Source organism: Phragmites australis, chromosome 13 (assembly GCF_958298935.1).
Source record: "Phragmites australis chromosome 13, lpPhrAust1.1, whole genome shotgun sequence".
NCBI lineage: Eukaryota > Viridiplantae > Streptophyta > Magnoliopsida > Poales > Poaceae > Phragmites > Phragmites australis.
Window position 1 is genome coordinate 26720415 of NC_084933.1, and position 69605 is coordinate 26790019.

A 69605-nucleotide genomic window follows, 5' to 3' on the forward strand; every position below is an offset into this window, starting at 1 on the left:
CATCGACAAGCACATCCATGAACACAATGCAAGAACAACGATTTCATTCATGTTTCATATTATCGATAAGCACATCCATGAACACGGCGCAAGCACACATATCAGAACTAGATAAACTCAAACGTAGATACAAGACTACTAAAGCACTAAGATTTGTCCACTTCAACTACATCACAGGTCCATCACAGCTACTACATATGAATGACGCTAAGAAATTTCTAAAATCGAAAATCATTATGCAACGAAGACAATCAAGAAACATTGCAAGGAGACACCATTGCGTCACCACTTCACTCCAAGGCATCGACGATGCGGCCGACGAGCGTGTCTAGGAGCCGTCGCTGCGTGTCAAGGTGTTGGAGCGCCATCTCCATCTGCATCCTCTGCGTCTCCCTCGCAGCCTCCATCCTCCTCTCTAACGCCGGGTAGCCAGAGGACACCCCTATAGACGCACCTGAAGCCTCTCTCACCGACCACGAGCAACGGGCTAAAGTTACGTATGGCGCCGCGGAGCTCTCGGAGCCCGAACTCACGTAGGCCGCGCCCGCTAGCCCCCCTCTCATCGAACAACTCCGGGATGTTGCGCATGGACGAGGCTGAGCCCAAACCCAAGGAGCCGCTCATGGCTGGCCTCGCGCTCGAGGCTTCAGAGGAGCTCGTAGCGTTGGCCGACGACATGCTCGAGGCAGCGCCAGCTGCCACTGATACATTTGAGCGCGCATTAGTGGAGATGGTAGAGAGATCCAGATTGAGAGACTTGAGTGTAGAGAGACGAGTGGATGAGGAAGGAGGTGGAGCATATAAGAGACTTGAGTGTAGAGAGAAAATATTAGTCAGACGTACGTGAGTCAAAACCTAGTTGAAACAAAATTTGGGTCTGTTCCTATCATCACTGCCGGCTCGAGTTATAAACCGGCAATGATAATATCATTGCTGTGTTTAATATGAGCCAGCAGTAATGACCCTTATCACTGCCGGTTCATAAGCTACGATGGCTAATTTTTTTCACACGACTCATGAACCGGTAGTGATGTGCCGGTATATAAGACCAGTTTTTGTAGTAGTTATTCATTGTTTAAAGGGAAAATTACAAAACCCAATTGCAAGATAGGGAGTTTTCATTTACCTACTCACAAGAACTTTTAGTTAAGTCGTATACCTGTAAATTTGAAGTATTTTTAGATACCCCATTGGATCCATATGTCGCTTTGATTGTCACACATGTGCATCACATGGCCATGGAGCGTGTTGTGTGGCCTTCGCCAACTTGTCCAGCCTGATGAGTGTGCGGCTTGGCTCCTCTCCACAGCTCTCCACAAATCGACTCACTTGCATCTTGCTTTGCGCTAGAGGTTTCAGAGCAATGCAAATACCATTACAAAATTATTAGGAAAATTCACATTTCAAGGGAGCCGAGCCGTGGAGAGTTGTGAAGAGGAGCCAAGCCACACAAAATACATAAAGATAGACAAATATGGTCTATTGGTCTTTTAAGTTCAACTTCACCAAGATAACAATGCATCAACTTAAAGTCTCACAAACAAAATAGATAGCTAGCACTAAGTAATTAATTAAGTATCTAAGTTACAATCCATATCACACAAATATCAAACATTTGATTCACCACCTCCTAATTCATGGGATGAGCTCCCTAATGACTCCATCTCAGTATCTTCATATCCATCCTCGTAAAAGCAAATTGGCTTTTTTGACGGCTAGAGTTTTAGACTGGTTAGCTACACTTTATCTTTGTATATGTGGGCATTAGGTTGGGCTCTATTGGGCCAGAATAGTCAAAAGCGTCTTGGCGCCAAGACGATATATTGCTATAATCGGCGATAAATCGGCAAAAGCGTGAATTACAATATTCTTATATTCATTTGACGCTATAACATCATATCACTGTTATTTGCAAGCTTGAATGACATACATCTTACAACAACCATCCACTTTACATACCAGACGTTCAAAGAGCGATAGTTCTGGAGTCCACCAGAGCCACTATTAGAGATGGCAATTAGGTGTGGTAAGTATGGGTAGTGCTCTTTTATACTCATACCATCCAATTTTTAGCTCACTCATGGGTATACCTACGGACGTCCGTGGGCGAAGAGCAGGGAACAAACCCGTCGCATATGGATATACCTATTTACCAGTCGGTGAGGAGAGGGTGGCGAGGCTCGGTCAATGTATAGGGAGAGATGGGGGAGGTGAGAGGGTCCTCACTGACGATAGATGATGAGCTAGGAGGGTAATGGCGATGATTGGAGGTGAAGACAACAGTGATGGCTCGGTCTTCACGCGGGTGGCGTGCTTCGACGGTGGGGAGACGATGACGATCACTGGATGACCTTTGGGCGATGGCGGTGAAGCTCCTGGTGATAGCATTCGGCTCTAGAGGCGACAGGAGGTGGCAAATCTAGCCATCGAAGTTTTGATGGCAGCGAGAAGGAATGGAAGGAGCAACATTGTCCACCACCACGACGACGAGGAGGAGGAAAGAGAGGGCCTGATGATAGTGGTGACGGCGGGACGGAGTCCAACGATGGTGGAGCGGGGCTAGGCGACGGCACGATGCTAGGATGTGGCGGCGCAATGCTAGGCTGGCGATGAGGTGGGGCTGGGTGGTGGCGAGGTGAGATTTGTGTTGTGAGCTGTGATTCGTGAGAAGGGGCTAAGGGGTGGCGACAGGTGGTTAGGTGTGGATTGTGGATGAGTGGATCTGAGTTCTGAGAAGAGGATTGAGGTTTGGAAGATTGGACCTACTTATCAGATAAAATATATAGGTAAACAGGTGTCAAGAGTATGTGTATGCCTTATCTATATCTATATTTGTATACTTGTTAGTTCGTATTTTTCGCCCATAAACATATTCGCAAGGTATAAAATTCGATACATATATAACGATATTAAAATATTTATTCACAGATAAACATTTAATCTAATTAAATTGCTATCTAGCTGCTCTAGTGGGCGGGGCCGCCGATTCCGAGTACCGCAGCTCCCAATCTCACCGACGATGGACCCCGCGTCGTCATGTGCCTGGTGACGAGGACTCGCGTGTAATCTCTGCATGGAATACAGTAATTTTTTTAATCTCCAACTCGTGTCCGATTTGGAGCCATCGGATCGACACGCCCAGACCTGGTCCACGGATAGAGTCGATCCACAAAACAATGGACGGTGGATCCTGCAGAGGCCCGCGATCCACCGGGTTCCACGGCTTGCATCGTCGGGATAAACGTTAGCTATAAGAAATTGGGCCACCCGGTCGGCTTTGGATTCTCCCTATCGTTTCTCTCGCCCAAAGCAGAAAGCTCCCCCTGTTCCCTAGTCTTCCCCAGCTTCGTCTCCGGTAAGAACTCCCAATCCCATCTTTAACTATGCTTTTGCACCGGATTATAGGTGAGTGTTTGGAGCTCCGGATATCATGTATCTCCGTGTGTTAATTGGTTTGTGCTCGTTGCTTGGTTAAGTTCATGGATCTACGGAATCATGGTTGAACCATACAGTTCTTACCGACCACGGCGAGAAGTTTTCAAGGATCCGTGCTCTTAAGAATTGGGCTGTTTAGACTGGAGCTCTGCAAATTGAAAGGCTATTTCCTTCGGTTTATTGCTTCAGTGTGCCAAGAGATTGGGTTGCCTGATTAGCAGCTTGTACTGTTGTTTAGCAAATACGAAAGACATGGCCTTAATTAAGGCTTAATCCGTCGCGTAGTTGTTAGTAATAAAATGGTCGTATTGCTTGAAATGCTTTGGAGTAATTGGGCGCGCTCACTGTAGTAGTGGGGCTACGAAACTGCATAATTGCATGAAGTACTACGGAGTTGGCCCTGTAAAATAAAGAAACAGGTAAATATTAGTACAACTAGTTCTTACCTACTAGTAGCTAGCATTTTTGACCGGCTAGGATGGAAATTGAAGTGTGAATGATCTTGCATATGATACGGAATTATATGCCCAAAATCAGATTTTGTAGTCAAGTCCATGCATCTAGATTGAGCAGAGGTGCACTTGTCGATGCAAATTGTAATTCAGCTAACCTTTTCCGCGAGGAGTAATTTAAGTTACTAGCCAGGAGGCAAGATGATAATTTGATCATTGATAGTCAATAATTTGATCTGTGATAGTCCTTTTGTTCTCCACTTCCACAATGGTAGTATGGAACTGTAGTTGAATTACAGTACTTCTTTCTACATGAATGGTAACATGGAACTTTGCTTTCTACTTTACGTACGATAGGTGTACACCATTGTTCTGTTCAACATATAAAACCTAGCTATTGCGGCAGAAAAACTGAAAGCATCTGCCGTGTACCTGTCCAACTGCTTAATTTAGCTGACTCTTGATTTCTAACTGCTACCCATGTGGACAGCAGATCCACTTGCTATTTCCTTTCTATTCAAAGTCTTCAGAGCTGCTGTATTGCACGATAACGACTGTCTCTCAAGTCTCACCTAGCTTCCTCTTTGGAATTGAATTGCAGCACTTGGTTGATGGCCTCACCTGCGGCATCACCGGAGGAGTTCACCCAGCTGGAAGCCGCACGCCAGTCTCTCATCGCGATCTCCCAGTCGGTCCCGGAGATCGGGGCGCCTCACGTCGCCATCAGGTCGCCGAACGGCGGCATGGAGAACGGGCACGACGACGGGGCAGAGGAGAGGTACAGGGCGAAGCTCATCTCGATCTCCAACCAGTCGCCTGGTGCCCGGCCAACACCGTGCCCGGCCAAGAACGGCGCCGCTTAATAACCGTGTAACGTTGCTTGCTCCTGCGACGCTTGTTTATATGTGTACCAGTGCGTGTTGCTAATCTAGTGGCCAGGACCTGTCGTCTGAATAATTGGCTGGAGCCCGCCAAATAGAATACTTGTATGCAGATGTGAAGTCGCCACTTGGCTTGAACTCTTATAATGTGGAAAAGAAATGTAATGGACTTGACTTTCGCAAATGCAACCACTGTTGACCGGTGCAGGATCACCATACTTCCCGTTATTTTCGATTCTGGAGTGGTCAGCTATGACGCGCGGATACTTAGGAATGCTCACGTATCAGACCGATACTTCTCCGACATTTGTTGGACACCGATACTCCTGATATTTGTCAAAACCTCTCCAATTCTTTTCAGACACATTCAGACCCTAACATCTTGTCATGCTAAAAAAAATTCCACTCTCTACATATAAAACCCCCTCTCCCCACCGCCCTCCATCATTACACTTAGAAAATAGAGGAATAGCGCCTCCTTGCTAGCCCTATCTGGCATTGCCCTACACCGTCACCGTTAGCCATAGTCGTTACCCTGCAATCTCCTGTTTGTCTCAATCCCTTTCCTTTTATATCAATGATCGACTAATCAGGTAGTCCTATAATCTTTTGCTTTTACGTATCCACATATCAGTGTTTTCGCAAAAATAACGTATCTATACCGGGGTAACGTAGGTGGTCGGTTACTGTGACAGACGTAGGAATTTAGAATTGGGTGTACGGAGCGGCCGGAAAATTATTCCATAAAAATAAGGCCCGTAAAAGCAAAAGCTAAACCACCCATAGTTTCATACAAAAGTTAAATTCTCTAAATTTAAATATAAATCATTTATCAAACTATTAGCCAATTACACCAGCTATTAATCAATTGCATCAAACTTGAACCGACAATTGCTACTGAGTAGAGAGTAATCACGTACCAACTATTAAGTAATGCTACTGAGATTTTGAACGACGACAGGAAGACATGGCCACATGCCGCTGCTCAGTCCGCCATGAACACGAAGCAGGAGCCGACAGAGAGGGAATCAAGTCACGGAAATTGTTGTTCGCTTCGCTCGGGCTTGGAGCGCTAAAGGCCGACGTGCCATGGGCTCCCGGCGTCCGTCCGTCACGCGCGAACTTGGGCCAACGAGGGGAGCAGCCGAACAGGCCGGCCCAACAAGTGAGGGGTGGGGAGGACAGGCCTGGTTGGGACGGAATATGTGGGCTACCTCGTAACTTTGGGCTCAAATACATCTAATCAGGCCCAATTATAAGCCTATTATACATGCTAACTGCGATTTTTTCGAGAGAAAAATTGGATGTTATGTACACCCCGGCCTACGCTAGGTCCGTCCTTGGTCGGTTATTGCTCTTTTACGCCACTGCTGATGCTTTAGCTTAGGTTGTTTCTTAGATATTAAATAACCATACCATATTTTTTATAATGTAAAAAAAAATGAAAGAAGACAGAATAAACTAGTGTCTTTAGTAAATATGGATTGTGATACATCAACTAGGCACAATATCCAATATAAGAAACTCGTAAAAAGCATTGTGATGCTCAATGTCCATGTTCACTTGTTGCATGAAGCAAGCAAATAAATATGGAGGAATTGAAAACTTGACGTGGGCACATATTTTAACACGTGGAAGAAACTTTGTATTGGAGATATAAAGGGCGATGCAAATTTTTTGACGCTGCTTTGGGCGATTAATTTTGCAGTCGCTCACTGTCCGAGAGATTTTTAAAAATCGCCCAGCTGTTGGCGACTAGAGGCTAGTTCTATAATTTTTTGAAACGACCGCCTAATTCTGCAAATTAAAAAAAGAAAAATATAGAAAAAATCACTAATGCACGAACATTTAACAACTGCCGGAAGGGGAAAATGGGTGCCGCTTGATCCCTTGGGCCGGGCTTTCATATTTTATCCCCTGGGCACGCACTTTCCAGTCTGGGCCCTAAACAATCGCGCGAATTGGAGGAGATGGCGGCGGCGGCGGCGGGAGAAGTTTCCGGCGAGTCGTCGGGGACGAAGACGAAGCGGCTTAAGGTCGCCGTCATCCACCCCGACCTTGGAATCGGTACGCCCTCTCTATCTCCCAGTTGGTCACGCTGATCCGTGGTTGCGCCAACTCCATGTCCAATTTGGCTGGGATCTCGCGTAGTTAGAGTTGTCTAGATTTCAGAATCTTGAGTGCGGAGGAGAGCGAGGAGAAGGGGCGATGGCGTGCGCGCGGAGGAGAGGGAACGGTGGTGGGCGGAGAACGTTTGGGGCAGATGAGGGAGCGGCGCCGTCCGTCTCGAGGATGAAGAAGGGGTGCGGCAGGGAGACGAGCGGCAGTGGCCTGCGGGTGGGAGACGAGCAGCGCCGTGGGGCTCTGGTTAGATGCAGAAAATGATTAAAAAAAAAGGAAATAGGTGGCAATTCCTGAAGGGAAATTTGATTATATGTTCCAAAGTTAATTAACCTTTGATAATATGCCTAAATTTAATTATATGTTCCACATGGACTAATTTGTAACAAAGTTTAGCCTTCAACTCTCGTACCCAATATGAAATTTTGTTACAAACTAGTCCCTGTGAGATATATGATCAAAGGATGATCAACTTTAGACATATTATTAAATGTTGATTAACTTTGGGACATATAATCAATTTTCCTATTCCTGAAAACTAATCTTTAGGGTGTCATGTCCTCAAATCTCCCATTTAACTTCCTGGATCGACATATATTTGCCAGTGTAAGGCTACAAGAGGACTCTAAGAGCCCAACTCATTGATATAGCGCGTTCTCAAATTTTTTTTGGAGAACTGGGCGTTCTCAATTTTGTGCAAGATTTAACATAGGCTTAGTTCACTTGGAGTCTGGGTACTGAGGGAGGATTGGATCTTGTTCCTTGTGTATTTGATACGCTTCTGGTGAAACAACCATGCCTTATAATTAGTTATTTTGACGTGCGGCTGCATTACGCTTGTTATAGGCAGCAGCAGATGAAATTTATAGAACATTTTTTTCAAAAACTTTTTGCAGCAACAGCTGCAGTATGAAACAAAGTATAACCACACATGCAGCATAGAAGATTCCGGTTACTCAACTGAATTGGATATTTGGTGTAGGTGGTGCTGAGAGATTGATCGTTGATGCGGCTTGTCAGCTTGCTGTCCATGGACATGATGTCCATGTTTTCACATCACATCATGATAAAAACCGCTGCTTTGAGGAGACTGTTTCCGGTAATGCTCTGAACTTTACCTACGTGTTTTCTTCTGATACCTTAGTACTATAATTTTAATTTACAGTTACATTATCTTTTCTTTGTTGCTCTTATATTTTATGCTTTGTGAATATCTTGATCCGCATTCTGGGGTACAAATCCGAAGTCATTGCCGTGTTAACTCAGTTCCTTCAAAATTCCTGGCAAATAATTTTCTTTGACATCCTACTTGTACATCACTGAATTATGTGTGTGGCAAAATGGTGCTTATGTGAATTCAATCTTTACATAACTTCTATCTGATTGTTTTCCAGGTCCATTTTCAGTTACTGTATATGGAGATTTCCTACCTCGTCATGTGTTCAACCGCTTTCATGCTGTTTGCGCTTATCTTCGCTGCATTTTTGTTGCACTCTGTGTGCTTCTTTGGTGGCCCTCCTTTGACATCATATTGGTAGACCAAGTTTCTGTTGTGATTCCACTACTCAAGCTAAAGCCATCATCCAAGGTATCAATCTCTTGTTTTAAGTGTTTTGTGCTCTCTAATTGCTTCTAATTGTTTGTTGCATCTCCAGATAATATTTTATTGTCATTTCCCTGATCTGTTGCTTGCACAACATACTACCATGCTTCGGAGGTTTTACCGCAAGCCAATTGACATGATTGAGGAGGCCACTACTGGTATAGTGATTCTTCTGCGTCTAGAATTGTACCTGATATGTTTTTTCCCTTCCCTTTCTTTAACTATACGTCTTGACATCCAGCAGCATTCTAACTGTAATGGTTCTTCCTTCTATATATATATCAGGTGTGGCAGATTTGATTCTAGTCAACAGCAAGTTTACTGCAGCAACTTTTGGGAGGACCTTCTGTGGCTTACATGCTAGAGGAATCGAGCCTCGTGTTCTATATCCAGCTGTCTCTGTTGAGCAGTTTCATGAACCTCATGCTTACAAGTAACTTCATGCTTGTATATCTCTTTATAACTCACTTAGGTTTCACTTATCAATTTTAGCATACTATATTAGATTTTTTTTCACCTTTTTTTGTTGTGGTGTAGCTAAAATAGACTACCATCATTTTCAGGTTGAATTTCCTATCAATTAACCGGTTTGAGAGGAAAAAGAATCTTGATCTAGCCATTTCAGCATTTGCTTTGCTCCGTTCTGTTGCTTCTACACTACCTGGTAATGCTCTGCAGGAAGCAACTTTGACAGTGGCAGGTGATTTCTGTTTATGTATTCTTTTTCTTTTAGTTCAGGTTCAATGTGACTACATCTTGAGTTTAAAAATATCAAATTATTAACTATGCTGATTTCTTACGAGCTCATTCTTTAGGTGGCTATGATAAGCGTCTCAAGGAAAATGTTGAATACCTTGAAGAACTCAAAAGATTGGCAGTGGCTGAAGGGGTGTCTGGACAGGTCAAATTTATGACATCTTGCTCAACATCTGTGAGAAACGAGCTTCTCTCCAACTGCCTTTGTGTTTTATACACTCCAAAGGTAAATGTCTAGCTGTGCTAGGACTTGCATCAAACTAAGCATTTTACTTTAGCAAGCTTCTTGTGGATACTTATCCAGGACGAACATTTCGGCATTGTTCCTCTTGAAGCCATGGCGGCCCATAAGCCCGTAATTGCATGCAACAGTGGTGGCCCGGTGGAAACAGTTGTAAATGAAGTAACAGGGTTTCTGTGTGATCCATCACCCATTGAATTTTCAAAAGCCATGCTGAAACTTGTGGATGATCATGATCTTGCTGTCAGGATGGGTAAACAAGCACGAGACCATGTGGTGCAAAAATTCTCGACGAAGACATTTGGTGACCTCCTCAACAGCTATGTCCTTAATGTCTATCATCAGAGGATGGAGTGATATATACCGTCCGGGCAATGCCATATGGAAACAATTTGAACACCACGACATACTATTTTCGAATTTTTATGACGCTTCTGACTTTGATGTACACACATTACGGTAATGCCTTCACATTAAACCCCTTTGGCAAACTACAGTGACTTGGTGATCTGTTTATTGTATCTAACATATCAAAATTTGGCTAAGTTGAGGACAGAACTACTGGCCTCCGCATCACTTACCTCAGCCTCCCCTCTCCACAAAGCGCCTCAAAAGATCCGATCTTCAACCTCCGGTTGACAGGACTACTGGCAAAATGCCCACCTGGTAAGGCAAAGTCATAAACCCTACTGGCCGTTTAACTTTGGTAAAATTAGTGCTCTCCTCGCAGTCGGTCTACTTCCTCACGACTATTAGGGCCCCTAAAGGAACGCTAGAGGAAATTGATTTGGCTAGGCATCGATTTCTCTGGTTTGGTTGTCAGCAGCTCATCGGGGGTAGCTGCAAAGTCAACTGGGATCGAGTCTGTAGGCCAAAAAGCAAGGGAGGGCTAGACGTTCTACACCTACATGCTTTTGGTAGAGTGCTCTAGCAATGGTTGTGGCTTGAATGGAAATCTCTGCAAAAGCCGTGGGTTGGGTTCGAGATTTGCTGTGGGTTGGGTCCAAGATTCCTTGCAATAATTCTGATAGGCTTCTTTTTGCGGCGGCTACCGAGATATGATTGGGGATGGTAACTCCATCTCCTTTTGGCATTCTTCCTGGGTCGGCGGTTGCAGGCCTATCGACTTCGCCCCCTCATCTACTATGCGTGCATGGCAAAGTGACAGAACCTGCGTGAGGCCTTGGGAGATAATTCATGGCTCCATGACATTGACTTTCGTTAGATGGCATCCTACCAACACATTCACCAGGTTGTTCTATGCCAGGCTGCACAAAATGTGTCCTTACTCCCTCAGTCTCCCGATGACATCTTCTGGAAAATGGGTGCGCAACAGGTGTACTCCATGTCTTCGGCCTACAAGATGCAATTATGGGGATCCACAGACACCAACTTTGCCATCATCATCTAGCAGGTCTGGGTGTCACCCAAATGCAATTTTTTTTTGTGGCTGGCTAATCAAAACAGGCTATGGACCGCTGATCGGCTCTCTAAGAGGGGATGACCCTCTACCACCATCTGTGGGCTTTGCCTTCCTTGAGACTTGCCATCATCTCCTCACGGGCTGTAGATTCACCCAGCGCATGTGGGCCCAAATGGCGGTTTGGCTGGCTCAGCCAGGTATCGATCTGCCCAATTGGCCCCATACAGACTCGGTCCACGAGCGGTGGACGGCCATGGCTAACATCAACCACTCCCCACGCAAAAAAGTCAGACTGCTCATCATTTTAGTTTCCTGGGAGATTTAGAAGGAACGAAATCAACGTGTTTTTTTTACCATTGAGAGCAGGCCACAGCCCACCTCGTCCAGGTTATCAAGGACGAAGCCTCTCTTTGGGCTTTCGCGGGTGCGCGCCACCTAGGACGCCTAGTTACGCAAGAGTAGGCTTGGTGCTTCGAGCTTAGGATTTGTCGAGATCCCGACCCTTGGTATTTTTTCTTATTCTGGCCTCCCTTTTCAAAAACCTTGTTTGTTATTTGTCGGGCTTTCTTCTAATTAATACAACGGGTAGTTCTCCTGCCGGTCCAGTTCAATTTTTTTTGGCCAAGTTCATAATGTACTGCACCCCTGGAATGGAGCTGGAGCTTATAGTCTTATCCCCCCCGCCCCCCCAACGAAAGAGCAATTAGGTTGAAACAACAATGATTTGACTGGTCAAATATAAACTGTCGGGATCAACTCTCACCTGCTGTTTACAATATGCCAAGGACGATGTTTGAGAGGAATCATGTAGGTCTGAGTAGCTGTGCCAATTCATGGAACTCATTTGTTAATTTGGTGACTGTCATGAATCATCATATCCGAATTTGTTACTATATGTACTCACGCCTTTGGAAAATGTTGCCCACAAATATTCTGAGTTGGATGCAAAAACCAGCAATCCAATTCATGTCAAATGCTATGTGCCAAATCGAAGTAGGAACTCTGAATCCTTCTTAAAAAAAAAGGGATTGTTTGAGGTCTGAATGGGTATGTTGTCAATATCCATTGTCAATGTGGTTTTGTCAGCATTGGAATTGTTGATTCTGTTCAGAGGAAACTAAATTTAAGGTTTTAAACTGTTGGATGATTCAAAATCTCATTGAATATTATAACCGATAAGTCGGTGACGGTTGTGATTAGGATGCAATTTTTAGATCGCTTAGTCAATGGATTTAGTAGTCCAGTTCCTTGATAATCATTAGCCACACTGATTGCAACATTTGTTCAAAAGAAAATTGAGCCAGTTAGATCGACCAGGAAGCACCCGATGACCACTGTTCGTTTTGGTGTGATTGTGATTCCCTCCGATGGTTGAGGTAAGCACCCGATGACATCCTACTGCTTGCGGGATCGTCTGGCGAGTGTGGGAGGACCTGGTGGCAGCCCGATGAGGCAATCTGCGATGACGCTTTCGTTACCAACGCCAACAGATGAAGCACGGGAGTGGACTCCAGTCCGAACTCAGATGCACAGTTCTATGGCAATGGGACGTTCTGGCGGCGATTTCGGTGCTTATGGCGGCTCTGATCCCTTGGATGATCGATGGCGAGGGGGTTCCAAATTTTGGGTGCTGGCAAATGAAGATGCCTTGGATATGGAAAACGTAGTGGTGGTCACTCCAACAACTTCTGAGTTCTTGGAATCTGTTGTCCAGGCAGGTTTCTCGGTGGAAGAAGTTGTCCAAGCGGAGGCTCAGATCGTGGCAGAAGAGAAGGCTGAGGTATGTACATGTCCAGGGCATAGAAACTCTTTACCTCAGCGGATCATCGACGCTTTGGTGAAACATCGACAGGGTAAACCATGGTGAGGTCCTTTGCCAAAGCCTCGGATCTCACCTCCAAGGACAATTGGAGATATTTTGGTTAGGGGTGCCTATGCACTATCATCGAGATGGCTATCGGCGCCTCCGTCGCTTAAGTTGGACTGTCCAGCAATGATGGATTCGGGCCAATCTCGAGCGAAAATCATTCATGTGCTCTTGGGAATCCATCATCGAATGTGGCAGTGGTGAGTAGTTCATCGACAGAGCTGATCGGAGTAACACCTGAGCCTGAGAAGAAGATTCCTGAGTTTCTAATTTCAAAAGCTGCGGCTAAAGTGGATCTGGGTTCAATGTCACCACGCAAGTGGGTCGAGACATCTGTTATGGGCCATAGTCTAGAAAGGAGAGGGCTTGATGGGCACAAATCGCTACATCCAATCTTTATTCAAAAAAAAGCCAAAATACGGATGGTTCCATTCTCCAGCATGCTTGCCTACTTTATTTGCGCATTCCAGACAATCTCCAGAACTTCTACGAAACCCTACGCCACATTATTTGCCGTCGAGTCTTCCATGTCTAGCCAATTCTACATCGGCTGTCTATCTGCAACGCGGTTCCTACATCGAGGTGGTGAAGAGGGCCATGGATCGGGACGGCAGCTAGCCTGGTCGCGGTTCATGATGTCGAATTGCCTTGATTAATTCACTGATATGGCAATAAAATATGAGCTTATGTCCATTTCCTATAATGAAAGTTAAGCTGAGCATATGTTTGGTGTCGATGACGTGTTTATCTTAGTCTGAGCATATGTCCATGCATGCCAATGATATTGGTCTGTTAACCTGAGCATATGTCCATGACAATGCTCCGGCAAGTCATCGAATGGATCTTGTGTGTTGAGGGTTAGTCTCTGACAATGATTTCGGAGTATGCTGGATAACATGTGCGTGAATGATGTTTTAGGAATTGATGTGTGAGCGTACGATGGACTCAGGGACATAGAGAGTTATATAAGTTCAGGCCTCTCAGAGAATAATAGCGCTACGTCCTGTGTGTTGTGTTATGGAGGATCTCCATTGGTTACAGAGGTAGTTCTAGCCGACTGCCAGACTTGATCTGCAATCCTCTACAAATAGGGTCATCATCTCTTTATATAGTAGGGAGAAGGAGAACTTACATGTAGGTCCAAACAGAAGATCCTGCTTATCCTAATATCTAACACAAGCCATCATTACAGAGGATCAAACGTGTCCATTTGCTCGGAGGGCTTAGTATATCTCATCGCCGTGCACCGCTGTGCTAGTTTGCAAAGCCCCACTCCATAGCATTTAATGCTATTGGGTGGGGCAATGCCCCTTTGTGCCATCCCCGACCACTTGCTTGACAGCTTGCTGACAACGTCTCATCCATCGTGCGGCGCCACATCGACCTCCAAAGTTCTACGCTACGAGACGGGACAATGCCCCTCTATGCCATCCACGACTTCGCCCACTAGAGTTAGCGCCTGGGGAAGGAGAACACTTTGAGTGAATGTCAATAAATGCGATTGGACAGGTTGTGTTAGATCCGGCCTTGTGACTAGTGAGGCCGGTCACGGGTTTATACAATGACATAGGGAGACTGGTCGCGTACTGGTCGTGGGAACCATACCCTGGACGTGCGATTGACGAATTTTAGTAACTATACGTCTCTGACCGTTATATCCCTCGCGGGGTCTGTTTGCTATGGTACCCCTTTATTCAATACACCGATAATGCGTGACTACTATAAGCTGCAGATGAAGGTAGCCGCCTATCAGAAGCAACCGATAGATGAGCCTAAGGTAACAACTACCACTCAATAAGCTTGCTTAGCTAGGGTGATATCCAACTAGTCTTCCCCAAGTTCTAGCTAGCTAGCCGCGCTAATCTCGTGCATGCTTTTAATTGTTCTTCCACGTGATACACCATAATTGAGTCATTTGCACCTTGTTATTCGAATTCGTGATTTTGTCTAACTTTGACACTAACATTCATGTTGTTGCCTGCATATTTGACATACATCCTTAATATCTTCTCATATATTCCAAGAGATTTGAATTTTATTGAGAACACAAGCAATATTGGTTGGAAAGAGTAAGCATATTCTTTCTCTGTTTATTTGTGATTCTTAATTCTTAACCTGATTTTTGTTCTTTATTGTGATTCTTAGCCTCTCTAGTTGCATGTGCAGGTATCAAAGGGCAAGACCAATCAGTGTAGATCCAGCATTGCAAGTCCCAAATAAAACTGAGGTTGTAACAACAAGGAGAAAAGGAGTATACCATCAACTTTTAAAATATTTCTAGGTATTGCCTAATATCTGTACTGAATCTTCGATTGAATTTTACCAAGGATTAGGTGCTCTGTGATGGTTGCTTGTAATATTGTAGTGGTTCTGCTTTTGGGTAACTTGAGATATGCTCTGTGTATCTGCTATGTGAATTCTAAGGATTAGGTGCTCTGTGTATCTACTGTGACTGCTATTGAGAGAAGATGTTTATAAGTTCTGCTTTGTGTATCTGCTTTGTGATAGTTGCTTGTAATATTTGTATAGGTCACAAATTTTTTTGGTATTTTTTTTGTCTTAGTACAGACGGTTCTAAAATTAGAATCGTCTATACAAATAATTAGTACGGACAGATCTAGTTTTAGAATCATTTGTATAAATAATTTGTACAGATGGTTCAAAAAAACATACGTAAAAATCTTATTTGTACATACTCTTTTTCGATAGACGATTCGAAAAAGCGTCTTGTATGGGGTTTTTGAATCATCTGTACATATCATTCCTCTAGTAGTGTATGTCGCATTGAATCCATACCTTTTCTTATTTGTGGTGATTTTAATATTATTAGGCACCCCAACGAAAAGAGTAATGATAGATATGATGATCGATGGCCTCTTCTGTTCAAGGCAGTAATCAGTGATTTTGACTTAAGAGAGTTTGAGATATCAGGTCGAAAGTACACATGGGCAAGCTCTATGCCACTTCCTACATATGAGAAGTTGGATAAAATTCTGGTAAGTAATGAATGGGAGTTAAATTACCCAAAAGCAAAAGTGGAGGCCCTAATAAGAAACTTGAGATGGTTTCATAGCAGAAACTGCCATATGTTCAAATTTAAGCTTGGTTGGTTAACTTGAGATGGTTTTTTTAGTTAGTAGCGGATGAATGGAGGAAAGAATCTAAGGGTCATACTCCATTGCAAAAGTGGCGGAATAAGATACAAAGACTCCGTCAATTCTTGAGAGGATGGGCGAAGAACGTGAGTGGTGCCAATAAAAAAAAGAAACAACTCTTAGAAAGAGTAAGTGAGTTGGACAAAGAAGCAGAACATACATTACTTTAGCCACATGAGGTGGATTTAAAGCAATATTTGAAAGAAAAGTTGGTCTAGCTCTTAAGGGAAGAGGAAACAAGATGGTATCAAAGAGTAAAGACGACAGAGCTGTTACAAGTTGATTGCAATACGAAATACTTTCAACTGGTAGCCAATGGAAAATATAGGAAAACTTGTATATTTCAACTAGAACATGGGGACCAAATCATCAATGGTAAAGAACAACTAAAGTCATACATCACGTAATATTACCAAGGTCTATTTGGCCCTTCGGCTAATACGGAGTTTTCTATTATTGAAAGCCGTAGAGATGATACTCCTTAAGTCTCTAATGCTAAAAACGAGATGTTAACATCCATATTTACTGAAAAGGAGGTAAAAGAGGTATCTTCCAAATAAAACATAATAAACCGGGACCAGATGGATTACCAGCTGAGTTTTAATAGGTTTTTTAGGAGATCATAAAAGAGGACTTGATGTTACCTCTTTTTAGCTTTAACTTTGGGATAACACTGCTACCAAAGAAAGTTGATGTCATGCAAATACAACAATATAGACCTATATACCTTCTAAATGTAAGCTTTAAGATATTCACAAGAGTTGGCATTAATAGGTTATCAAGCGTTGCACAAAATATAATTAGGACATCACAAAGCACCTTTCTGCCAGGGAGAGACATTATGGAAGGAGTGGTGATTCTCCACAAAACTATACATGAAATGCATAGAAAAAAGTTGAATGGGGTAATCCTAAAACTTGATTTTGAGAAGGCTTATAATAAAGTCAAATAACCCTTCTTACAAGAAGCTTTAAGGATGAAAGGTTTTTCAACCCAATGGTACTCGTGGACACAACATTTTGTAAGCAAAGGGAGTGCAGGGGTTAAGGTTAATGATGAGATGGATCGCTATTTCTAGACTAGAAAAGGTTTAATACAAGGTGATCCTATGTCTCCAATTATGTTTAATTTAATGGTTGATATGCTTGCAATTTTCATATCAAGAGCAAAGGAAGATGGACAAATATGTAGAGTAGTCCCTCACTTGATTGAAAATGGTCTTTCAATTCTTCAATATGCGGATGACACAATCCTTTTCATGGATCATGATCTTGAACAAACAAGAAATATGAAGCTCTTGCTTTGTGCGTTTGAGCAATTATTAGGCTTGAAGATTAACTTCCATAAAAATAAATTATTCTGCTATGGAGAAGTTAAAGGCTATGATGATCGATATATACAAATTTTTGGATGTGAACCAGGGAATTACCCGTTTAGATATTTGGGTACTCCAATGCATCATAGATGCATAAATAATAAGGACTGGAAATTGATAGAAGATAGATTCGAGAAGAGACTGAGTAGTTGGAAAGGAAAATATTTATCTTATAAGGGGAGGCTAGTTCTTGTTAATTCAGTTTTGAGTAGTCTCGCCATGTTCACGATATCTTTCTTTGAGATACCGAGGGGTGTTCTTAAGAAGTTAGACTATTACCGGTTAGATTTTTCTGGCAAGGTGATGATCATAAGAAGAAATATAGGTGGGCAAAGTGAAGCATTCTATGTAAACTAAAGGATCAAGGTGGTTTGGGTATTCAAGATCTTGACATCCAAAACAAATGTCTATTAAACAAATGGCTATTTAAGTTTATTAACGAGAAATATTTGGGTCATAAAACTATTGCTCAAGTGGTTAAAAAACCAGGTGACTCATAGTTCTGGACATGAATAATGAATGTCAAGGAACTATTCCTAAACTTTGGGAATTTTCAAATAAGGAGTGGCACTCAAATTTGATTCCAAAAAGATTAATGGCTAGGAACAAACACTTTAAAAGAGCAATACCTAAATTTATACAACATTGTATATAGAAAGCAAGAGACTGTTTTGAAAGTTCTAAATTATGATCCACCAAATATATCTTTTCATATAACTTTGGTGGGAGATAAGCTTTAGACTTGGCATGATCTAGGAGCCAAGATTGGTGATGTTGATCTAACCGAGGATCCTATCTTGTTTAGATGGTCTTTACACCAAAATGGTTGATTTTGAGTACGATCAATGTATAGGGCAATGCTAGATAGCAACATAATGGACAACAATGGTTGCTTGTGAAAACTTAAGCTTCTATTAAAAATCAATATTTTCTTGTGGTATCTATACAAAGGAGTGATTTTAACTAAAGATAATTTAATAAAAATAAATTGGCATGAGAATGAAAAGTGCTATTTTTGTAGTTGCAATGAGACTATTCAACATCATTTTTTATTGTAATATTGCCAAGTTCATTTGGAGAATAGTTCAAGTTTCTTTTGGATTAGCTCCTGGTTCATTGTTAAATGGAATAAATTTGGCACTAAAGAAACAACTTTTGGTGGGAGCCGTAGCCATTTGTTAGACAATTTAGCTTAGCCGGAATGATATAGTTTTTGATAAGATCAGTATATTTACTCCTATGCAGTTTATCTACAAGACCACACATTGGACTTGTTTTTTGGCATTACTTCAAAAGAGGAAGGAGGATCAAGAGAATATGAGAGCAAGATGTAGTCAATTGGAGATCACAACAATAGATATTTTCACCAAGTTCGTGTGGAGTTTTAGCAATAGATTAAGTGTTTAAAATGAATATGTGCTATTTGTTAAATTTTCTAGCATCTTATGACGTTTACTGCATACTTTTTGGTTGCGTCGTTTGTAATAATGAATGGATAAATTCATTTTGTGATGAAAAGATTGAGACAATTTCATTTGTTTGATGAAATAAAACTCTTTTTATCTTAAAAAAAAGATCTACCAGGACGCGTTTGTTCGACGGAATGCCTAATTTTGTCAAACCATGTGCCTTAGCGAACGCTCAAAGTCGTTGAGCGACGTGTGGCGCGCCAGTGTGGCAAGTGGAATATATCAACTGCTAGTAATGAGTGTTTGCGAGAATTCGTAAACATAAAATTTGTGCAAGTTTTATGCTTCTTGTTTTAAAAATAGCACCTTGCATAATGGTGGTGCACTAATGGCAGCTCGAGACCAACCAATCTGGCTTGAGTTAGCAGACCTGAAACAACACAGGAAATCAACCAGGCTGATCCATGTTCTGCATATATTAAGCTTGATTTTGCTAGTTCTACCCATAAGAAAAATATTTGCTCGGCGAATTAAGACAAAGCAATGGTTGGCTGGCTAGCTAATCTACTTCTTTGAGCAAGAAAATGCACCCCCTGTGACGAAATGAATCTTGATGGCTCATGTACGAGCGAGTAAGCGTCTGTCATTGAGTGTTTTAGTTGAACTGTAGCTGTCTTATTCTGATGGGACTGTTTCCATTAGGTTCAAGAGTGCAAGCAGTTCATGACAAGGAAAGATGCCACAGTGATACCAGACTCTTACCTAAACCACGATAAACACAGGACAAATCATAATATTGACTTGTATTCTTGCATACATAATCTTCATCCCAGGAACAAGATGGATAAGCTTGATCACCATTGGTGACAACTAAAGCGTTTACCATTTAACAGTGGATTACATTAGGATTTTCTTTTTTTGAGAAAAGAAATGACATTAGTTACTTGCAAGGAGAGCATTTCGTTTAAATAAAAAGATGAGAATGCAGTTGGAATTTGGAATAGGAAAACGCAACCTGATCAGTCAAAGGAAACGCTCAACCGCCCACAGCTAAACCATTTATAAAAAAAAAAAAAACGAAGAAGAAACGTAGCCGGATTCAAGATCCACCGTCACCCTCGGCCAGCTCCTCTCGCAGCTCCATTTAACAACTCCAAGATGCATTTGACGTTTGAAGATCAAACCAAACCTTTCCTCTTCCTTCTGTTTCTGACAAGTCGCATTTGCATCACGCCGTATCCTCATATTTTTTTGGATTACAAGTTTACAATCAGAGCAATTGTGCAAAGTCAGAGGGTATGCCTGCAAATCCACTTTTGAATATACACCAAATCCACTTGCGAATATACACCTCACTCTGAACCGGGGCCCATCAAATTGCTTGTCTGCTCAAGTCGATGCCCATCAGATTGCTTGTTTGCTCAAGTCGACGCCCATCGAATTCATGTAATTCAAGTCCCGATCCCTTCGTCAAAACCCCTTTCTTTTTTCCATAGACATAAGAGACAAAGTCTTGAGTTGCAGATCGAGGCCAATCCATGTCGGCCCAGCGTTATTTTAGTTGCCAACCTTGCACTCAATTTGCAAGCATCTCTTACTTTTGTGGCCATCTGACTTTCTGACCAGAGCGTGTTGCGCTATTTACAGATGCATAAAAAATCAAAGAGCTGAGATACTAATACTGCAAGCTGTACTTTTCTACTTGTTCTTGTAGGGTCGTCTGGTAGACTTTTGATGTTACAAGTTATGTTCTTTAGTTTCATATATGAAAAGAAATTAGATGAAAATCTACATTCAAGAAAGAACATCGAGCTTTTATCTCACTAGGTATGTGGTCAGTTACTTCCTGCCGCAAAACTTTACTACAACTTTGAATGAGTTTGCAATATAACCATTGCATTTGCACATTGTTTATTGTATTGTTTATCCTAACCTCCGTCCTGAAAATTTCCTGGTCCAACAATAGTTTGGTTTCCACTTGCTCATTATCCCCTTTTGAATCTGAGTTCTTTGACGGGCTAGTATGACATATGCATTACACCTAGATGCAGATATAAAAACCCAAACCCCTGGGTCCTGATCCCGCGTCCCTCTCAGACTTGCTATATTGTTTTCTGTGCAACCTGAAGCCAAGAAACTTGATTGATTGATAGCCAGTTTGCAGCTGCTTGGATTTGCTACCGGTAGAGATCAATTCTAGGTGATGGCCATGGAGGAGCCTCCACAGCTGTTCCTGTGTCCCATCTCCATGGAGCTCATGGAGGACCCCGTCACGGTGTCCACTGGCGTCACGTACGACCGCCGCAGCATCGAGCGGTGGTTCTTCAGGTACGGCAAGACGACGTGCCCGGCCACCATGCAGCGGCTGACTTCCTTCGACCTCACGCCCAACCACACTCTCAAGCGCGTCATCTCCTCCTGGCTGAACTGCGCCTCGTCGTCGGCGTCGAGCACTCCGTCGTGTAACAAGCTAGAGCGGGAAAAGCTGCCGTCGGTGCTCGCCGGCATTGAGGACACGCCGTTCAAGGTGACCGCGCTCAAGAACCTCAAGTCCTGCATGGCGGGAGACGAGGCGGCGCAGGAGGACTTCGTCGCCGGCGGCGGCATTCAGGTGCTCGGCCGCGTCATGACGCAGGCGCTGGCCGAGAGCGGGGCCGGTGGGGACTTCTCGGCGTTCCGGACGTGCGAGGAGGCAGGCGCCGTGCTCGCCACGCTCCCGCTCTCCGACGACGCGTCTGTGGAGCTCCTGCTCAAGCCGGAGTGCATGGGGCCCGTGGTCGCGCTGGTGCAGCGCGGCAGCGCTGAGGCGAGGCTGCACGCGATGTTCATCCTCACCAAGATCTCCAGCGCCAGCGCCGATCATGACTGGACCGCCGGCGTCGACGTCGAATATTTGGTCAAGTCCCTCCTTGAGCTCCTGTCCGACGGAGCCCCCGCGAAGCTGAGTTCGCGCGCCCTCGACGTGCTCCTCGACGTCACGGCGCGCTCCCGCGGCGCGCGGCGCGCCAAGGCCGTGGAGCTGGGCGCGGTTTGCGTGCTCGTGGAGCTCCTCCCCGACGCCGATCGCCACGTCGCCGAGCGTGTGCTCCTCCTCCTAAAGTGCCTGTGCAAGTGCCCCGAGGGCCGGCTCGCCTTTGCTGACCACGGCCTGGCTGTATCCGCCGTGGCGCGGACGATGCTGCGCGTGTCGGGCCTCGCCACCAGACTGGCCGTCAGCGGGCTGTGTCTTGTGGCGTGCACTGTGGCCCCCGCGGAGAGGGTGCTGGACGACATGATGATGAGCGGCGGCGTGGCGAAGCTGCTTGCGCTGCTGCAGGTGGAGAGCTCGCCGTCGACCAAGGAGAAGGCGGCGAGGATGCTGAGGGTGCACGGCGCGTTCTGGAGGCAGTACCCGTGCTTCCCCACCGACCTCAGGGACTACCTGAAATTTCTCAATTGATCTTCCGAATCAAATATTCATCCTGCACTGCAAAAAGTGTAGAGATTCCGAATGCTTTGAACATTACTACATGCATTTTGTGTACAGTTTAAACACTAAATTGTTTGGGTTTTGATCCATCCATGATCTGTAGTTCTGGATACAGTTCAACATTTGTATGTATGACATTGACATCATTTCCTGAGGCTCAAAAGGAACTGGTGAGGGACGACAAGAGTCTATATTTGTAATTTTTTAAAACAAACGTATGTATTTACATTTTTTGATTTTTTTTAAAAAATAAAAAATAAAAAATCGCTCAAAATTTCTCTTTCCCTTTTAGAGGAACCATTCGCCAATTTATTGCTGGGTAGACGGCCCAGCTCAAAGCTTCAACAAAGGAGTAGAGGCGTACAGCGATCCATAGTGGGCAGAAACTGGACCCAGACAGATCCTTTCCAGGCCATAAATTGCTCACACTTTTCCAGGCCGGTCCATCCTATTCTGGCGTGTCGCGGGTAAGGCGAAAAAATCCCGTTTGGCGGGTACTCTCTTCCTTCCCGGGCACTTCGAATTCTGATTTTTCGAGAACCCAACTAGTGAAACGCGGAGATCTTCGTCACCAAGCCGCACCAACCCGACCAGCTCGCGCTCTCGTCTCCCTTACCGAATCCCGCCTCCGCTCCGCCATGGCCGACAACCCCGGCGAAGCTGCCGGCCAATGCAAGGTACGCTTCATGGGGCGTCCCTCTCCTCTGAATCTGATCCCCGACCCTTGCTTCATCGCCGTTCTGTCCAAGTACACTACTCGCCGTAGAAATCGTTCCTCCAGGCCGCTCGCTCACCCTCGTTTGCCGTTCTTGCAGGTGCACGGGTGCAGCTCGTACCCCCTGTCATTCCCTTCTCGTGCGTTCCCCTCCACGGCTCCACCCCTCGCGAATTTTTCCGTTTTCTTGATCCGTCAAGTTTGGATCTTGGGCATGTGCTGATGCTCTTTTTCGTTTTTTTCTCCCTTCTTCAGAGCCGCCGGACATCAATAACTGGTTTTCGAGCTACGAGTACGAGTCGCGGGGGGCTCCGGAGCTGGTTGCTGATGCTGCCGGCGAGGACGGCAGCGAGACCCAAGACCCACTCGAGGTAAAAAAATTTAATCAGATCCTAAATATGTTGATTTCTCAGAAAAAAAAAAGATAATTTTGTCACATGTTTTGCTACATATCTTTGTACCAATTGGATCACCTAACTATTTTGGGATCCACTGCCCTGTCCCCAGCATTCGTTATTAAAACATGTCCCTCGGGATGCTGGTGTTGCTTTGAGTGAGAATTGTTTGGGAGGCCAATCTGAGCCTGAACTTTTTGCCGGAAAATATTTGGTTCCGGTTGATGGTGGTGCGGTGAAGCCGGCCCCCAAAAGGAAGCAAATCCTGCGGGCGTTGTTCGGAGCGGGTTTTCTTGACAATGATCAGGAGGCTACTGAAACCGAAAGTCAGGTGGTGTTGCCTGTGCAAAGAAATGCACTAGAGCCTCTGTTGCATTGCAATGCGATGGGATTACCTGATGATAAACTAAGCCACGAAGGTGTAATCGAACACAGCAAGGTGCAGGTGGATTGCAATGGTATTAGTTCAGTTGACACTCAAGAAAGCACCCCGGCAGATCAGGAGGTTGGGTACAGTAAATTTCCAGTTGATTGTGATGGCACAAGTTTAGCTGATATCGGAAAACACTTCCCAGAAGATGGCAGTGACCGCATCAAACTGCCTGCTAATTTTGAAGGTACAAATCTAGTTGCCACTGAAAGAAGTTCCCAAGATGGTATCGACCACAACATACTTCCTGTTAGTCATAACAGTATCAGTTTAACTGACACTGAAGACAAGTCTCCAGCAGAAGAAACTGGCCGCTGCAAGCCTGCATTGAATGATAAAGATCCGGAAAAAAGAGTTGCATCCGATGGTTTTGTTGCCGTCAAGCGAAAGGACAAGCCAACGGAGGAATACAAGATAAACCAAATTCCTAAGCACCCAATGGGAAGGGAGAAGGGAATATTGCAAGAGAACTGTAGCATTGTGGAACAGAAGGTTTTAGTCCAAGGGCACACTAGAAGACCCTTGACAGATAGAACCAAAATTTCAGAAGTAGCAGCAGCTCCAGCGCCTGAGCTCTGCGGAAAATGGAAATGCCCTCGCAAAGGCAATCCCTATGTTGGTCCTCCACTGAAGCAGCTTCGGTTGGAACAATGGGTCCGCCGAGTAAATTGACACTTCAATATTGCTAGCTTGTTGAGAGTATGCATCATCAGGTTGAAGCCCAGAGTTGTTGCTTGGCAGCCAGGACCATGTAGAAGTGCATGTCACCCAATGGATCCTTTATACCTGTCGCTACCGCTATGTTTGTTTTCTTAGCTATCTTGTGCTACTCCATCTCGGGTTTTTCTTAGCACAATGCATCTTCAGGGGACTGAATTGAGACAAAGTTTACGACGGGTGTAAAATTATGTGAATGTTTTGATGCTTTGCGAATATTTCAGCTGCTGGGAAACTGCTGCTCCAAGCCTCCAACTCTAAGTAGTTGATCCATCAAACAGTCGCGTGTACCGATGAGTGAAACCGAACGTAGTGACGATGATTGGGTCTGTAAAAAGGGTAGTTTAGGCCCTTCAATTGGCCCCTTATCCAAATGTAAGATTGATCAGCCCAAAATTGAACGAGTCGTGTGCTGTGTATGTTATCAATGTTGTATGCATATCGGCTTAAAAGATTTCTAAACATTTATTTTGTTTCATGACTCAGATGTGGTACTTTGTTATGTTACTCAAAGATATCTTCTACACATTTATTTTTTCCTTTATGACTTAGATTTGGAAGATTCATGAAAATTAATTTATATTCAGACTCAGTATAAATAGGAGTATGTAGCGCAAGGATGGTATGCACAAGGATCAATATCCACCCTTTGCAACATAATAGAAACCAAATAGTTGGTCCTAGTAACATGATGGCTATAAAATTAATTCTTCAGCTTTTGGTCTTGGTTTTTGTTTTTAGCATGTTTACAACACATCGAGCTTTGGGTGAGGAAGATTGTTACCATGAGAAAGAATGGGCTACGCACAAATGCAGTATAACCATTGCAAAAAAAAAAACAACCCATATTACATTCCTCCAAAAAAACTCTTGTCGTATCGCTTGTAATGAATCTCTTATGGATTGTGTCTGTCGTAGCATGACTGCTGATGATGAGAAAACAATAAGCATGGTTAAGCCTATTTTTCTTTCAGGAGATTCAGCCAATCCGGTGACAGTGAGAACCAAATGCGGAAGTAAGTACCTTATACTATTTTTCTAAAATTGTGGTACTATTATGTCCTTATCAAGTAGGAAATGCAGAGACGGTTTTTTCACATCCTCACTCAAGTATTGTGGATAGAGTATGATATGAAGTTCGTTTTTCAGGTATGACTGTTACACCTAAACCAGACTTATTGCATTACTACCACATCACCGGCATATACATGAGAGTTCATGAAGGGAAGCGAACCAAGGAAGGAAATAACCATGAAAGAATAAATATGTGTGTAGCTGGCTTTTGCTTCTATATCATGTCTCTAGTCATGGAAAGTTATCCAGAATAACAAAAATGTCACAAAGTATTCACCCATGAATGCTCCGACGTCTCTCTACTAGCTCTGCGCATGGAGCGCTGCTCATGCCACACACATACTCGCCAGCTCGGGCACCGGCCACTGTGTTGCTCCATGGAGCCTACATGCCTGCGTCCTGCCTCTCGGTCCAGCTCCATTACGCCACCACCATACACTGCGACGAGGGTTGCTTGTGAGCCACCGCGTTTGCGCTACCAAACTAGCTTCCCGTACCAGTGGACTCGACAACTCAAACGAAAATATACGTACTCGCCACACACGAAGCCCAAGAATTAAGAATCACACCATCCAAATATCAAAACGCCCAAGAATTATTCACGTCTCTTCACCCATATGGTGGTTGTTGTCAGCGATGAACATGTGCTGGATCCCATTTGCGCCTGTACAAGGTAGTTAGGATCCTCTTTTGTGCGTAGGGAAGGGTGGTAGAGGTGCAAATTTGTGAATTTAAAGTTTCACTAATAATACTATTTTTAGATGGATAAAATTTATAAAAAATAGTGTAATTGATTGAAAAAAAGGTCGGTGGATATCTTAGGTTAACTAATTTGCATCCTAGATGGTGGCAAGATATTATTTGACGGTTACCGGTCCTGGGCGCTTGTTTGGACGTGCCTGTGTCCTGTGAGCCGACCTGGTGCACAATACCAGTCGTTTGTTGTGCTAGGTTAAGTCTGTTGCACCTATATACATCTAGTAGGTTGCCTCCAGTTGTATTCTCCTGACCAAGATTTAGAGCAATCATAAAGATCAAATTACCGCAGCTACTATTTATATGGCCCCACATAGGTGTACATACATATATATGAATATGTATGCATATGTGTATATGTATATGTACACATACATATATGTGTACATATATACTTATATGTACGTGTAAGTATACATATATGTATACATATACATTTTTTTTTTTAAAATCCAGAAAATAGCGAAAGTAATAATAGTTATATTGATAAATCGGCTGAAATAATCTAAAATGTACACAAAAATATCTAAAACTCAAAAAAAATAAAACAAATTTAGTTAGGTTCGTATTACCGTCGTCTACATATTAAAATTATATGCATGAAAGTTCTATTATTTTTCTCATAATTAAATGAATGTATTAAATATTGATAATTTGATAAATAAATATTGAGATTCCCAAAATGAGTGAACTCGATTTTTTAGTCTTCTTTTGTCATGCTCAGTCCAATAAAAAATGAGCTTGGTGTAGATGCGCCAATCTGCCTAGTAAGGTCTGATCGGCAACAACCCAATGATCCGAAATACTTCTTTAAATGTATAGACGCCCAAGCCTCAATTTGCCTATATACTGTAGATAGTTCAAACTAACAAAATTTAGAATTATATTTCTAGTCTTTATTTGGCAGGGCTCTGACTAGCTCTCAGCTTCATATAAGATCTTAAGTTTATAAGTTAAGATAAAGTGATTTAAGTCTCTATTAGACTAAAAATAAAAATAAAATGACTCACTGAACATCATTGGTATACCCATAGCTTCAAGAATTCTTAAGCAAACAAGCCCTAATAGTGCAGGCAAATGGGCCTGTTTGAGGCCAAATTACTGATATCACGTACGACTGGTCTATACGACCAGCTTATGACTTGAATGGGGCGTACGCTAGTAGTATAGACTAGATGTACATAGCAGTACTCATCGAAAAAGAGCACAAGGTCCTCAATCCTACTCCTTCACTCAGATTGCTTGTGACGTTAACCAGCTCACTTCCAACTGTGGATGAGAAAATTTCGGCTATATTTACAAGCCGCCAAGACAAACGAAACAAAAGTCGCTCTTGCTTTCAGTCTAAACCCTAAAAACAAAACGAGATGTGATACAAATGTTGGCATCACTATTAACTAGTACACGCTGGTGTAAGCAGAGATAATTTCTTGCCTGACATTAAATGTTACTGTTTTCTTTATGTACCATCCAAAATTCTGTGTTCCCTTTAGTGTCATCGGATAACTTTTTGTCGACTTACATGCCATTACCGTTAGTTCAGTTAGGCCCAGCCGCGTTAAGTCCAAAAAAAATGTTACATTTTTGTCAAAATACCATTTTTACCCTCATAGAACCAATGGCCCACCTGTCATCTTGCCCACTCTCTTTCCCCTCTCTCACGCTGAAACCAATCCAAGCATTACCCATTTAGATGGAGGGAAGATCCAATCAAACCCAAAGGAAACTAATTAAACCGAATCGAACCGAACCAAACCAAATCAATAAAAGATCCTTCTCTCATCCCTGCTCATTGCAATCAGACATTCAGACCACACAAAACCAAATAAAATTGAGTTTTAATGATGAGCAGGAGGTGGGAAATTCAGAAGATGGATGCGGACAATTTTTCTTCAATCGGTCATCACCCTCACGCTTGCCGCTTGCTTCCCCATAGAGTGATGAGTTGCAGGCACATGTTGGTGCTCCTAGCCCGCCACCTTCGATGCGGTGCGCAGACGGATCAAGAAAACCTTAGACAGAGGGAGGGAGGGAGGTTATCGTCCTCAATACGGAAGGTGACGAGATGAGAGGTGGATAGGATGGCGAAATAGATCGAAGGAGCAGGTTAGAGCCCAGCTCGAGAGGTAGCCTCCTGGTCTTGGCCTCTTAGTCTAGATCTGGCTTCCTCCAGCGTTTCATTTTGTTTTAGGTCAAGGAAGAAGAAAAAAAGAACAGGTGAGGAAGAAGATGGGGTGATGGTAAAACAGTCTTGTGCATCTCAGTTAACAGGTCATAGCTGGAAGTGGCACGAAGGGAAGATAAAAACTAAATGGGTGGCACACTAGGGAACAAAAAAATTTCAATGGCAGATGGAGAATTTTGCTAAGATTCGATGGCATGTTGGGAATTATCTCAAATACCAATCCATGGATAAGAAAACGTAGCACTACACTGTGACACAAATAGAAACCAGAAGGCAGGCTGCATAAACTCCTGACAGTGAAGCCACACAGATACAAACTAACAACTGTTACATAATAAGCCAAAGGCATGCACTGGTGCTACTTATTACTCGTGAGCTACTCCTTGACGAGGCTTTCTCTCCTAGCACTCCGGATTTATTGACCGACACTGCCGCTGGAACCGGTGCAGGAAGGCCTGAACCCCTACTCAACTATGTCAACTGCTAACAACGAAGCTGCAACACAGCAGCCATTAGTCGGTCATCATCTTCAGGTCGGGATCGTAGCGGTCTTGGTTCCTGGATAGCGACCAGCCGACTGGTGCATATGAGGAATGCATGGGATGCCCCGTGTTGGTGAATGTGCTGCCGTTAGGTCCCATGGGGCTCCCTGGATCATCAGAGTGCTCGCTTGATGTTCCATCAGACGGAGGACTGGCAGTCGAGGCTGCCCCAAATCCAGCCGTGTGCGGTGGCACAGATGTAGGCTCACGTTTCGGTTGCTCTTCCTTTGTCCTTTTACCTTCAGCAATGAAACTGCCCACCACAACCTGAAAAACAAAAAGGGTAAAAAAATAACAGAAGGCGTTGGAATTCCTATTTGGGCATGTGATACTTCGAAACAAACGGTAAATAGCCATAGATGAATAGAGAACCTGTACGGGTGTCGCTGCCATCAGCATTCCAGCAACACAACCTCCAACTATACGTCCATCACTTCCAGCCAGTGCCACACTCAAACCACCTGTTCTGCTGCGAGTGTCACTATCCTCTGCGAGCAGGAATGAGCCCGACAGAGAGAGTATATCGAAATGTCCCTGTGACAGGTCACCACAAAGCAATTCATATAGTCTGTATGAATAAAATCTGTCACAGCGTTCTAAAAATAACAATAAAATATTGTGGATTGGTTTTGTAGTCTGTTCTCATGGAAGCGCCAATGAACTGTTGCATTATATTAGTTAATTTGCATGGATTGGAGAGCGAGAGCAGATTCAGTATGTCCTTTGAATTTCCCTGTACTATCCTGCCTAGCTGAGATGGAAACTTAAAACTACATAGTAGCCATTTTTGTTCTATCATCAGAAACCAAGTTGACAAAGACTGCAGGTAAAGGGAACAGCAAGAGGAAAGTAACGGAAATATGCAAGTTAAGTGAATCAGTGCAATGCTGTTATTACTAACTTACTACTTAATAAGAATTGTCACTAGAGCACAATGCAATTGAAAAGAGATTGCAGATAGTTCAAAGCCTATCAATGATCAATTACACAGAGATGTTTATTTGAATGCTTTATATGGCAGCAAATATATACTAACAGAAAAACATAGTCATGACTATTGTCTGGCAAAATGTAAGCAAAAAAAGACATCAATCAAACTTCAATTTCAAACCTGTGTGTTATTACATCACAGAAAGACCCAGCAGTAAAACAAAAGCATTGGCGGTGCTCTGAGCAAGTTGAGCCTGAATTTACCTCATATGTCACTATGCCACCAGAAGTTGCTGGTTGACGGAGTGTTGCCGTGCACAGAGAACCATTTGCTGAAATTATACATGTAGTACGTGGGCCTTGTTGTGAAAAAGCCATTATTTTTGACGCGACATCCTGAAAAATAAAAGATGATTCGGTGCACAAAAGTTCATTAGATTGTCTGTGGTCCAATACAAACATCAGGCTCAAGAAACATCCAACCATGTAGCAGCTTGCCACTACAATTATAAACAATCAGGAATATGTGATTGATGCAGCTAGAAAGCAAGCCAAGGTAGAATCGACAAATTCTTATTCAACCGAACAAACATTCTCCTAAATTTGTAATATTATCCTCTGAGCATTGTGATATATGTCCTATACTCATTGATTCAGCAATATGTTGAATAGATGTATACTAAATATCCAGTGATGGCACAAGAACATGGGAAGGCTGACAGCAATTGACAGCAAGACAAAAAGGATAAATGGATAATAAAGTTTAAAATGCTGGAAAGATCAAGCAGCGCAATGTTTTGAGCTTGTACTAGAAGGAAAATGCCACATAACTATCTTCTTAGCTCTCCCATTAAATAATAGGTGATGGTCATAGCTGAATATAAGCCCCGGAGAGTGGCTGTAATTTGTAAACCACAGGGGTAGGCCAAAACATTTCAAAAAAAAAAAAACAGCATATTCGTAAACATTTATCTACTCAATCCTTAGTACAGAATTATTCCCTGAATGTAACTTAGTCACAATGAGACCACAGAAACCACAGAAATATACACATGATAATGTTAGTGTGAAGACAGCAGAGGGGAAGCATGTTTCAAGTACCTCGTTAGGCTTCACAGTTATTATGTGGGGAGTAAACGATGTCCCTGAAGATCCTGAAAAGGAACACAAAACAAGTGAGACAGTGAGTGTTTCAGAAGGATTGCTCCAGGATAGTTTTACGATTCTATGGATTTGGATCCCAATCCCCTGTACTGAACAAGCACTAAATTCGTATATTTTAATTTCAACTCATATAGAAAGGAACTAAACAACCTAAGATAACATTCTAACTATGCAATATGGTGATGAAAAAATTCCAGGTAAAACCAAACTTTTACTGCCTTTATCTGTAGGCAAGGGTAAAAGGCTAGAGGTTATCACAAATTGAGGCATGACAGAATGATACAAGGGAAAAACTATCCATCTTTGGTCGGTATGTGCACATACATAGATTCTTATTAGACAAAGAAAAAAAAAATACAAGCAACCTATGATGAGAAGTTCAATATTCAAAGACCAGGCTCATGTTTGAAGAGATGCTACTTTTCCTGTTTATACTGTACATAATAATTAAGACAATGATTGTACTTTTCCCAAATTATTAAAATGCCTGCACTATCCCGTCCTATTTTTAATTCCTTCAGAATGTGGGGAAACCCTTTAAAAACATTTTTTTGGCACCGTGTCCTTAAATAAAATGTAAAAAAAGTTGCATAGACTAATTCCCGCAATCACGGTAATACACGTCCACCGCCTTGCACTACATTTTCCATTGCTACAAGCCAAGCTAGAGTTAAATAAACACTAACTTTTGAGAATTCAGACATATAAGCAACGGAGAGAGCTGGTGCAGGCTAAATTACCCAGAGCGTCGAGCTGTTTCTTTTTGCCGGATCCAGGGGGGCGCCCTCTGCGCTTCCCGTCGGGGTTGGAGTTGGACCCGCCTCCGCCGGACTGCCCGCCCGCCTCAGTCGCCGTCCCGGCTGCGGGCTTCAGTCCCAAGCCGATGCTCCCGTCTGGGCCATACTTCCTTGGCCTCCCCCTCTTCTTCTTCACGAGCTCCCCACCGCTGCCGCCGCCACCGACACCGGGATGCTGCATGCCCGTTGCGCCGGAATCGGGGCGGTACATGGTCCCCGGCATATCCGCGGGCTTCATGGGCGACGAGGCGCCCGGCGACGCCATGGGGCTGAAGGCGAGCGGCATCCCGTGCATAACATTCGCCGCCGAGCCCGGAGGCATCCCGGGCGGCGCCGCGGCGCCGTACGCGGCGTGCGGCATCATGACGCCGGCGGACTGCGGCGGGGAGCTCACGCGCGGCGGCGCCTGAGGCTGTTGCTGATGCTGCTGGTCACGGCCGTCCATCTCGCGGCGGCGAAACCCTCTCTCCCCGGCCCGAATCCGACGCGCCCCTCGCCTCGCTCACCTGCGCGCCTCGTCGGCAGTTCACATATGCCGTTTGCGGCGGTTCGACGTGACCTCCCTGCGCTCAAAAACCGAACCTGAAATCGAATAAAATACAGGGGAAATGTGGGGAAAGCGGAAGAAAAATCCTGCTGCGCGACAGAAAAATAAATTGGGAGAGAAGTGGAGAGACAGGGGAACCTGATGGGTCGGATCAGATCCAACTGAGGAGAAAACGCGAGATATCGAGTAATAAACCACTGCCTCCTGATGTCTGATGTGACGGTCCGGCTTGACGGAAATAGCCCCGGGTTCGCTGGGCTGGGTTAGCCTAACTCCGCGAGCGAGGAAATGATTAGAATTTTCGTTTTCAAGTCATAAATTTACTATATTAAAAAAAATCTATACCACTCATTATTATAAATTATTTATATCAAATATAATTAATAAATAGTTAAATTTAGAATTAAAAATTATATAAAATTAGCGATATGGTTTGAAAAGTAAAGCATATAAATAAAGAGTGCAGATAAAATAAAATTAATAATAATTAAAATTAAGGTTAGAATAGAAAAAATAATATTGAAATTAATATATCTTGTGATTATCACTTAAGAAAATCAAGACTTTTGTAACATAAAGAAGTGGATCAAGACCTACTACAAGCTTCAAGTAGACACGCGTTGGAGGGGCAGAAAAGAGAAGTCGAGAGATCCCAGAAAAGAGAAGTCGAGAGATCATGTACACAAAGCTGTGTGCCATACGGCCTACTCCTTTTCCACTGCGGGCGCCCAACCCTTGTGCTGCCCGTACAGCCTTGGAGTCGTTCGTAGACACCCTGCGCGCGACCGTGCGTGCGTGACGCGACACAACACAACCCATTGAAAGGCCGGGGCCCATCGACGTCGTGCACGGGAGTACGGTGGGGGTCCTCTCGGGCGCGAGAAAGCACCACCGCACCACGGGCGGGCAGGTGGCAATCGATCCGAATCCCAACCGATCCCCTCCGCGTCACAGTGGCGGGTACGATGCGTCAGCCCGTGTGATTCGTCGTGGGGCTGGGCTCGGCTCGGCTCGGCTCCTGCCGCGGCACGGAGAGGGGCGAGGGTCGCGTCATGTGATGAACGCCGACTCCCGCGGGCCCCTGCCGTGCGCCCACGGCACGATGCGCCTCGGTGTTTCTTCGCCAAACGCACGTGGGAGGCTTCCGGCTTGGTGGTGTACGTGACTCATCGTGAGCCGGACGGCGTCACGAGTCATGTCGATGATGCGCAGAGGCTGTTGGTTGGGCTCCAAGCCTCCGATCGCGGGGCATGTGAATGGGCCGAAATAGTAGCCCGCTCTTTGTGGGCCTACCTTGAATCGATTGGGCTCTTCTTAGAATTATTTCAGTTTCTCGGCTTCACGTCTTCATTTCCTCTGACCTTTCATTTTTCCTGCCGATTCAGTCAGCCTGCACGAAAGCGAGTGAACTTTTCAAGTGTAGTCCGCAATCACAAACCTTCTGTTCCTTCCAAGAGTGGACTTGGAAATGGTCAATTCTTTCGCGTGGGAATACGAACTGGCGCACGAAGTACACTCGAATTATTCAGTTTCCTCCACATTGACCAATTGATCGATCACAACAACTCGACCACTTTGGGGAACCAACTTTTGATGGACCATGAGTTTGGATTGACTAAGCAAAGATCCAATTGAAAACCGCTAGCAAGTAGATCTGAACCTCACTGCTTTCTCAACCATCGCCTGAACCCGTGAACCACCTTCAACAAATCTCCAACAAACACAAACCCCGGCCCGTCTGAAAGCTTCCTGCTCACGCCGCGCGCAGAGCGTCCCGCCATTAACCCCTGCCATATCGCAGCATCCATCTATTGCAATGTTCAACACTGCGTACTAGTAATAGCCACGAGCTAAGGGTGTAGGTGAAGTGTGCAAGACACATCGTCGCAAATCGGCATCGGGATAATGGGAGAGACAGGCACCAAGGTGGAGGTCAAGACGGCCGTGTACAAGGTGCACGTCCACTGCGGGCAGTGCGCGCGCGACATCGAGACGCAGTTCACCGAGTTCAAAGGTGATGCGTGCGTGCTTCTGTGATAGCATGTGCCGTTGGCGCTGCATTTTCTGCTTGAAATGGTGAATGCATAAACAGGAGCATGTATATGATCATCCTGCCACTAACTGTGTACATGATATTGGCACATCTGCAGGGGTCGAAGAGGTGAAGTTGGACGCTGGGGCAGGGAAGGTGACCGTGAAGGGCTTCGGCTTCGACGTCGAGAAGCTCAGGGTGAAAGTCGAGAAGGGCTGCCGGAAGAAGGTCGAGCTGATTCCTCCACCGAAGGACATTATCACCGAGATCAAGACCAAGGAAGAGGTAATTAACCTCAATCTCTGACGATGGCTACATGAGAATTGCTTCTTCTGATTTCCATTTACTACCCCTCCGTCATTTCTTATGTTTGATCTTGGTCATACAGGTGCTGAAGGTCATAACAGTAAAGGTTCCGTTGCATTGCCCCGAGTGTGCAGTCAGGGTCAAAGAGATTCTGCTTGAGCACAAGAGTAATCTCTCTCTGACAGTTGTTCCCTCGATCCGACCAGAGTTGTATATGCTAATTTATACACGTAGCTCTGATTGCCCTCCCGTAACTGACATGTGTTCGAATGCTGGTCATATACAGGTATCTACGAGGCCAAGACGGACCTCGGAAAGAACACGTGCGTCGTCGAGGGCGTCATCAACGAGGAGAAGCTCGTCGAGTACATCTACCAGAGGACGCGCAAGCACGGCTCCATCGACAAGGTCGAAACGAAGGTGATCATCAAGGAGGAGAAGGTCGAGGTGAAGAAAGAGAAGGAGAAGTTGGGGAAGAAGAAGGAGATCGTGAAGGAGGTTGTCGAGGCCGTCAAGGAGAAGGTCACGGAGGTTGTCGCCCCCTACTTCATCCCCTGCACGCACCCGCACTTCGTCGACTACTCGCACCCGTGGCACCGCCGCGGCGGCCACTGCTCGCCTTACCCGTACTATGGTGACGGCTGCGGGAACCCGTATTATGGTGTCAGCTACACGCACTCCGAGCTCACAGGCTACCATGACACAGCGTTCTTGCATTGCGCACACCCCAATGAGTTCATCAGCGACGAGAACCCGTATGCGTGCTCTGTGATGTAGATTATTGGCAGGTGAATTCATGTCGAATGATGTTACAATATTTAACAATAAGAACAGTACCAATGGCTAGCTTAAAATTTGCTCCAGTTCAGAATCGTTTAGCTTGCATGCATTATGTATGGTCGTATGCTCCAAAACTTGGTCGTCCAACTAAATCTTTCAGGCTTTCAGGATCAAATGTTTTACTGGCTGGCACCCACAAAATGTGTAATTAAGCACGCCTTAATGAGAAATGCTTGGATACTGAACCAGATCCTATCAGTACAATTTGACAATTAATTACCCCCTGCGCATTGAGTTCACTGCAACATTTCATAGGATAATGGAACTAACTTTGTCTAGTTTGATCGATTAAATATACCAAACTGATGAAAGCATGCAATCAACATGCTCCGGCTTGGGCTAATGACCGCTAAATTAATGGAGCATATCGTAGTTGGATGTTGATCCAAGGGCATAGAATGGTGATAAAAATAAGTTGGTTTGAACAAAACTACAAGAACCAAGAACAGAGCTGTTGTTACAGCGAAGGAAACTCGTGACTATTTTTTGTTAAGCGTTTTACTACTCAATTCATGCACATGTGCTAAACAAATGTGTTCAGGTAGTTCAATCTATTTGATTAAAAAAGAAACTGTTTGTCAATAGATATATGTGCATCAGGGGAACCACTTGATAACAAGAACGATTATCAAGCACGAATATGCAAAGAGAGAGCATATGAACAATACCAACAGACAACTAAATGGACAGTTAAATAAAGGATCAAAACAATGATATTGGAGTTTGCGGATATTAAATTTATTTCTGGAATTAAGTGATTAGTGGTTAGTCCTCTATATTTTTAAGTTGTTTCATAAAGTGCAGTTCATGCAATAGAAAGCATAGATGCATATATAAACTGAAACTAGAACTAATTAAATATCATTTCTCATCGAATATGATCGCCGCACGCTCTTAAATTAAGTTTTCTTCGTTCAAATCAAATTAATCTCTACAAATCTCGCTTACATTCATAGAAACCTTCATGTTCTTTGGTTCCTAGATGCTTGTTTATTTCTCACTAAACAGTGTAACCAACTGTAAATTCAACACAAGAACTGTAATAATTGGGTGCACTTAATTAATTCTAAGAATTCCTTCTAATTAAGGAATGAAAATCTCAATCAACAATTGAATATGAAAAAAAAATGTGACTATATGTTACACAATAACACTTGAACATGTTCTTTGAAAACAAGCCGAAGCTTGCAAAGGTGGTAGATACCACCAAATTCTATATAAATGATGTAGAGTAGGATCTAAGCTAGCCATGAAACACTACTCGTAAGCTCTGAACAGCGATGCAGATAACATGTAGTCAATGGAAACCTTAGGGATCTTTGAACATCGTCCAAGTCCCAAGAACTTAGGGAAACTCTAGCTCTAGTAGTTTCTTTTTCTTTCGACAAGCATCTTGCAATCTATGAGGGTTCCCCATGAAAGACAAGAAAGAACAAGGACAGAATAGACAGCCAGGTGGTGACTTATGAGGGTTCCCCATGAGATTTCTTTAATTTGCGAGAGGCAATTACTAGCTGAGTAGCTGCTCTGTGATCTTTAAACAATGGCAAAGCGTGCACACGTCTGAGCAGAAAATTGTGTGATAACTTGTGACGAAGCAGTTCCCAAACTCCCAAACAAATTTACAACCAGAAGAAGCTGATGATACACGATTGTGTTTGCCCAGCCGAACTCCAGAAATAGCGCACTACACACGCAGCACCAATTGCCGTTGCACACACAGGTTGCTAACATAACACATTTGTATAACTCAAAAAACAATTGCCCAAAAGAATGCACAACACATCTACATGATGCATGATAAAGTAAGAACTGACAGCTTAAGCCACTAGAATACGCCAACTTTCATTTTCTCTACAATTTGAAGCGAATCTCTCAATTAGAGGAACAAGAACACCCCATGCATAGAAACATCAATTAACACACATACATGCTGGAGAACAAAATAATTAAAGACTACTTATTAAAAGCCAGATTAAAAATTAAGACAAGTTTACACCACAAATTAAGTTTCAAGAGACAAGATAAGAAAAAGGAAAAGAAGGACGAACAAGGAAAACACATAATCAGAGACCGATCGAGCAAACACTACGAAATTGTACAGAGAGATAGAAATAGATAGATAATATCCTTGAATCGTGCAAGCGTGCGTGCGCTAACCTTTTGCAAGCTGTCCCTTGTTCCGTTCATTGCTTTCTTCTTGTCATCTCCTGATCTCTTCACCTCTGAATTACACCCCATGGACTTGTCAGAACGGTGGCCGTGCGCCGGCCCAGCCGTGTCCGTCGGCGCCGGGCGGGAGCTGCGAGCTGGCACCGGCCATGTTGTTGTACGGCAGGTTGAAGAACGGCAGCCCAGCAGCCGACGGGTCGGGAGGGAACGGGCCACCGCCCATTCCTCCTGCGGCATCGGCACCACCGGGCGGCTGCATCTGCAGTCCGGGTGGCGCTGGTGGGGCCTCCTCCTCCTCTAGGGGGAGGCGCTCGTAGGCGACGTTGGCGAAGGACGCGGCGATGACGATGACGGGGCCCGCGGCGTAGAGCGCGCCCACGACGTTCCCGCCGACCACCTGCCCCTGCCCCCCCGCGAGAAAGATGGTGAGGCTGGTGGCGCCGGGGGGAGCCGGAGGCGGGAGGAAGGACCCCGAGAGAGACAGGATCTCGAACCTCCCGTGCAGCGTCACGACGGCGCCCGCGGGCGCCGACGGCTGCCGCAGCGTCACGTTGGTGACCACACCGCTGCCGCTCAGCACGCAGACGCCGCGCTGCCGCCGGCGCGCGTACGTGGAAACGCACTCGAACACATCGCAGCCGCTCCCCACCTCCAGGATGTGGGCGCGCAGCGTGTTCGCGCTCTCCCGCGTGATGATCACCGGCGGCTTCGGCTTGTTCTTCGAACCCGGTGGGCGCCCGCGGGGCCGGCGGGACACCCCGTTCCCACCACCACCCGGGCCATCACCAGGCTGGCCCGAGGAGGACGACCCGCCGTCGTGCTCGCCGTACGGCCTGCCGTTGTTGCTGTTGCCGCCGCCGCCGCCATTGGGGTCGTCGTCCGAGGGCTCCGGCTGTTTGGCGTAGTTGTGCTGCAGCTGGAGGTCGGGGTGGAGCTGGTGGAGCTGGTGCACGTAGCGCGTCGCGGCGGTGCCGAGGTCGAGGCCGGCCATGCTTCTCTGCTAGCTCATGTACTGATGTAGCTTGCTAGCAAAAAAATTTAAAACTAAAAACGCAGGGGAAAAAAGAGAGAAAAATATCAAATTGCAACAGAGTGGTGTTTTGTTTTTAGGTTAAAAGGAAGCGTTGGAAAAGGAAGCAATGATTTTAAAAGAAGGGGATTGTTTATGATTCTACTTGTTTTTAAAAGCTTTTGGTGCAGAAAGAAGCAAACAGAGAAGAAATTAAAAAAACCAAACAAGAGAGTGCTTGCATCGAGTCTAGGAGAGAACACCAACAGGCAACATGAACAGGGAGGGGATGAAGGGGAGGAGAGGGGAGAGGATGAGAGAAAGGCAAGCTACGAGGAGAAGGTGAGGCACATGAAGAAGGGAAAGAGAAGGTTTTGAAAGGTTCTTCCAACCAGTGGTAGGAGGTGCAACACATAAAATAATGAGGGGGAGAGGGAGAGAGTTGGAGAACATATTCTTGTGTATCCTTTGCAGCTACGGACAGGAAGATAAGACTACAACACCGACTGTTGGGTCCCAGTGTATCATCAGGCCCATCCGGCAGTCTCGCAAGTATCCTACATGATGGTGACAGAGGAGGCCTCGGAGAAAGAGAGATGGAGCGGGAGGAAAACTATGATGCAAAAATGTGATGCATGTGATAGCGATGGCTTAGCGTGTTCATTGCAAGATCATGCCAATTAATCATGGTTAAGTCCCCCAACCTGTGGTTTAGGACCACTAATCCAGCTGGGTTTATACGAATCGGTGTGGAGGTTGTTCATGACTACGTTCCCGGGGTCCCACGCCAGCGTGTTCTGCGCTCGGGTCTGTTGCACCACGGTTAGGGTCTAGCCCTCAATGAGGGACTATGCCATTACAATGATATAAGATCATCTCTAATAGAAACTCTAAAAATCTACACTTTATAACACTATTATAGTATTTTTTATTTTTTACATCTCCAACAGACACCATATTTCTTACCTTTCATTACTCTCCTCCTTCCCTCGGACCCACGTGCATACTCAATGCACAGTAACGAGGCATGCTACAGCATGTAGCAAATTTGCCGGCTACTCCATCCCAGCGGCATTACTGTAGCAGCAGAAAAGTTGATTTGGAGTATCTGTTGGAGAGAGATACGGTGTGGAGGGAGAGGCATTTTACTGTAACAGGAAGTAAAAAGTACAGATGCTACCTTTGTTGGAGTTGGCCTAACTCACAAATAATGATGCACTAGCTAACTATATGTGTGTTGCAACGAAAATATAAACATTAGATGTAATAACATTAAACACAAATCCCAAGGTGTGAGATGTGGATGCATCATATGAGTCGAATAATACATCGGGAGCGATACCGTAGTTTGATTTTAGATATGATCTTAAAAAGTTAGCAGGTTATATGCTAATTTTTTTCTAATTTATTTATTTATTTTTATTAGTAAAATAAGTTCTATATCCGTAGTAGTTAATGAGATAAGGATGCTAGAGGATGATGGTGAATGATAAAAATGGTTAAATTATTTGAATTTTAGCGGGTTCTATTAGATAAGATGAGAATAGGGGGAAGAGGTAACGCGAGAAACATGTATGTACCCACATATGATTACGTTTTATAGGTGTCATATAATTGATGAACTGGTATATAACGGTGAGGTCTTTCTCACATATAAGTACGGTGCATCGTCACGAGGATTTTCCATTGCCATATGAGATTGCACTTTCTTCTTCATGATTTACATGTGTAGTTTGTGCACCAAAAATTAAACGCATACAAAGACGACGTAGCCAAGTGGCACATAAATCTAGGACGTCAAATGTTGGGTCCAATAAAGAACTACAGGGCCAAAGGACTTGGAACCTTGCCAAAAAAATTGCGTTCAAATTAACCAAAGGATAGTTAAATTAGCTTAAAGTTGCCAAAGTTTGGTAAGCTAGGCTCCAAACTTTTAACCCTCGTGGGTGTGAAACTAAACAACCTTTAAATTCTTACCTAGTCACATGTAATACTATGGTGGTGTTCATCATTATGGCCTTGTCTTAAACTTCAGCCTCTAGCTATCTAGGTTATTTTAGAAATTAGATCGAGATAGGATGAAAATCGTATATATACTTTTGTTGATTTAGCCTAGCTGGCCATAGATGCTCATGGGGGAATAAAATACACCACTCGTGTGCGCGCGACATGTACTAGTATATGAGATCTATCCAACTCCCTCTAGGATAAATTTTAGTTTCACGAATTGATTGATGCATTTTTAATTGTCCAATTGTTCTTTCTACATATTTTTAGACAAGACGATATAGAATTTGATTGTATGTAGTTTACTTGTAATAAACTATGTCAGGTCAAATGGATGACATTATCCTCGTTCTTAATTTGCTTTTATATGCATTATCTTATCATGATCTTGTAACTGTAACCAGCATGCTGATACTTAATTTCACTAATCACAACATGTGATGACCTGAAAACTTTGGACACTAGACTACTTTTTACCATCTTTTCATGAAACCAATTAACATGAGTAACCACACCAGTTTGCCAAAAGTTTCCCATCTTTTTTAATGATTCCTCGATCTTTTGGAGAGATCTGGTTTATTCGACAAATGCACACACGTAAGTTTTCAAATACACAGAACGTACGTACGCTGAACTTTTCGTTAAACGAAATAGGTTATTATATTATATATGAAGAGAGCAGCAATAGTTTATGTTCTATGTCAAGTTGTGTTAGCTAGTTTCATTGTTTATGTAACTAAAATATACAATCAGCAATCATGTAACTTTATGACAATGAAGGCAGATCGTGCAGCCATTCCTGGTACTAATATATATAATAGACAGCGAAATCTGTGAGCAAAATTAATCTGTTCTTGCAAGCTTATGGCACGAATCTGTTCGTCCATATATATTAGTCTTGTGGTTCTACATGCACTCAATGTTACTATATAGTACCAATAATAGTATCTCAATACTATGTGATCCATATGGATCGTACATTTTAGAGATATAGATTCTAAAGCTTTTTACACCAACTTCCATTAATTTAGTTGCAAGAAAAAGGTAACTAAGCACATATATAAAGGAGAGGGCTAGCTAGGTTACATAATCTATACCACTAGGTTTGGTACATACTTAACATTAGTCTTAAATTAACTGATAGTTCAATAGTTTTGTTTTTAATTTTATTCAGAGTACACGTTTTTCACATTATCTCTACTCAACTTAGGACAATCATACAATTTTTCTACTGGGATAAACAAAATTACTATGCATTATGTTTTTGCAAACTAGGATTTATAACATCTACCATATTGTATTTGATTGATTAGGTCGTTCTTTACCCTGCAAAAAATATATATATTAGGCCTTTCTTTTGCTAGTGTTTTGGTAACTTAAGTTTGTCCATGACATTTCTTTTTCCCAAGTAAGCATGAAACTAGACATCTTCTTCGATTTCACTGACCCGTCCAATAGAATGGAAAACATTAGTTTGACATCTGACATAGGTTGACGGGGATTATTAGTTAATTCACTACGCTAGAATAAGCATTGTTATTGTACTTAAAGAAAAAGAAACGTATCTATTTATGTCATGCAGGTTGCCTGGTCACCACGTTACAGCAGCGTTGATCAAAATCTTGAAAGTTTCAAGCATAGTGAAATACCATATGTCCAACTGTCTATATCTGCTGGAGAAGCTTAGTCAACTCGTATTTGCATTTTCTAGAGAATATGTCAGACCGATATGTATTTACAAATTAATAATGGTGTAGTCGATAGCTACTTGTATGTGCCTCCAATGCTCAAGATTTGAATTTGAGAAAATAACGGCTCAGTCATTGGTACGGTACGTGGTACGTCTAATTTAAACGATCAATTTGGAAGAAACATGAATGGATTACATTAGTACGTTTGTTAGCTGTATGGATTTAAAATGATCAATTTGGAGTATGATTTATCAGGTGTATGGTAGGATGACACTGGTTAGTTTTTTATTTTATTTTTCTTAGAGTTTGTTAGCTGATTTGTGTTACGTACTAGCTAGTACTCTTGCTGTACTTCATGTAGCCAACATCTTTTAACACGATGCGACCGTCAGAGAGTGGTTTTCATGTTTCACCCCTGCTCCTCCTTTACGTCTTTACCCCTCCAACATCAACACAGGGAGCTGCGCTGGACTGCCGGGCTAATCAACGGTCGACAAGTGCCCATACGTGAGCCGAGACAGCGGCGCGCGCTCCGAAAGCAAGCCGGTGCAGCCGAGCCAAGCTTCGGCTCGCCCCACGTGCCCGGTCACGTGCGGTCAAGTGCGGCGGCCGCCAGCCCCGGGCGGTAACTCGGCGTGGCTGTCGGCCATGCATGGCCGGGCAAGGGCAGGAGCTCTCGCCTTTCTCGGGAACGGCCCGCGCCGTGCCCGCTGAGCCCCACCACGCAGCCCCACACTGCATACCCTGCAGCTCGCCATGGGAAGATGGGAGGAAACCCTAACCCTAGGGCCGGGGTGCTCCAAAAGTTAGAGTGATAAGAGGCACTAAGACACAACTTCGATATAATTATGCAGCTTGTGGTCCAATGACAGCACTCTGCATCCTGTGCATCTGAATTTCTCTCTTCAATACGGACTCAGTGACAAAAGATTTATCCATCCTAATTTGTGCTGTTAAGACAGCATGGGGCATAGAACAGCATATTGTTGAGTACTAATTTATGTTGTCGATCTGCTTAATTATCAAATTTCTTTACAGATATTCCTGAGTTGATGAAATGAAAAAGCATGTATGTATGCTACGTACACAATTCTTGGTTAGTACCAAATTAAATTTTTCTAGGATTAGCTGATAAGATACCTCCTCTCTAACTAGCTATCACAAATTAAGTCTAAATATACAAGCAGGGGGAAGATCGAGATCTGTAACAGGACCTCGTACTCTAGGTCACTAACACTGGTAGTAATAAAAATATTGCATGATTTTCTGTTATTGCTTAACAAGTAAGCTCGTGAGGTTAGAAAGATCGATGTATTATTAAACAAGAATCCATTTGGATAAGTCGTAAGTACGTTGCACTGTGTTTTATTTTTTCGCTTCTTCTTCTCAATACTTTCGGGTATCTTAGGTTGTAACCACCACTTTTTAAGGGTACAATTAAAATATACATCGAATCTGTCAATCATAGATTCGTTGTAAATTAAAAACTTGCATTGCTGGTCTCATGCTGTCTTGGGCCAAGGTTTGTACTTAAATTAATCACCTGATTAATCATTAACCATATGTTCACCTTCCACCTTAAGTCACTCTTAATGCTCCACACTACTACAGAATAGCTCTTTACTGTCAATTTTAGAACCGGCAGTACGTAACGGGAAGTGATATTTGAATTGCTAATACTGTCAGCTGTTGTCAATTGGCAATATTGGTATTTTCAAGAAAATAAATAAATATATGAGTCGGCTTGTTTGCCGCTGCCACGCCAACTCGAACTTGCTCCGCCCTCCACAAAAAACACGATGGCACGAATGCCATTGCTACAGAACACGCCAACGAGGTCACGCCTATCCGCTGGCATCCAGACCCCACCTTCAACGCTATTAGCCGCCGCACCACCGATGCCCTTGCGCCGCTGTAATGAAAATGACCCTATTAGATCATGATTGTGATTTTGGTGATTAATGATAATATAGTCATTAGGACTAACATGTTTATCAAGAATATATGTTAGTATGTCTCATGGATGCAATACATCAAGAAGCTACCACAACCGAAATGAAGTTTGATTGAATTAGAGAAATCCCAAGAGAATTAACCTCACTAGAAGGTCCGGTGCTGAGTAATTTGCACTCACCATAGTATTGGAGACCCTTGCCTTGGTAGAGTAGGTTGCAATCCTCCTTAGCGGTAGATTAGACACATTAGATAAACCTAGAGCACATTTAGATAGAAATTGATATAGGTTTATCTAGTGTAGTTTGTAAGCTAATTTGTTTTAGGTTTCTAAGTGTCATAATTCACCCCTCTTAGAACATCACCGTTCCTCACAACCACTCTCCTCCATGCCACCCACTTCGCTCCCTCAGCTTGCTCGCTCTACTCACTGCCCGAGCTGCGTTGACGAGGTGCTCGAGGAACTAGGTGCGATAAGTGGGGGCCAGGGTGTGCTCGCGATTTGCTAACGGTACATGCCTTGCCACCTCTGCTACTTCTCCTCGAGGCCACTGCTAGCCACCCACTACTACAGAATCTATTTAGTGGATACCCCTGTACAAACGAATTTATGGAACCGTCTATACAAAGAATACCATAGACAACTCCAAACTAGAACCTTCTAAGAAAATAACAACAAGCAATTCCAATAAAATAGGACACTATAGTATAGACAATTCCAAACTACAACCGTATATATTAATAATACAGATAGTTTCAAACTAGAACCATATGTATTGTTCTATTTGTACGGACGATTCTAGTTTAGAACCATCTGTACTATAGACAGTAATAGTACAGATGGTTACAAACTAGAAATACATATACAAATGGAACAGTACATATGGTTCTGAACTTAGAACCATCTGTACTATAACAAATTATTTTTATGTAATATTCAATATTCAATGATATGTGAGATGGTAAGCAAGCTTCACATGAGGTTAGAGGTTGTGGGTTTGACCCTCGAAAAACGCACACGTGTTATTTCATGTGAAAAATCACGTGACTTGTCACTGTGTCTACATAATAACATTACGGGGCTGGTGTGGGTAGGAAAATTATTTTTTAGATTTTTTAGCTCTAGAAAACTTAGTACAGACGATTCTAATTTGGAATCGTCTGTACTAATTATTTGTACAGACGATTCAAAACTCATCTATATAAATCTAATTTGTACAGACTATTTAGTACAGACAGTTTGAAAAAGTGTCCCACACGGGGTTTTCCGAACCATCTCTACAAATTATTTCTCTAGTAGTGGTCACCACTGTGGCACGAAGACCGCCGCTCGGAGGTCGGGGCTTGTCCCTGCTACGCTCCAGCTCCGCTGCACACCACTGGAGAGAGAGAGAGAGAGAGAGAGAGAGAGAGAGAGAGAGAGAGAGAGAGAGAGAGAGAGAGATGCAAAAGAGAAAAGGGAGAGAGAGGCTTGTGGAGGAAAGAGATAAGGTAGAGAGAGCGCCTGGAAAGGAAGAGATAAGGTAGAGAGAGAGAGCGCCTGGAATGGAAGAGATAAGGGGGGAGAGAGAGAGAGAGAGAGAGAGAGAGAGAGAGAGAGAGAGCACCTGTGATGAGCCGGACATGAGGATCGAGAGCCAAAATTGCATTAGAAATAAAATTCAGGTCCGATCACACTATCACTATCGGGTGGTATTACGAACTGACAGTGTTAGGGCATATTTGTTTCAGCTTGCAGATTATGGATTGTGATCACAATCTACAAGCTGAAACAAATAGATAGATTATGCAATCCAGCTTTTAACAATCCAATCCTCAAATCGTAATAATTCAGCAATCTGTTTTTCATAAGCTTACGCAAATTGTGCAATCCAGCTTTTACAATCCAACTTCTTATAATCCACAATATACAAGCTAATTTTCACAATCTCCAGCTGAAACAAACAGACCCTTAGTATCACTGCCGATTGTCTATACAAACCGACAGTGATAACTCGCTATCACTGTCAATTCTTTTCTAGAACCGACAGTGATATTGTTTTTCTTACGAACCGGTAGTGAAAATCTTATTATTGTCGGTTTTAATCGATCCGGTAGTGATGATACCATAAATAAAACTATTTTCTATAGTAGTGGTACTTTGGCTTGTTTCTTAGGCATTAAATGATCATGCCACCAAAGATTTTTTATGATGTGGCAAAGAATTAAAGAATAGAGAGAATGAACAAGTATCTTCTATAAGACATAAGCTAGACACAGTATCCAACATAAGAAACAAGCTAAAAATGTATTAGGGGTGTTCAATATCTATGTTCATGTGTTGCATAAAGCAAGCAAACAATTGAATTTTTATGTGGGCACATGTTTTAAGAAGTGGAAGAAACATTGTATTTGAGAGATAATTTATTTATTAGTGTCGATATGAGGTGAAAGGAGATAAACATTTCTATAAAACATTTGTATTGGGAGTGACTTATAACATGTCAACTTTGGATACCTAGTAGTTTATGTGATTAACTATCATCTACAGTATTAACTATCATCTATTAAGGCATCCAACATTGCTATAAGACGTTTTGATCTATTTTAGATGATAGTTAATACTGTAACGATGATACAATCTTGCTCCCCATATATGCATGTTATAATTATTTGAATAAATGTAATGATACTTTTCTACTACTGTTTACGTGATTAACCGCATGTAGTTTATCTGCTCTTCCGGCCCCCAGCCGATGCATAAATATACATACATGCATACACTTTTTCGTCTTCTTCAACTCAAACCGGGCAACAGCTATAGGGCCTTTTACTCCACGCTTCGCTCGTCTTTGGTCTTTAATTTTCAAAAATCTTGCTAAACCCACGTGTTGAATCTAAATTAATTTCCCATGTTCCCACTGAATCCATAGTTGATTGAAATGTACGGATGCACAGATATATATACAAGTGATCGATGGATGCGGAATTAATGCCAATATGCCATACACCAGCGCATGGGCCCACACACCAAATCTTCAAGATTATTTCTAAGAGTAAAAACGAATTAGCAAAAAAAAAAATTTACAGACCGATAATTTCCAATAAAAGATCACCGTCGTCCATTAGCTAAATAACACTCAGGAATTGTCTAAATAGACTAAAAAACTTTCCATCATTTAAGAAGATTCTAAAAAAATGATAATAATTATCAATCATTTGCAAAAAGACATTCGGAAAATCTTGGAGATCTGGTAGTGGAGCTCGGGAGATCGTGCTTTAGCTCGAGATCACCGGCCGCCCGGCGAGAGCTAAGCTTGTTTCGTTCTTTTCGCCATCTTTTGACCGGTCCGCCGGGGCGCATCGTGGTGACCGAGCCGAGCGATCGGTCATCGGTACGTGGAGATGCCCTAGATCTTGGGCAGCTAGCTAGCAGCCTGCGTGCGACCAGTGGTGGTTCCAAGGACGGTAGCTCGTACCCAGTTGCACTATTATATTGTTAATCCGCGTGACAACTTTATATTAGCTTTAATAAAGATAGGTAGCGGCCCAAGGCTTAACAGCAATTGATTAATCGCGCCCTAATGACCGCACTATTGTGCGCGTCATGGTCCCTAATCCCGACAAGCACGTCGCCTTTTGGCCAATGGCACGAGGATAAGCTCGCCGAGACCCAAGGCTACAACTAATAGCGTGATTAAACCTAGCCTAATCCTTCGTCAAGTCCGGAAGAGCAAAGCTGGGAGCAGGGCCGAAGCCAGCCGAGAACATCGTCGGGGTCAACTCTATTAAACGACAAGATCAAACTTAGCGATAAACAGTAATTTGATAAGAAATTACAGAATTTAATCGGGATCAGTTGATACTAACTGAGAGAAAGAAGAGTCCGCCCCTACGATGAGACAAGAAGCTAATTTGGTAAAGCTCTCTCTGCGACTGTGATGGAGGCGAGTTCATATGCAGCACTCCTCCTGAATCCTGATGATTCATACATGCGCTTACACAAAACAGATCATATTATTCGGTTTCGTGCCACTAATTGTCGCCGCTGTGTAAACATTGGTTGGCCTGTCGCTGTTTCCCGGGCACACAAGCTGAAAGCAACGGCGAGAAAGTCCAACCTCCGGGATGGGCGGTAGCCCATGCCCATTGTCGATTGGTAGTGATTTTGGATGTCACCGAGAAACGCTGGCGGCTAGTTTGATCCCTAGCTGTGGTTAAATTTGCTGCAACTTTGTCAGTTTGATCCCCTTTATGTTGAGAAATCTCAAATATATCCACTTTACTACAATGAAATAAATTAAGTTTGAAGGGACTGAGATCGGCGAATATATATTAGGCGGCGATTAATTGATGTAGCACCATGCAGAGATCCCTGTTAAGATTGCTTATTGTTGCGTGACAATCAAGTGATGCATGTGTTCTCGAGCACCATAGATATGGTATTCTCAATGCAGCTCGGTTTAATTTGTAGCACCTAGAAAGCTCGGCGTACAAATTATTTTCTATGTCTGGTTTGTTTACACATCAATGTCTATACAGGGTATTAGCACCAAGAAAGCATCACCAGGGAGCTGAAACGATGCACATTTGTATATAGATATATTTGGCTTAAACATATGTGTCGTCTTGGCCTTCTTAATTTTATGAGACGATGTACGTCCTTTCCTAGCGATATATATACTATGTGTAGATGCCCGAAGGATCGGAAGATTCTGTCGTTCAATCGCTCAATGATGAGGATAATACTACTTAATATAGTGTCACCAAGAAAGTAATAAGTTAACTACGGGAATAGATATATAATTGTACACTAACTCGCATGTTGGTACTAAAAGTAACTTCTAATTCTAGTTTATATCTTCTTGCCCGTTCTTTCTGCTTGCTTTAATCAGTTGCTGTTACAAGTAACTCGATCATGAAAACAATTCAACCACGACCGTACGTACCATAGTTTATGCTCGCTAATTCCTCGAATTAGCAGCTAGCACCATGTGTTACGATTTCTAAAACGCCACAAAATCTAGCTCCAATTCAGGTCAAATACTAGATTACTACAAAAGTAGTCCATATAAACGGATAATATTAGATATGAGAGAACGGTTACCCTCAAGCAAACTACACATAGTTACAACCTTGTGTTTCCGTTATTATATGTCATTTGGTGGTACCATATAATAAGTACACGAGCACGTAACTTAGTTAATTTTTTATATATACTATGTGTACAGAAGTCTAAATAAATCAACTATATTATCTGACTAGCTAGGAAGGAAACATGGAAAGTTGGTTATCGTTAGACGCTTTTGTACAGTACGTTTTAATTGATGAACAGAAAAGGTTCATTTTGTAGGTTACTAGTAATATAAAAGATGGTAATTAGTACTTGATCACATTCCAACAACATCAACATCATTTGTTGCGTCAATCTTTATAGTCAATGTACTAGACATTTCTTTATCATAGCGTGAATATACATGTTGCATGCGGGTGAAAGTGCAACTTCAATAGAGGTTTGTGTGAATTCAACAACTAAATAAGTACCTGAAGGCCACTTTTTATACTTTTTATTAATAAAAAAAAATATATAGGGTATTAGTGGAATATACATGCATGTAAATTTTATTATAGCTATATATTCACCAAAAAATATCTATGGAGTATCAGCTAACACTACTACTACAGAAAGGGTAATTTGTACCCTATTATCATTGCCAACGTTGTTATAACAGAAGTGATAATTTATCGTTGTCAGTTCATAAGCTCAAGGGGCACATAAAAAACTGAGCCAACAAGAACCGACAGTAATAGTAATTATCATGACCGATGTGTAGATAGAACTGGTAATGATACATCACTACCGATTCGTAATAAGAACTGACAGTGATTTCAGCTCATAAAAGACGTGTCTTTTAATAATTGGCAGTGATATCCAAAAAACAATACGGCTTCCATCCCCCGTCTGCTCGGCTTCTCCCGAACGTCTTTAAATTTAACTTTCCGATGCCGAACGCTTAGCTCACTCTCGCTCTCACACGCGCGCACTCTCTCTATGTCTCTCTTCCGCCCTCCCACCCTCCATCGTCACTGTCACCACTGCACGATGTAAACTCCACCACCATCTCCCTCTCCGACCACTCCACCACCCTTATATTACTATGGATCAGCGGGGTCCCCCTTCGATGGATCAGCGGGGTCCCCTTTCGATGACGATGTTTGGGATTACTTCATCTACAAGATGAAGTCGAAGAGGCTCCAGAGCAGCTCAGATAAGACGAGGATGAGGACGACGAGGAGGACATTGATGATGTTGACAACAACGACAGCAACGACGATGACTACTACTTCTTCATCCTTGCGGTCGACCCCAACTAACCGTGGTAAACGTGCGTGATGAGTGCAGCTAGTGACCTTTTGCGACGATGGCGAGCCTGCAGTTTTATAGTTCTTTTGTGCACGTGCGGCTGTATCTTTTGTTTTGGTGTACAATGATTCTAGAGATGAAGAATTATTAGTGACTTAATTAATTATTAGTGTGATTTAAACTGGTAATTCTGGAGATTAGTAATATAAAGCTTAGATAAATTATTGCCTGCTAGTTTAAATTTTAATTTTTTCTGAGATTGAGTATTAGTGCCGGTTCATCATTGGAATCGGTAATGACAAGCGTATCAATCGGCAGATTGGGCTCAAGAAACGGTAGTGATACAAACTGTCACTGTTGCTTAATTCAAAAACTAGCAGTAACGTAATTTTTGATTTGGCAGTGATACCCTTTCTATAGTAGTGTAATTATCTACTAACTAAAGTAATAGACAAAGATCGACATTCATTTGAGATTTACGTCAAAATTCGAAATGACAAATACTACAAAAAGAATGGATGTATACTAACTTCAGATTGATGAAGGCGACAAAACGTTTCTCTCTTAATCAACATGCACAGTAAGCATCCCAAAGCGACACAAATGAGCGAAAGTGAGAGAGCTCGCACATGTACACAACACACGGTATAATTTATCGGGAATTTGGGACAACCAAATTAAAAATCAAAGAAGAGGAAAAGATTCCACATAGACTTTGTTTGCTTGGAGGCACCTCACCTAATCATGTCGCCACTTGAAGGTAGCCTCTCTCCTCCCTCGCACCTACCACAAGCAAATTGGCGATTAGCTCGCAATATTTTTTAGGGCACAAACGGCATCTTTGACAGGGTGGAACCTTTATCAAAATGGCCATTAAAGATAAGCACTACACTTATTATGACTAATTATGTATGCGCAGCGTAGCATATGGACCCCTAATAAAGTGACGACATCAGACATGAAATAGGGTGCAAACGAGAGGATGGAAGCTCAGTGCAATAAAGGGTGTTGACCTAAAGGAAATGCTTGCATTGTGTAGTGGAGTATAGTAGAGTAATCTTCGTGGTCGATCGAGAGAGAAGTATTGACCGACCAAGAGCTGCTTGTGTGCACATATATACACCGTACCGGCCTCTTGTGATTGACAATGATTGATTTGTCACCCTTTCAACTCCATAATTTAGTGGTTTAAATAAATTGTTAATTTGTCATGTCAAATCTAGCTATCTCTTCCCCTGTCATCTCCAGCTAGATTTCTCTCGCATAGTTTATATACTTGGCCCAAAATGGTATCTTTGGTGGTGTTTACCTATGGAAAGTAGCGAGTTTGGTGTATGGATGGATGATTCTGTTCACAGAATATATGACCAGATAATTAAGTGGTTTACCTCTAAGATTAATATGGTCAATAACTGCTCATCTGTGTCATGCATGGTCTATCTCTATTCCAAGTACAAATAAACAAGGCAAAGGCTTAGTACTTACTTGATCATCCTTAAACACGCAATCACTTACTTCTGATGTAACTCTTGGATGCAGCTCGATCTACCTCTGCCGGATCGATCCGACGACGGCCACATGGACGTACGTACGTACGTGTGCTTTTGGTTTCGGATTAGCTCCCAGCCGATCAACCCACTGCGGCAGTCAGCAACAACATCTGCGGTGGAGTACTGGCCGGCCGGGGGAGCGCACCACGGCCATAGGCCGCCGTCCACGTGATGGCGTGGCGTTTATGCATGTGTTCACGTGCGCGCGCGTCCCATCCCAACCAGCTGAGCATCCACGGTGCCGGCCGGCAGGCCGGCCGGCCGGCCGCGGCTCTCGAGATATTCCAGAGCCTATCTGCGACCCAAACGCGCGAGCGCATGCAGCCACACAGGTGCACGCACGCATGCGCATGAACGGAGTGTGCACGCAGCATCATGGAGATCGAGGAGGCCGGGCTGCCTGTCGCACGAGCGCCGGGCAGCCGGCGCGGCCGCCGAGGCGGGCGCATGTGCCCTTCACGGCTTCACACCCCCCACGCGTCGCCATGTTCCGCGCACGCGATTGGCCGTGGATCGGATAGGGCGCGCGTCGAAGCGGATGGCATTTAGGCCTTGTGAACTTGCAGTTAGAAAATGGGCCACCTTTCAGGACCATTACTAATGTAGTTGGGCTTGTGCATTGTGGGCTGCGTCTCTTGTTCAAAGGCAGTCTCTTCTTGACATCTTTCAAAGGATTTTTTTTTTTTTGAGATGGAAAGGGATTCCATTAACACACCTCCAGACCCAAGACACGCACCAACAGTAGCAAGCTTACGTGCTACAGTATTAGAAGCACGAGGAGTATGCATAACCCATACATCAACAAAATTCATAAACATGAAGGAAAAATATTTAGTAAGTGTGATTGTGTGAAGTGGCCAACAATGAAGGAAAATACTGGACTACTGGTTTTTGCACTTAGCCAGTCGAAGCTTTGGGATCTTCGTGCCGTGCCGCATACGTTGATAAAGAAATACGTTCACTGGCTGTTTAACTCTCAGTTTCATCGACTCTTCTCCATGCGTTGTGCTGTCATAGAGAATTTTTAAAGTATTCATGACGTACCTGCTGAAACGTTACTTGATTTGTTCGGCCTTTATGTTGCCATAAGAATTTCTAAGGGAAATCATATAATGAACGATTGATGAATTTGCTCTGCTTTCCACCTGTTGCTAGAAATAAAAATAAAAAATCGAATCATTACCTGCATGTAGAATTGTAGATAGGAAATGTTTATCTACCTCGCAAAAAACAGTGCCAATTAAATGAGGATTCGATTATCAATAAAGTAGGTTAGCATGAATCATATAGGTTGAACTACACTATCTCTGATCTCAAATATAAATCTATTTAGATTTGTACTAAGTCTAGTTAGATTTGTACCAAGTCAAACATTTCTAACTTTAACAATCAATAATAGCATAAAAATCATTCGACAACATAAGATTGATGTAACTAGATTTATTATAAAAAATAATTTCATAATATATTACTCTTCTATTTAAAATAATATATTTTATAAATATTACTAATCAAAGTGTAAAATTAAAAACCGCGTTGATATCCTAATAAAATTATATTAAAGATAAGAGAAAGTACATTACAAACACTACCATCGCAACGATGCAGCTCGTAGTGAACAACCATGCAGTACGTACGGATATATTCTCCCGTCAGGTGATTAATTGGACGCAACACTCTAACTAGAGCAAGAAAAATGCCCCTTGTTATGTGTAATTAACTCGGTAACTAAGCGGCATAGTTTCGCAGCATATGCCCCTCTAAAATATATAATTACAGCTACGACTAGAAGACAAGCTCGCAGCTGCGCGCGACAGAGATGTTTTGACTCATGGACAACCTTACTTAACCACAAGTACGGCGTACCTGCACATCGTATACATAGATGCATATATGTACATATACTATCTATGTGTGTCTGCGTCAATGCCTGTTCGATAAACTGGAAAGTGACTTGTAAACTAATGCAATTCCATTGGAGCAGGCGAAAAAACACATTCTAGAAGCACATGAGGGAATTCTTGCAAGGACTTGCAGGCGAAGGAAAAAGGGTTCATCAGTATAGGACACTATGCAGCAGCTAGCCAGATATAGTATTTAACAACTGATACGGTTTTGCCTGTAGTTGGTATGATAGTTTACTCAAGGAAGATTCACTCAGCTTGTCTCAACTCTCAGTCCAATGACAGCTCAAAGAAGTCCTAGTTTAAGTGTAGTTTCAGACTGTTTTTTTAATAATGGAATAACATTCAACAAGGTATCCTAACCTCTACATCCAGAGATGTACATAGCCGATAATTCCTTGTCCTTCCCTATCTATCATCCTCTGTTGCTTTGTTTCCATCATCATCTTTGTGTGAATTGTCCAGCTCCATCCTCTCCTCGTTTCCTCCTGTTGTCCCTTGTTCTACTTGAAGGTGAATGTCAAATAAGCGATCACCAATGACGACACTGATTACCTATGGTATGAGCTCCGGGTCTAACACTGCAACAGTATCCTGTCAAACTCATTCCTAACCGTCGTAACCATGTACACCAATTGTGTTGCCCCAATCAAAGAACCTAGCGACCACAGTACAGAAAATGAATGCAGCAGCTTCTTTGGGAGATTTGACGCCCTCGTCCAAACCTTTGGTAGAACAAAGCCATCTTCTTGATCATGCCATTCTTCAAAAAGTCAAGCTTATCCCATTACAAATATCCACCTTTCCAAAGGCAAGTGTGCGCTGCAGATCGGCCGTGGACGGGAAAGGCATTAGAAAACTATTTTCTTCATGCGCCTTAGGTTCCCACTTCCAATTACCCATAACTAAACGTTGACACTGAAATAAGTTGCGTCACTGTCATTTGCCCTCGCACAATCTTAACCAGAGCTACCTTGTTCTCCTTCATCTCCTGAAGCGGCGTATGGGGTATGTAGTAAAACCCCAAACCCTCTGCAGCGTAGCCCACAGCTTGTGCCACTAATTTTGGAGCTTTAAGAATAGGGCATCTATGCGTAACATGCTCATTACTCTAACAAATTTCACACAAAAGAACTGCAGTGCACTCTGTTTTATCATGTCCCTTATGATAACACCTGAAACAGAAGTTTTTTTGGCATGACGGCACTTTTCGCTTTCACCTCCTTAGATGAACTAGCACTTGCATCCTCACCTCCCTTCACTTTTCCGTGATCAGAAGGGAAGCAAATTCTATACGATCCGGTACTATAAAAGATTCTCTTCCCTGTGATGACATGTGTCAACTTCCTATCTCTCCTCATCAGCCCAGCAATTAGATCACGAGGTGAATATCATAGATAGAGTCTTACGAGGATCTTTCTAGACAGGGTCCTATAGAATTTACTTCCGATCAGAAGCCCCAGCTAGGATGAATTGTAGCATCATGGGGTACTTCTTAGGTGCAGTCTATGTGCATGCCCTCCGTTGTTTCTTGTGGTGCTGGCAGTTCTTGAACAGCGGGTGCCGCCGGCTATGACGTGGTTCAGTAACAACATTGTTTTGTGCAATCTAACCCTGCGGCACTTGTGCACCTCCACCTGCATGTCTTCCTTCGCCTGTGTGCCGGTCTCCAATTCACCAGTGACCCCATCGTCCATGGAAAGTGGAACACGACCATCCACGACCGTGCCCTCCATAGCCATTTCCCTTGTAGTCGGGCCAGAACTCCGCATCGTACCTCGGGTGGAATAAAAATTAGAAGAAAGAGTACATAGTTCGCGATATAGTCACACAGATTACTTGTTAAAAACCTTATCACGAGAAACTTTAGAAAAACTCATTTAAGGTTAAAAGAGTACAATTCATCCAAAATACTTTATATAATCTTCATGATTAACTCTGTGCACTTAATATTCTTGATTAAGATTTAATTCATCGTATCGATATTATGTGAAAATTCTCCCCCTGAAACGTGCAGCTCTCTAAGCCTCATCACACCAATGCCACGAACACATCTTTCAAAACTAGATGCAGAGAGAGACTTAGTGAATAAATATGCAAGATTTTCACATAATTTGGTATGCATTACTTTTATTTCATTCATTTTATGCAATTCATGAGCATAATAGAACTTGGGGTTGATATGCTTCGTTAAATTATTTTTCACATATCCCGATTGCACTTTTGAAACATATGCAATATTATTTTCATAGATAATGGTGGAGGTGTTAGTAGTGTTCAAACCACATGACTGCTGGATATGATTGATCACTCTTCTAAGCCATGCATATCCCTGTGCAGTTTCATATAAAGCTATTATTTCCGAGTAGTTCATCGAAGTAGGTACAAGACTTCGCTTTGATGATTTTTAGGATATTGCAATTCCACCATATAAGAAAACATAGCCAGTCTATGATTTCTCTATATGCGGGTCTAATAGATACCTAACATCTGCGTATTCAATCAGACTTAGGTCATGATTCTTTCTGAAGACTCATATCTTTGCTACCTTACAAGTAACATAGAATATTCTTCACGCCCTTCTAATATCTTTTAGTGGGCTCCGCATTGTATCATACAAGTAGGTTTTCTACAAATACTATGTCTGGCCTAATGCAATTAGTCAGATACATCAGTGCACCTATTACACTTAAGTATGAGAATTCCGGTCCCAATGCTCCCCCCCCCCCCACTCTTCCTAGGTCTATAGGGATCTAATCTGCTTGCAATGACCTTCCAACCATGCGGGTTTTAGAGGGAAATGATTTTTCAAAACCAAACAGCTCTAACACCTTCTAAGTGTAGTTTGACTAATGTACGGTAATTCCATCTATCACGTGCTCTAGCTATAGGCCTAAGCAAAACTTGATTTTACCCTTTATTTCAAATTCAAACTTTAAGTACGAGCTTGCTTCTTCAATTTCTTCTTATGTACCAATAATATTTAGATCATCTACATATAGAAATATTATGTATAATCTATTCTGGGACCTGACTATTTCAACTCATATAGTGATTTCTAAAATCATACGCTATAAAGATGTATATTTCTTATATCATGATTCGGCAATAGCATTCCTTCAGGTGCCTACATATAAATATTTGAATCAAAGCTCACATAAAGATATGCGGTCACAACATCCATCAGTTTTATTTTTAACTATAGGTTGACTATCATTGAGATCAAATATTTAAAGGTAATACCACCTATGACCATGGAATAGGTTTCTTCATCATCAATGACTGGTCGTTGAGTGAAATCTTGTGCAACTAGTCGTGCTTTGTATCTCACAATTTCATTTCTTTCATTCCTCTTACAAACAAAAACCCATTTGTATCCCACTGGTTTGATATTGGGAGGTGTGCGGCATACTGACCCAAAAACCTCTTTTGTTCAGGGACAACAATTCAGTTGTCATTGCCTTCTGTCAGTCTTCTCAATCTGACCTCATTCTATATTCAGTGAGCGATACAGACTTAGGGTCATGATATATAATTGTGGCAATTGTATTTACAAAGTATATATCAACTATTGTGATTGCTTTGTTCTATGATTCCCCTGAATTTACATAGTTCATTGCTATTTCATTATGGATTATACTTTCAGGTGTTTCTTCATCTTGTCGTTCATCATTTCTTTTAGGTGCACTTTTATGTGCTTCTTCATTATTTCTTACTACGGGAGCAATGTCCTATAATTTACCAGTGTCGATTTCAACGCGCGCATTTTCACTAATTTATTTCAACGTGGGAAAATTCAAATCTGGTATGTCTATTACCTTATGTTCCATATCATCACTAAGTCTCAACCGGCTTCTCTTCTTCTTCTTTTAAGGTATTTTTATGATCGGCTATGGTAAACTCTCATTTCTCACTTTTGCGAGACGTCTCCAACTATTTGGGACTTGATGAACTGAATTTTTTACCCTTCTATTATTTTTCGGAGCTCCTAAGACAAGATGATGGGTAACTTCTTTTGGTACTTCCACCCTCTCCGGTGCATTACGTGCAATCACATGCAACTTAGTCATGTTCTTCAAATCACAAAAATGATCAGACATATCGTTTGCTAATTTTTGTAAAACGATAATTTTCTATACTTTATCATTTGCTTTACTAGTGCGTGGGTCATGTGCCGCTTTCCTTCGACCTGCCAAATAATTTCCTGACATTTTTCATCAAAGGGTATATTTTCTCCCTCTAATAATGGAAACTTATTTTCATCAAATATACAATCAGAGAAGCGGGCTGTATACAAGGTCCCATAGCGATCCGCTGTGACGGCGATATTGGCATATAAAACATATATCCAAATTTGTGTAAATGAGAAATTTTCAAAATTACCTATTGTACTGTTTACATAGGTGAATGGATGCTATAGAAGGATGATCTATAATTGAGAGATACGAACCTTCTGCACAACCTTAGTTAATCTAAACTCTGCTAAAATGTGGACTATTTACAAAATTACAGACACTCCATATTCACACATTTTAAAAAGATTAGGACTAACCTAATTATAAGTATTATGTTCAATATGTCTGTCATAGATCTTTAGAGGTTTTAAGAGATTGAGACAGCTCGAATTTAATGGTAAAACTCGTACCAGACGTTGCCATGTTTCGGGTCGACCGGATTTCCCAAAGAGTCATCGCAGGCCTGAACGCGGCCGAAACAAGGCGGACTTCGATCCATTACGAACCAAAATTGCCTTAGCCTTGTTTTCAGGCCCATGCTTTCTCAAATGCACAATTCCCGTTTCCGACTGATTTGAATTTTGAAACTTCCGATCGCCTCTTGCCTCTCTGGCCACTCCAACTCCGTAACCGTCAAGGTATGCTCCATCGATGGAGGATGCGCGACCTCATTCGTCACTGAATATGCCAGCTTAAACGAAGAAGGAATCGAACAGCTCCCGGCAATTTCTTGCGCTTATCCTTGACAACGACGTCGCACAGAGTTCTCGGAGGCGAGATCCGAGGAGGTGGGAGTGGCCCTTTCCATGGATTTGTAGATGGCCGATGTTGCACTACTCCTTCCCATGGATTTCCATGGATTTGCTAAAGAACTCCGCCTTCCAGGATCTGCAAAAGAACCAGATTTGCTTACCTCTGGGAGTTCTAACTGCGCCTCCGCTCCCATCACCTCCGCCACCGTGAAACCAACTTTGACTGCCCTGTGCAGCACCTCCATCGACGTTGGTGTTTCCACTGCTGCGCATTCTCCATCTGAATCTCCCTCCTCTGACTCCGCCCAGAATTTGGATCTCCCTTGCCGATGATTGGCAAGCGGATCTGATCCTCCACCAAATGAAGAATGTGCCTGTGAACGCAAACCTCGAAAAGTGACCGGCGTCCATTCCATCTATGTCTCCGGCGACAGATTTGCCGCCGGCGCCATCGTCAGTCGACTGCCTCTCATCGCCTCTCAGTTGCCTCTCTCGCTCTCATGGTACAAGTTTAGATCAGCTTTCCTTTCAGACTGTGAATTAATTAGTACTAAGTACTAACTGGCCTTGGATTTCTTTCTTGAAAGTACATGTTTGAAGGACGCGAGGACGTCATCGGGTTTGTCACGAAGGTATTGTACTTGTCGCCATGCATAGGTGCTCCCTTTCTTTAGGTGCAGTTTGCATTCTGAAAATTGTTGTACGTAGCTGGCACCCCGGGGCTGCTCTGCCCTGGTTCTGAAGGTAGCCAGCAACATGCCGGATTGCCGGTACACATGCGCAGAGATGTTCTTCAGAAACAGCACAACTGAAGATACAAGTTCCTGTTGAGAATATTTGTGGATGGTACCCTGAAGTTGGGAAAGTGTGACTGAACATTTGAGTGAACAGAAGCTACACATGCACAGAGGATACATATACTTCTCGCCGCCCTAGTTTTTATTGCAGTAATTCTTGTCTGTCTTGATTAGCCATGTAGTAACAAAAACTGTAGGGCCGTGCATGTACAAAATGCGGTCAGTATTGGCCACGAATCTGAGTCCAGAGCAGAAACAGGGTACTTCAGTTTCACTTTCACCGAGATTCCAAGTCTCATTGATCCGAACACAGATGCAGAGTACTGCAACCGAACTGAAGAAGCCAGGCAACACAGCTGTGCCTCAAGCTTTTACCTTAGCTGTTCCAATTTCCATTGGCTCGGCTCCCAGAATCCACAGGTGATACAACCCATGCCGGTTCTGCACAGCCTTCTCCGTGTCTCACCCTTGCAGACAGGAACAAAAGCACACAATGCGGTGACACAACCGAAGCTCGCCTTCTCTGTCTTTTGCCCACTCTCGCCACCACCGTGGTAGTATAAATACTCGGCAACGAAACCGCACGCATGTCTCGTCCTGCGAATTAAAAAACACAAGACTGTCAGCGTCCGAGCTCCTTCCATGGCGCCTGCCAGCAGCACAGAACCGGCTGCAGTCAAGCACGTCACGCTGCACCAGTTCTTGAAGCTGCAGCGCCGGTTCAAGCCCGCCGTGATGTGGAGCTGGGCCATGGCGTCGGCCACCGGCCGACCGGCTCCCGACGGTGCGGCAGACGACGACGGCAGCCAGGGTGGGGCGTGGCCGCCGCGCTCGTACACGTGCACGTTCTGCCGCCGCGAGTTCAGGTCCGCGCAGGCACTGGGCGGGCACATGAACGTGCACCGCCGCGACCGTGCCAAGATGCGCGGCAGCCACCATGGCAGCGCCACCGCACAGCTCGGTGGGGCGGCGCCGGCCACCGGTGAGACGCCCCACGCCGCGACGACGGAGTACGCGGTGCTGTACCCCATACTGAACTCTAATGCCGCCGGCGCGGTGCTCATTCCCAGCGGCGACGTGCTGCTCTCCGCGCCCATGGCTCTGGCGCCGGCACATGACCGATGCCACGAAAGCGACGACGAGGAGGATGACAAGGAGGTCGACCTGGAGCTGCGCCTCTGGTGGCCGTGACCGAAATCACGGAGAGATGTTTTTGGTCATCTTCGTGATGATATGTGGTTTTTTGTTGTGCCTTTCAAATCAATTTTCACCGAATAATGGCATAAGATTTGCAAATTGCCATTGGTTGGAGTCTGGAGAGGATTGTTCTTGCAACGGATGTACGGAAAGGACAAGCCTCCGAATGGCGGCAACAAGAGAGAAGAGGAAAAAAGAGACTGAAGTCTAAATATCAGTCAAAAATATAACCCCCGATGCCTCGATGTGATCACAGATTTTATTCATTGCACTATCATTTTCTCCGGCGGCAAGCAGGTTGCATAGATTTCCGACAGTTTTGAGGCGGCACCGAGGATGCCAAGCTAGAAAGTCTAGAAGCCGAAGTCAGCACAGCCCAGCTCAACTTGTTTTTGTTCCTTGTAGTTTATGGAGTGTCACTTCATTGACAGACTTAGAAGATTTTTAGTCAGTTTTGAACTCCTTTGTTTCCAAAATTACAGGATTCTACAGAGCCCAGGTACCCACGAACGATTCGGCCCGTGTAGGATAGCCCATGCTACCCAAATTCTAGGATCCCACGGCGCGTGTCTCCTCATTTTGGGCCCAAAATCGCATCACCATCCAGGGAGCGAGTTTTTTTATATTTTTTAACATTAATGTTTAAATAAATAGACTCTGGTTAGAAAAAATTATATGATTAGTGTTTAGTTGAAATAAATGTTTACAGTAATATTTTTCCCGTGGTCTTCTATTGCTAAAAAAATCTAAAACTTTTTATACGTGTTTCATAATTCATGTGCAACTCATTTTAATTGGATTCACTAAAAAGCAGGTGTAAAATTTAAACTAAAATTCTAAAAAAAAACTATTTTTATAACTTTTAATAATTATTAGGGCTTTAAATAAATTCTCAAAATCTAGGATAATTCACTAATATTTATCTTATGTGATACCTAATATGTATGGTGAAAAAATGAATTCCTTTTAATTCTCTATTCACATGAAATAATAAAAATATTACTGTAAACAGCGATTTTAACGAAACACTGTTCACCCGCCCAGAGGGCTAACTGCGCGTGTGGCAGACTCAGAGGACGGTAAGAGTCAGGATGGTCTAGTTTTATAATTTTTTCTACCAAGAGTATATTTATTTAAATATTAATGTTAAAAAATATTAAAAAAAAACACCCAGGAGCGCGTGAGAAGTCGGCATGGTGGGTATACGCGCGGGCCATGGGCTACAGCCCGCTCGCTTCGGAAGTTGGGACGCGCGTCAGCCCGTGCTGTATTATGCTCGGGCCTCCAGTTTACTCTCAAAATAACACTACTGCTCTCACAATTATGCAGAGAAAACATCAAAACTACTACATAAATGCCAATACAGAATTATAACTTGAACACATGGGGGAAAATGTCAATGGCACGAGTACAAAAGATCCTAGCTGCGAATCATTCGATTATGCCAAATTGTCGATTGCCTGAACAGATTATACAGCTCATCTTTCAGATTGCAGACCGAAGCATACTACTGAAATTTTAGCTCCATGGGGTTCATAGCTTGGGTTATACGTCTTGATTTGGACTTCTGTGAAGTTGTCAGTGACTCACCAGATGAACGTCCAACCTGTGGTGAACATTCATCATGTTGCGCTTTCACCTTGCACAAAGCCATGCTCATTCAGGTTTTCCACCACATGTTCATTCCCGTTCAGTGAGGATATCCCAATCTGCAAAATTCATTCAATACTCAATTAGCTGACATACGCAAGCTTAACAGAAATAGTATACGTATCCATTAGCATTGAAGCAATTAGTAACTGAATCTCATAAGCACATATTTACAGCAATTGTGCAGAATAACTAAAGCAGCTGATTTCAATTATTCGTATAAAGAAATTTTACAGTTGAGACTTGAGAGTAACAAAGCATAGTACATAAATAGCAATTATTCAGAAAACATCAAATTGAAAGGTACAGGTTCTAGGAAGGTTCTACTTCTGTTTCCTCGCTAACAGCCTCATTTTCCACATTGCCAGTGACACGTCTCAGCCGGGAAGCAGCTTTGTCAATTGCCAAGTTCAGCTGGCTTATCTTGTCACCCAGTGTTTGACGAGTTTTCTGGATACAGTTGACAGATTTAGCTATCAAAAGTACCTATCACATAGGGAAGTCTGGCAGTAGATTAGGTTCCTTACCTCTAAACCTTCATCATAATATCGACCATTACGTGGCCTTGCCACCCTTTGGAAGCCAGTTTCATCGGACTCAACGTCTTGTCCATTCTCATCCAAGAAAGAATCCAATGTTCTGCTGATCTGCTCAAGTATGTTAGTAGTTAACAACCACTTTCAAACTAACCACTATATAACAAGACAACTAGATAATAATAGTACCTAAAGCAAGATTGGAGCAGACCAACACAGAATATTTGTTTCATCAATTAGTAGCTCAAATGCATGATAATGTACTTAGAATTCCGCGCTGGGCAATTCAAAACCGATATTTGAGCTCAGCTAGCTGAGAAACTTAGATTCATTCTTTCTTCCTTCCAGAAGACATTGCATGTTGTGGTTCCTACTGACTACACAGAACATTGCTAAGCAATACCTGTACATGTGCTGGAATAGAAATAATTTTTATAGGGAATCTTCTGATTTCCTGTGCATGTGCCAGTACAGAAATACTTTGAAGATTTGAGACGATACCTGAGGAGCAAAGACATATCCCAGTGTTCCAAATATTGCTCCCCCTATAAGAAATCCAGTCAAGAATCCTCCCCCGCCTTTAGAATCTTCGCTGGATAATATAATTCCAAGAAAATTATAAGCATGCAACTGAAAACATATCACAGTACTATATAGAGACATGGTATAATCTGGTCTGAAAACAGAGTGCAAGATGGAAAAAAAGGTCATTTAGGAAGATGGCTTCACTACTTCTGTTAAAATGTCAGAAAGTAGTCGGCAAACCTAGTTGAAGTTATGTTGAAACATATACTTCCAAGACGAACTTATGCCACACCAAGAGTCCAAGACGCAGTTGGGTATCCTTAAAGCAGATCAATTTTAGCCTCACATGAACTGTTCAATTAGAATGGAACCTCGTTCCCGAGTGTTCAGCTGCAATGTGACTAGAGTGGACCACGAACAAAGATAATCATGACTGCAACGCAACTCGGGTGTAATTTCAGCTTAAAAGACAAGTGAACTGGGAATACTTGTTTTCAGCATTATTCTCTACCATGAAATGCTGTATCAAGAAATCAAAAGGTATGATACCTCTGAACTCTGCCTGTACTCAAATATTTCAAGCATCTGAAGAAGATAAACATCACAAATTGAAAGCAATACCTCTGTGCTCTGCATATAGTTAACCTTCCACCATGATTTGCATTCCCTGAACTTGAGGAAACTGCGAACTGCAATTGATTTCTGTTCGACTTCAGCTTGCTGTTCTTGCAGCCGAATGCATTTGTATGTGTCACACCTTTGACATAACAAAAAAAGAAGTTACAAACAATGAGAATAGGAAAGAAGCTACAGACTTCTTCATAAACAAATTTTACTATAGCAGCAAGCTCCACTTGTAAATAACTCACTCGCATGCAAGCACAAGATCCTACTGTATATGCTTTCCCTTTCACAAAGGGACAAAAGGATTGCTTTATAGTAGTATTACTTAGGAGTTACGATGATTTTCTGGAAAGTTCACAAGAAACTGATTTTACCATACGTACTACGTAGCCCTAATAAGTAGCACAAGCTGTACTCGCATCTAACCAGACTACATCAAAGCTCTCATCTCTTCAAAGAATACACAAAAGGAGTTCTGGTAGACTCATTCACCATAAAGTTCATCCTTTTGAGTGTCTTTTTACAGTCTTTTTCCGTTGTGTTTTCGTTCCCCTCCAGTGAGGCCTGAGGATAAATAAATACAGCAAAAAAAAGGGGGCAACATGTGTACTCGTAGTCCTAGATCCTTAGTAAGAAATCAAGAAATACATACATCTCGGCGGTTGGGTGGTTCTTTGAGACATTGGTCAGTGGATATGGCCAAATGTGTCTCCACGCGGGAAAAATCTAAGCAAAAGTCCCCGGAATAGCTGAGAGACGAGGGTCTGAGAAGGGGGAACTCACCTGAGACGGAGAGGGCGGAGGATGGAGCGGCCATCGCCGCCGCGTAGGTGCGGATGAAAGTAAAGGTGAAGCTTTTGGTAAGAGAGGCGATGGACTCGGCGGCCTATCCTGCTCGCCGCCGGCTTCTAGGAGATTGCGGTGGACGCGTGGTGAATCTTTTTTTTTTCTAATATTAGTTTTTTTACGGAAATTATAAAAATAATACAGAAAATAAAAAAATCTAAAAAACTAGTCATAAATGGTTTAGCGAAAAATACTGTTTTCACCCTACGGTGCAAATCGTAAGTGAAAAAAAGGTGATCAACATTTTTAATATTTTTGCTACAGTAACCCGTCCGTTTTCCTAACTTTCCTAGTTCACACTTTCTCTATTTTAACAGTGAATTATCTTACTCTAAAATTTATGAAACTTTTTTAGTAGTTCTTATACTTCATAATGAATCATTTTAAAAGAAATCACCATAATATCCTATGTAGGTTTCATAATAAAAACCTTAAAAGGTGGCTACTTTGAGAACTTCTAGTAATTTTAAAGCCTAAATTTTTTTCAAAAAATCACTAATATTCCTATAATGTGGCCTGATAATTTCTAAAATTATTTTAAACCTAATTTACTTGGTGAAAAAGTGAGTTCATTTGCAATGCTCTATTTATATACATTTTTATCATTTTATGTGATATGCTCTTTTGAATTCAATTTGAATTCTAACAAATTCAAATATGATTAATTTTAAAAAAATTATTTCCTGTATTATTTTTTAATTTCTGTAAAAAAACTAATATTCAAAAAAATCTCGACGCGTGGTTGCGTCGGAGCGGGGAGACGCGACATCTCCCATGCTAATGTGCCTTGGATGATCCACAAGCGCTGATATTGAGCACATTGTGGGCTCCGTCTGTCAGTTGGAGAAAAGTGGTATTGGGCTGTAATGGGCTATTTCCTTCTCCGCCTCAGAAAGAAGCCTTACGCCTACTAAGTGACTAGCCCACTTATCCCTTTCTTTGCCCCAAAAAACTTATGCGACGTCACCTTGGACTCGTAGCTGCAGTCAGCGGGCAGGGGGGCTGAGCTCCCCGACCCTCGGGCACGAGAGCCGCCCAAGCCCTCCCTAGAATTTTCTAGCATGGATCGGTAAGAACAAGAGAAGTAGAAGAAAAAGTAAAAGGCCGAGAAGAAAGAAGAAAGAGAGAGAGCCTATACTTCTTGCCTCTGAATCCGCTAGCCAATCTCATCATCAGCTACCGTTCAGCCAAGCGGTAGACAACCGCACTGCCTGCGCGTTGCAGTACTCTCACACTGCTGGAACGTACGGGTGCGCGCGCGACGAGGCCGGGCCATCCCGGCCATACGGCGTACATGTTGGCAGCTCGGTGGTGGGGGCCGGCCGCGCCATGCGCGCGCAACGCTCAACGCAGCACACGCGAGCACAGCGTCCAACTGTGCATCAGTCCATGCCCGGCAACCCGGCCGGCCGACGATGCCGAGTACTGACGCGCGCACGTACGTACGTCGACCGTTTCCAGATTCGCTTCGTGCCGCCCTGCCACTTTTGCATGCATGCGTCTCGACCGGACTCCGCCCGTGCACTGTTTCGGGCTGCCAGCGATCGAGCTCCCCTTTCCATGAAAGAATCGGCCGGGTGGACGCACAGGCCCGTGTCGCGACGCGCACCGCTCATGCATTATTGGCGGTACGGCGGTGCACGGCACGGCCGGCCACTTGTGTGCGCGCGCGAGACAGAGATGCGTGCAGAGATCGATGGATGCGAGCGGGCCGGGTTTGTGACACGCAACATTGACGTTGCTTGTATGTACTCCACGGTCCTACTAGGTCGCAACGAATTAGCATTCGTCAGGAAGAGTATATACTACTGTATAGTAGAAAAATTGCCGGATCCAGTCCGGTAGATCCGATTCGTTCGTCGCTGGCTGCAGGGAGGGGCAGACATAGCTCACCTCATCGCGAAGCTACATGAAGCTTGAGTGGTGTATTGACATCAGGCCATCAGGGTAAAGAAATTTTTTACTAGAAATCTAGTCATATCGAGGCACAAGCGCATCAGACAATTGGGGACCAAAACACATTGATTTCGATCCGGTTGTCGGTCGATCACGAGCCGGCCGCCCAGGTCGCTCGCGGCCACGCAGGCACGCACTCTGCGTACATGTACTATGGGCCATGCAGGCAGCCTGCTGCCTTCTTGATGATTGGTACTACCGGTAGCCATGCATGCGTATGCGGCGGCGGCCGCGGCCGGCTCCCGTGCGTGGAGCGCGTGATACGTCCCTCCAAAACGGCGGCCGGCCAGTCGGGCACGGTGCACATGCCCGCTCTGAAAGGCATCATCATGCACGGGCCTGCATGCATGATGGTTAGCTACGCCTACGCTCGATCGATACAAGCATGCTCTAGAGAGGCAGGTACATATTTTTACTTATATATATACACGATTACAAGATCAATTGTACCTCAAATATCTGTGCTAACTGAGTAGCTACACTATATATTTGCAGTCTCACATTCTCTAGCTCCTACACATACACATATTTACATAAAAATAATCTGGATCCCGGGTAGTCCTAGGCTCACTTACACTACCCGTTGGATGCGGCTATGGAGCAGCTGGTACGCAAGCATGTGTGATCCTTTACGTGTACGCGTAGGGTATATGGACACGTCTGCGTAGCATACGTTCTACGTCTGTATATTCTCTCCGTAGCAGCCTAGTTTAATTTGAATGCGTAGCATACTCAAAACAGCTGAAGGGGGCGCACTGACACTGCTTCTAAGCTGTATTTGGACATGTATGCTCGTATAACGGATCGTGTCGAAGGTATATACGTGCCAAGGAGATGAAATCGATGTACATGAAGAGCAGGTTTGGAGCGTTTCATGTTCTAAGCTGGTGCATATAGCTGTCAGGAGAATCCATGTGAGCAGCTAGCTAGCAACGGCCCTCTCCGCTCCTCGAAAACCACGTCGGAAGCAGTGCATATAGCTGTAAATCTCTCTCCCACACAGACACATTTTGGGCTCCACTGATGCCAAGAATGATTGTTTAATGATTATTTTCTCCTTAAAAGAACATTGCGAAGAAACGGGAATGAGAAAACATACGTGAAGAAATAGGATGAAAAAAAAAACTAGATTAGTTGCAAACCTGAGTCAAAAGAAAGATGGCCGTAGGTTGGATCATTAGAAACATAGTCGTTGTACAACCTTTAATTCCCATCTTCTCTATCACCATGATATATGGACGTCCGGGCACAGAACCGTCTCATCGTGAAGAATTCATAGTCTGATATTGAGTATATGACTGCTGTAATGTGGCAACGATGACTTCGTCGTCGTCATCATTCGATGAAGGACGAATCTAAGAGAGAGCGGTGACTCATTTCAGATAGAGAACGAACAACAAGGTTAATTACTTGGTGTAGGAACTTGCAGGTGAATGGGTATGCATATATAGGGGTGGAAATGCAGCCGTTGGAATGTAGTCGCTGGAAATATAGCCGTTGTAAATATATCCGTTGAAAATGTAACCATTAAAAATATATCCGTTAAAAATATAGCTATAAAAAATAACATCGTCTAAATATAAAACGGTTATTTATTAGTTATGAGATATTAATAAAATAGATTTGAGTGTATTATAGGAGGATAAATTTAGAAAATCGGTTGAAGCACGCTAAAAAGTAAAGAAGATAATCTAAATAGAGGATTCTCTATTAAGTAGCCAAAAATAGAAAATGGATTGAAGTTGCTCCAACCTGGCTAGATTCTATCGAAGTTGTATCCTAACTGATATGGTCTTTTAGTGCTCTGCACTGTTCGTGACAGCCAGTTGCCGCATCGATCCGTTCATCATGTGGTTGCATCCCAAAAGACATTCTTAAGTGGTATCTGCCTCGGTACTAGCTGGTACTAGGCACATAAAATTACACCAAAAGGTTGGCGAGCATTGTGATTTGTGAGTAGTAAACAAATGAGGTATGTACTAGCACTGTAACTATACTGTCTCTACGACGACAGCAAATATTCAAGGCGAGCTGATCTCCTTGAAGCTGCCACTCCCACGTATACGTTTCTACTGTTTCGATCGTCTTGGGCAATTGAGTTGTGCATATATGCTGAATGGATTCTTGCAAACCTGTTTTGTACATACACTTGGTACAGTAATTGTTTCGATAAATATGTACAAGTTGTTGTCGTGGTGTAGTATTTTTTTCCTGAACGAGGTAGTGGTAGTTGGCATCATG

General features: G+C 43.2%; 8 protein-coding genes across 15 annotated transcripts; 5 read left to right on the forward strand and 3 right to left on the reverse strand.

Annotated features, from left to right (window-relative positions):
* Window positions 1–6663: 6663 nt before the first annotated feature.
* On the forward strand, window positions 6664–15007 carry LOC133888769 (uncharacterized). 4 transcript variants are annotated; one of them, XR_009903829.1, is made up of 10 exons: window positions 6664–6835; window positions 7872–7988; window positions 8284–8477; window positions 8545–8650; window positions 8778–8925; window positions 9056–9192; window positions 9308–9474; window positions 9553–9948; window positions 10036–14848; window positions 14946–15007. XR_009903829.1 is itself a non-coding variant. In XM_062329130.1 (8 exons), the coding sequence occupies exons 1-8, from the start codon at window positions 6739–6741 to the stop codon at window positions 9844–9846; spliced, it is 1260 nt and encodes a 419-aa protein (XP_062185114.1). In that variant the 5' UTR covers window positions 6664–6738; the 3' UTR covers window positions 9847–9997. The 4 variants fall into 4 exon arrangements, 1 of the variants encoding a protein (XP_062185114.1); XR_009903828.1 differs by having other exon boundaries at window positions 10046–14848; XR_009903830.1 differs by having other exon boundaries at window positions 10046–10155.
* Window positions 15008–20517: 5510 nt separating this feature from the next.
* On the forward strand, window positions 20518–22817 carry LOC133887827 (E3 ubiquitin-protein ligase PUB23-like). The gene is made up of 2 exons (XM_062327810.1): window positions 20518–22654; window positions 22737–22817. The coding sequence occupies exon 1, from the start codon at window positions 20922–20924 to the stop codon at window positions 22155–22157; it is 1236 nt and encodes a 411-aa protein (XP_062183794.1). The 5' UTR covers window positions 20518–20921; the 3' UTR covers window positions 22158–22654; window positions 22737–22817.
* On the forward strand, window positions 22688–24912 carry LOC133887828 (uncharacterized). The gene is made up of 4 exons (XM_062327811.1): window positions 22688–22864; window positions 23003–23042; window positions 23158–23273; window positions 23410–24912. The coding sequence occupies exons 1-4, from the start codon at window positions 22826–22828 to the stop codon at window positions 24397–24399; spliced, it is 1185 nt and encodes a 394-aa protein (XP_062183795.1). The 5' UTR covers window positions 22688–22825; the 3' UTR covers window positions 24400–24912.
* Window positions 24913–28654: 3742 nt separating this feature from the next.
* On the reverse strand, window positions 28655–32634 carry LOC133888579 (AT-hook motif nuclear-localized protein 10-like). Its single transcript, XM_062328876.1, has 6 exons — window positions 32578–32634; window positions 31836–32455; window positions 31033–31085; window positions 30196–30327; window positions 29374–29535; window positions 28655–29268 (listed from the first exon to the last, which is right to left on the reverse strand). The coding sequence occupies exons 2-6, from the start codon at window positions 32335–32337 to the stop codon at window positions 28972–28974; spliced, it is 1146 nt and encodes a 381-aa protein (XP_062184860.1). The 5' UTR covers window positions 32338–32455; window positions 32578–32634; the 3' UTR covers window positions 28655–28971.
* Window positions 32635–34208: 1574 nt separating this feature from the next.
* Window positions 34209–35803, forward strand: LOC133888959 (heavy metal-associated isoprenylated plant protein 4-like). The gene is made up of 4 exons (XM_062329375.1): window positions 34209–34453; window positions 34590–34756; window positions 34860–34944; window positions 35064–35803. Exons 1-4 carry the CDS (start codon window positions 34345–34347, stop codon window positions 35552–35554), a joined length of 852 nt encoding a protein of 283 aa, XP_062185359.1. The 5' UTR covers window positions 34209–34344; the 3' UTR covers window positions 35555–35803.
* Window positions 35804–37548: 1745 nt separating this feature from the next.
* LOC133888652 (AT-hook motif nuclear-localized protein 23-like) lies at window positions 37549–39198 on the reverse strand. Its single transcript, XM_062328976.1, has one exon. It carries the CDS (start codon window positions 38778–38780, stop codon window positions 37866–37868), a length of 915 nt encoding a protein of 304 aa, XP_062184960.1. The 5' UTR covers window positions 38781–39198; the 3' UTR covers window positions 37549–37865.
* A 21474-nt stretch (window positions 39199–60672) lies between these two features.
* LOC133888305 (uncharacterized) lies at window positions 60673–61221 on the forward strand. Its single transcript, XM_062328492.1, has one exon. It carries the CDS (start codon window positions 60673–60675, stop codon window positions 61219–61221), a length of 549 nt encoding a protein of 182 aa, XP_062184476.1.
* A 1327-nt stretch (window positions 61222–62548) lies between these two features.
* LOC133889071 (uncharacterized) lies at window positions 62549–65494 on the reverse strand. Of its 5 annotated transcripts, none has more exons than XR_009903857.1 (7): window positions 65346–65494; window positions 64560–64695; window positions 63915–64005; window positions 63405–63524; window positions 63185–63327; window positions 62818–62936; window positions 62549–62737 (listed from the first exon to the last, which is right to left on the reverse strand). XR_009903857.1 is itself a non-coding variant. In XM_062329525.1 (7 exons), exons 1-6 carry the CDS (start codon window positions 65377–65379, stop codon window positions 62850–62852), a joined length of 591 nt encoding a protein of 196 aa, XP_062185509.1. In that variant the 5' UTR covers window positions 65380–65494; the 3' UTR covers window positions 62549–62737; window positions 62818–62849. The 5 variants fall into 5 exon arrangements, 4 of the variants coding, with proteins under 4 accessions (XP_062185509.1, XP_062185506.1, XP_062185510.1 ...); XM_062329525.1 differs by having other exon boundaries at window positions 63205–63327; XM_062329522.1 differs by having other exon boundaries at window positions 62549–62936; window positions 63205–63327.
* Window positions 65495–69605: the final 4111 nt, after the last annotated feature.

Excerpts from the sequence above, each read along its gene's own strand:
- LOC133887827 (XM_062327810.1), top strand. The coding sequence starts at position 20,922 with ATGGCCATGGAGGAGCCTCCACAGCTGTTCCTGTGTCCCATCTCCATG.
- LOC133888769 (XM_062329130.1), top strand. The coding sequence starts at position 6,739 with ATGGCGGCGGCGGCGGCGGGAGAAGTTTCCGGCGAGTCGTCGGGGACG. Across the intron at positions 7,989-8,283 it reads CTTTGAGGAGACTGTTTCCG|GTCCATTTTCAGTTACTGTA; the intron begins GTAATGCTCTGA and ends ATTGTTTTCCAG. Across the intron at positions 9,193-9,307 it reads AGCAACTTTGACAGTGGCAG|GTGGCTATGATAAGCGTCTC; the intron begins GTGATTTCTGTT and ends CTCATTCTTTAG.
- LOC133888652 (XM_062328976.1), bottom strand. The coding sequence starts at position 38,780 with ATGGCCGGCCTCGACCTCGGCACCGCCGCGACGCGCTACGTGCACCAG.
- LOC133888305 (XM_062328492.1), top strand. The coding sequence starts at position 60,673 with ATGGCGCCTGCCAGCAGCACAGAACCGGCTGCAGTCAAGCACGTCACG.
- LOC133887828 (XM_062327811.1), top strand. The coding sequence starts at position 22,826 with ATGGCCGACAACCCCGGCGAAGCTGCCGGCCAATGCAAG. Across the intron at positions 23,043-23,157 it reads CCCCCTGTCATTCCCTTCTC|AGCCGCCGGACATCAATAAC; the intron begins GTGCGTTCCCCT and ends TCCCTTCTTCAG. Across the intron at positions 23,274-23,409 it reads AGACCCAAGACCCACTCGAG|CATTCGTTATTAAAACATGT; the intron begins GTAAAAAAATTT and ends CCCTGTCCCCAG.
- LOC133888959 (XM_062329375.1), top strand. The coding sequence starts at position 34,345 with ATGGGAGAGACAGGCACCAAGGTGGAGGTCAAGACGGCCGTGTACAAG. Across the intron at positions 34,757-34,859 it reads AGATCAAGACCAAGGAAGAG|GTGCTGAAGGTCATAACAGT; the intron begins GTAATTAACCTC and ends TTGGTCATACAG. Across the intron at positions 34,945-35,063 it reads GATTCTGCTTGAGCACAAGA|GTATCTACGAGGCCAAGACG; the intron begins GTAATCTCTCTC and ends GGTCATATACAG.
- LOC133889071 (XM_062329525.1), bottom strand. The coding sequence starts at position 65,379 with ATGGCCGCTCCATCCTCCGCCCTCTCCGTCTCAG. Across the intron at positions 64,006-64,559 it reads ACTATATGCAGAGCACAGAG|CGAAGATTCTAAAGGCGGGG; the intron begins GTATTGCTTTCA and ends TATATTATCCAG. Across the intron at positions 63,525-63,914 it reads GATATGTCTTTGCTCCTCAG|ATCAGCAGAACATTGGATTC; the intron begins GTATCGTCTCAA and ends ATACTTGAGCAG.
- LOC133888579 (XM_062328876.1), bottom strand. The coding sequence starts at position 32,337 with ATGGACGGCCGTGACCAGCAGCATCAGCAACAGCCTCAGGCGCCGCCG. Across the intron at positions 31,086-31,835 it reads GAAACAGCTCGACGCTCTGG|GATCTTCAGGGACATCGTTT; the intron begins GTAATTTAGCCT and ends GTTCCTTTTCAG. Across the intron at positions 30,328-31,032 it reads TAACTGTGAAGCCTAACGAG|GATGTCGCGTCAAAAATAAT; the intron begins GTACTTGAAACA and ends TTTATTTTTCAG.